The sequence below is a fragment of the Chenopodium quinoa genome, unplaced genomic scaffold (genome assembly GCF_001683475.1).
Source record: "Chenopodium quinoa cultivar QQ74 unplaced genomic scaffold, ASM168347v1, whole genome shotgun sequence".
NCBI classification, from domain to species: Eukaryota; Viridiplantae; Streptophyta; class Magnoliopsida; order Caryophyllales; family Amaranthaceae; genus Chenopodium; species Chenopodium quinoa.
In genome coordinates, this window is record NW_018743327.1 from 400,001 (window position 1) to 472,089 (window position 72,089).

The following is a 72,089-nucleotide window of genomic DNA, read 5'->3' on the forward strand; positions in this document are numbered from 1 at the left end:
AAAGAAATCTGGATTAATGAAAGTGTAGGGAATAATTTCAAGCCTTTAAATCCCACTAGCTCGAACCCCACTGTGATCATACACTAAAGTACGATGGCGTCCAAAAGGGAAGAAGATAGAGCAAAAGAGTCGCCAACAAGTTTTTAAGGAACTTGTAAACCGTTCATAGGATGAAGGTTACACCCCTTAACGATGCAAGAGATCGTCAACTCCATAAGGTCATGAACCAAATAAGGGTCCGGGGATGAAGGTACAAATCCAACCTAAAAGAGATTGAACCTGCCCTAATAATAGGCCTCTACTTTATTTTGATCGTATTCATGTGCGCTTTCTGACTAACATGATCAATAGGATTAACCCTAAACCTGTTTACTCTATGTTGGTTGAATATAATGCACAAATAAATCTATTATTGGAGATCACTTGAATTATAATCACAATTAACCCTAACAAGATTATTAATTATCTTATTAAGCATGATTACAAGTACCAATTCCCTTTAAACATGCAATAAAGGTGATCAAGCAATAAATATCAATAATATATCAAGCAACATAATCAATAATCAATATCACAACAATAAAATTATAATCAAAATAATCATTATCAAAATAATAATAAATTATAACAATTATAATCGTAATCATGTTCATGTTAATATTAAAGCATAATAAACATAGCAAGATCCTAGGCATGATACTAACAAGATTAATAACAAACTCTAGCATATCACTAAGCAATAAAAATCAAATCTTTAGCCCTAACATGATACTAACAATCATAAATATTAGGAAAAACATAGGAAGCATCGTAACAATCATATTTAATATTAAAATTACCCTAGACATGATACTAGGAATATCATAATAACAATGTAAACATGATTTCCACATCATAACATCAATATAAAAATTAAAGTACTTACTTTGATGCCTCGTACCTCTTTCTAATAACAAAATACACACGTTAGTAACTTCAAGGAAAATAATAATCAAAGCAATTAAATTAAATAATTGAAAGGGGATTTGGGACCAAACCCTGAGAAATTAAACCTTTCACGTCTAGGGCGAAGGCAACTTCGAATATGGCTTGGTGTATCTAGATCTTGTGAATGCGGAATTTTGTATGAGAAAACAAAGTTTGGAAGAAAGAAAGAAAGAGATGAATGAAAGAGATGAATGAGGAGAATTGGTTGTAGGTGAATGTAGATGATGAATTGGTGAAAATTGGTCCATGAAAACGGAATTTTTGATACGATATTTATAGAGAAAATCAGCCAAAAACGATAATTTAACTAAACAGAGTCTAACGCACGCAAAACAAGGTTGGCGCCAACCCTGGCTAGCTGGCGTCAGCCACCAATGGCTAGCGCCTGGCGCCAAGCCTGGTTCTAGGCGCCAATGCCTGGGGTTGGACGCCAAACTGGATTTTAACGCGTTTTTGAAAATCTGATAAATTTCCCGTACTGGAAGATAAAATAATATAATTTCTTCGAAAATGCTATTTGATTTTGATTAAAACTCTGAAAAGTCAACAAAGTCAATTTATCAGTGCTAATTGAATTAGGAATGATAAGAACCTTCTAGAAGATTCTAGAAGACCAAAACCATTCCTAATTGCATTAGGAATGATAAATCACATTAGGCCCTCCCCAAGATCATTGGGCCGTACATAAAGCTCAAACCGGGCCCAGTTTAATAAATTGGCCATAACTTCCTTAATATTCATCGGAAATGGGCTTCTAATATATCGTTGGAAAGGTCTTTGCAAGACCCATCCAACTACACTACTATTGGACCCATATCATGGACCAACCAAACTGGATTGGCTGTTTTCTTAAAATAAAGTTTTCCAAAACAGAGAGAAGAGGAAAGAAATAAAAACTTTCCGCAACACTAGACCTTTCCACACTTTCGTTTCCTTCGATTATGATTCGACGTGAAAGGTACTCATCACTGGGTTTGGTTTTGGGGAGACACAAATGGGTGTCTACAGAAGCCCCCACTTTGACTGAGTTTGGAGAAACGCGAGTTTTGAAAACAAAAGTCAAAGTATCGATAGGGACAGAGAATGATTCAGAACGTTCTGCGATCCTAAATCACTCTTGTAACGCCGATACCTGCAAACTAGCGTTAGTTAAACAGATAAAAGAGTTAAGAAACGTGTATCTTGCACCGTCGAGCACACGTCTCTGAGAGTAACTGATTGTTTTGACGACCTCCTGCAAGCTAGAGAATGCCATCCCGCTTGAAAACCACTATGCTCGTAACTGCTTCCAATTTGGAAGATTGATTCGCCTGAAACGATCATCCTCCGCTTTGATAATATTCCACATCCAAGGGAACACCGTCGAAGATTGCTTCTCTTGAAACAATCCTCAGTTGTTTGGGACAACTCTCCACAATCTAGGGAATGCCACCTTGCTGTTTCGATGTTCACTTGTCTCTAAACAAAGAGCTTCTATTTGATATGTTCACGCGTCTCTGAACAAAGAGCTTCTTCTTTTTTTGGATATGTTCACGCGTCTCTGAACGAAGAGTTTAATAATAGGATGCCCACGCGTCTCTGAGCAAAAGATCTTGAAAATAGGAAATGTCCACGCGTCTCTGAATAAAAGAGCTTGAAAATAGGAAATGTCCACGTGTCTCTGAACAAAAGAGCTTGAAAATAGGAAATGTCCACGCGTCTCTGAACAAAAGAGCTTGAAAATAGGAAATGTCCACGCGTCTCTGAACAAAAGAGCTTGAATGAAATGTCCACACGTCTCTGAAAAAAAGAGCTTTGATGATATGCCCACGCGTCTCTGGAGCAAAAGAGCTTCTGATGAAAATGTTCACGCGTCTCTGAATAATAGAGCTTCGGTGCTTGAATGTTTGTTGCGATGATGTTCTGAAGAAAAATTTCCGAAGACCAACGTTTGTCGATCTCTAAAGCTCGCCTGAACTTTGCTTTCGCTAAAACCAGTATGTTGGTGTTTCCGTAATGAGCCATATCTTAGGCGCTTTAAGCTAAGCGAGACGATCTTTCATCAGGTCGACCACTTATTGTGATTGTAATCAAACTGACTACTTAATCATGTCAAATTGCTTATAGGGGCTAACTGGCGCACCAAGGAACCCAAAATTGTTGTATGAAGTCGAAATCACCTTTCTGAGAGGCTTCGAGCTCTGTTGTTGTTGAGATATTTCTGGCGCCAAGAATTGATTCTGTCGCCGAACGCTGTGATAGGGTCTTCCCTATTCTGCTACACCTGTATTTATTTTTTACTATAGAACTTTGGCAATTTCTTTAATTATCTTAGGGTTGACCTAAGGCTTAATGTAGCTTGACTCATCGACTTGACACGACTCAAGGTATAAACTTGACTCGATATGTTTGACTGACTCGAGGTTGACTCGACTCGAAGTAACATGACACATGTGACTCGTGACCCGTGTGTGCATTGTAATGTGATCGTGCGACTCGAAAATGCAAAAAGCAAAAATTTTCCATCATTTTTGTGGAGGGTACCAACTTTCTCCCAGAAAAAAAAAAGGAAGCGAAGTTTGAAGATGCATGTTGAATGAGCTTAGTCAAATGTCATTTGATACTATCTCTCAAGGTGCAAGGATTAATCCATCCTAGGCTATCTCAATGGTTGACTCAATGATGAAAGTATTTGGGTATCTTAGGCACGGAGGCTAAGCACTTCATACTTCGTGGTGCAATGAAAATTATGGGTGATGTTGATATGATAAGGTATGCTTCAACGTTGTGTTAAGATTTCATGACAAAGGGTTCCTAAAGGGAAGTATATTTGGTCATGTATCTGTGCAGTGTGTGATAGTGACACTAAAGCTAGGCCACGAGAGCTAAGTGTGTGAAAAAACATATTGTTAGAAGAGCCAAATAATGGTGACTCTTAGGCTAGGTAAGCTAATGATGTAAGGACCAAGCCCCCAAGTCTAGCTCTAAGTGAAAAGGGATGAGCATTGGAGATTCCTTGATATGATCATGGTGCAAGTGTATGAATGTGAATATGAATGCATGTTTATTACGACCGCACCTCGATGTGAGGTTGCCTACGTATCCATTAGGAATCAGGCCGAACGTAGCTCTAGCCGAACCTCGCACAAGTGTGTGTACCTCAAAAAGGTCTTTTAAGGATTGTAACGCGGTTAGGCTAAAGGTTATAGAAGAAGGGGATAAAGGCTCAAGACCCTAGACAAGACCCCAAGGTGTGCAACCTTGCTTCTAGATCTTTGTATTTTCATGCTTGAGTTTCTACTGTTTTTTTTTAGCTCTCTTTGCTTTAGCATTTATTTTTATTTTTGCACGTGTGGGCAATCTCGATCATGCGGTCTATCACTCACTTGGCATTCATGTTTCTCAGGCACGAGCACTCGATAAGAGACACAATCTGAGACGTGTTCTTATCGAAGATATTTTCATATCAAAGACATTGGAACACTTGCCCTTTTGTACACTTTTATTTATTCATTTTTTGCTTATTTTTGCTATTTGAATTCACTCATGCTTTTTAGAATTGCATAAGTTGCACACCATCCCATCCCAAGGTTAGGTAAATGTAGGTTGAAAAAAGAAAGGTCTATCGTTAGACGAGGCTCAAAGTGGTTTATGAAGAAAGGATTTGTAAATTAGAAAGGCGAAAGGAGATATGATGTGGCTACAAGGGTTGCCTTAAATCATTGGTATACCTTGTGTTTAATTCGACATTGTTTTTTTTAATGCAATATAATGAAATGATCATAAGTAAGGAAATAAATGCTCATTTTATTAAAAAGGGAAAAGAAAAGAAAAACTACAAAAATAATCTAAAGGAAAAGAAAAGGTGCATATTCTAGACTTATTGGGGAAAGGAAAAAATGAAAAAGCAATAGAAAAAGAGGTCATGAAATCTTGTCGTTGAAGCTCGCCTCTTGTCTTGTGTTGTTTCCTTTATCATCACTCGTTCTTCTTGTTAACTGGAGGTATGGGAAGCTTGTTATTATCAATCAAATGTTGGATAGCCTCCTTTAGCTTCCAACAGCTCTCAGTAGTATGACCCCTACCTTGGTGGTACTTGCAGTGTTCATCTGGATTCCAACTAGGCAATCTTTTCTTAAGTGGGGGATCTTTAATAGGTCATATAGGAGTAATGATTCCCTTGGCATGGAGTCGATCGAAAGCATCATCGTAGCTAATTCCGATAGGGGTAAATTCCCTTTTCGGCTGCTTTCGATTACTCATGGCTATGATCTCACTAAGGTGGAAAGTACCAACACTATTACTGGAGTAGGTGTTTTCGGAAGAAGAAGGATAGTCGTTCTTCTTCCCTTTACAACCACTGATATTATTGTTACTAATCTTCGCCTTCTTGTCGCGTAGAGGAACATGAAGGAGATTTGAATCAATGAGATCTTGAACACGATCTTTGAGGGCGAGACATACTTCGGTGGTGTGACCACGACCTCTATGGTATCGACAATAAGAATTTGGATCCCAATTGGGAAACCGTTTTTCAGGTGGAGGGTCTTGACTGGGACCAATGGGGTGGATAAGACCTTGATCGTGAAGGTAGTCGAAAGCTTCATTGTAAGTCATTCTTGTTGGCGTGTATTCTTCAACGGTCCATTTTGCTTGTGGCTTAGGAGCATTGAGTTTTTCATTAAACTCTTGGCGAGAATTTTTTTCAATGGCCATCACCCGATTTGCTAATCCTTCTACCACATTCAAAAGCATGGCAATGACGTCTTGCAGTTTTCGAATTTCCTCTTTTAGACTTGACGAGTCTTCCTTGGTATTATCTAAGAAAAGACTTTCATCCTCCTCAATTATGGCCACTTCATCGAGAGAGGTCATATAAGCCGTCTCGACCACGGGCTCTCCTACGGGTGTCATAAGAAGTGATGGATCAAAGGATTCTTGGTCATCTTCGATGGCTAGAATCTCGGAAGTTTCATTGTCATCGATCAGATCTTGAATAGCTTCTTTGAGTTTCCAACACTCCTCGGTGTCGTGACCCTTTACTTGGTGATATTTGCAATGCTTATTAGGATCTCACTTAGGTGGCCTGGCTTCTGGAACCGGATCTTTGATGGGCCCTATGGGCATGACTAGTCCTTTGTGATGTAGCTTCTCGAAAGCCGTTTCATAACTTATACCAAGTGGAGTGAACACCCTTTTTTATCTTTGGATTCGTGGTTTAGAGGTGTTTGTAGCATGTACCTCATTAATGGGAGAGGAAGAAGAAGGATGGTCGTTCTTCTTTCCTCTCGCACTATTATCTTTCAGAAGGTCATCTTCAATGTCAATGCCTATATTATAGACAGCTTTGAAAGTATTCAAGTTGTGTTGGTACTTTAAGTGCTTTGAATACTTCCCTTGGAGATTCTTGATAAACATCCTCACATATTCTTTTTCGGTAGGAGCCTTGACCATATTAGCAGAAGTTTCCCTCCACTTAGTGAAGAAAGAAGTGAACCCTTCGTTTTCCTTTTGTTTTAACATCTCAAGTTGTATGTAGTCTGTTTCGTCTTGGATGTTGCACTTATATCTATCTATGAAAGCGTTTGTTATCGACTACCAAGAAGAGGTTTTTTCTTTCTCGAGAGAAAAGAACCATTGTTGACAAACGGTCTCGAGAGATAGTGGGAACAGAGAGGGGAAAACCTTCTTATCGATACCCTTAATGCTCATTATAGTTTCAAAAGCTCTTAGATGAAAGTAAGGATTATCCGTTGCCTTGAATTTTGGGATGTCGTTGGCATTGAACTTCTGCGGAAGAAGATCTTTATCCACCGAGACCCCTTGTGATGTAATCTCTTGAAACTTGTAGTCGCTAGACAACTTGCTTAAACTCTCTTGCAAGAGGTCCATTTGTTGTTGCTTCACGGGATCATCAATCCTGAGTGCGAGAAGCTTCAGTGTTTCAGTCACAGTAGCTAGTTGGTTCCTGAGCTCATTGACTTCTTCTTGAGTTTCCATTATCCTTTTAGCCTTCCTCTTTTGACGAATCGGTTTATCGAAAAGTGAAACCTGAATAAAGAGGTTGTCCTTGATTAATCGCCCTTCTCTCCTCGACCAAGTACTGTGGGAAAGGAATTTGGGGATATTCATTATTAATTATTTGACTCAAACTTTATTCAACATGAAATGGATGGAGGAAGTGAAGAAAGATTGGAATAGAATGTGAAAGAAGATTTAGATGGAGGGATATGAAGAATTAGGAATAGAATGTACCCCCAACTCAAATGACGGAAAAGACCGACTTGTGCATGAACCTAAGACATGGTCATGGTGATGCATACTCGAAGTGTGTGCTTATACTAGTGAGTGTAGGTGACATGTTAGGACTCGTGTCGTGACCATGTGGCTAGACAATGTGACTAGACTCAAGCAAAGACTAAATTAAGACTTCACGTATATGCATTAAACTGGACAGACTGTGGTATTTTAGTCATAACTTTTGATCTGCGACTCTTATTGGGATGAAACCAACGCCAAATTAAAGATAAAACTCGGGGCTACAGATACATAGGTTGTAAGACTCTTAGTTCTTCCTAAAACTCCGGCTATGACCAAAACAAGTTGACGTTTGTGCAGTATACGGGAATAAAAATCCGGGTTGACTTAAAGGAACTATGACTCGATTTTATGTTTATTTATGAGCTCAAATTAATTAAACAAAGTCCTTTAGTCATTAATCAGTTTATTTAGTCTTAACACAAGTCAAACATACGGTTACGAAAAATCACATAGAGTATGCACAACAAATAATGCACAATTAGTTAAGTAGGCACAATATGATGCAATGAGTTTGTAACCTAACCATGGCTCTAGTTCTCTAAAGTTCGGGATATGGTTTAGTCAATATAGGGTCCATGGTTAATTGTCCAGATGCACCGCGCGGAAGCCTAACCGTGAAGGGTTGGCGCGAGTGGATGGGACACCGCGAGTTTTAGAAAAAAACTCGCTTCCATGGTTTGGTGAATTCAACATCTCGGATGTACCCTTTGTTGCACGGAGCGTTCAATCGGGTAGATGGAGCATGAATTCCCAGAGGGTTATGTCCATATGTAGAACACATATGGGTTTCAGAAAAGTGAGAAAAAATTCAATCAGGAAGTAGGATCGAGCAAACAATACGAAAAACTGGTCGAAATTAGAACGCAAATTTCTGGCTCGGTATTGGGGGAAATTGGCGCCAGCAATCAGAGACTGGCGCCAGCTTTTAACTGTAGCGCCTGGCGCCAATACTGGCGTCTGGCGCTACGACTAAAATGCTGGCGCCAAGCTCTGGCCCCTGACGCTACTTCCCACATGCCTCAGCAGCTTTCTGTGCTCAATAAAATCTTCCAGTTTCGCGCGGTGTTATTTCAGTCCTAGTTGTGAAAGACATTCCTCAAATTTCCTACGTGTAAAATCCTATGTTTTTGAATCATTACGGATGGTCTTTCCAATGAGATCCTTTTTATGCATATGACAATAATGTTAATCAAAATTAGGCACATGAAATACTTAGAACTTTTCGAGTCTCATCCACTCATTCTAAATCATTGCCGAAACAAATTCAGGAATTAATATAGAAATCCTCCCCAGTGGAGTCGCCAAAAACTGTAGGGAATAATTTTAAGCCTTTAAATCCCACTAGCTCAAACCCCACTGTGATCATACACTAAAGTACGGTGGCGTCCAAAAGGGAAGAAGATAGAGCAAAAGAGTCGCCAACAAGTTTTTAAAGAACTTGTAAACCGTTCATAGGATGAAGGTTACACCCCTTAACGATCCAAGAGATCGTCAACTCCATAAGGTCATGAACCAAATAAGGATCCGGGGTGAAGGTACAAATCCAACCTAAAAGAGATTGAACCTGCCCTAATAATAGGCCTCTACTTTATTCTGATCGTATTCATGTGCGCTTTCTGACTAACATGCAATCAATAGGATTAACCCTAAACCTGTTTACTCTATGTTGGTTGAATATAATGCACAAATAAATCTATTATTGGCGATCACTTGAATTATAATCACAATTAACCCTAACAAGATTATTAATTATCTTATTAAGCATGATTACAAGTACCAATTCCCTTTAAACATGCAATAAAGGTGATCAAGCAATAAATATCAATAATATATCAAGCAACATAATCAATAATCAATATCACAACAATAAAATTATAATCAAAATAATCATTATCAAAATAATAATAAATTATAACAATTATAATCATAATCATGTTCATGTTAATATTAAAGCATAATAAACATAGCAAGATACTAAGCATGATACTAACAAGATTAATAACAAACCCTAGCATGTCACTAAGCAATAAAAATCTAATCTTTAGCCCTAACATGATACTAACAATCATAAATATTAGGAAGAACATAGGAAGCATCGTAACAATCATATTTAATATTAAAATTACCCTAGACATGATACTAGGAATATCATAATAACAATGTAAACATGATTTCTACATCATAACATCAATAAAAACATTAAAGTACTTACTTTGATGCCTCATACCTCTTTCTAATAACAAAATACACACGTTAGTAACTTCAAGGAAAATAATAATCAAAGAAATTAAATTAAATAATTGAAAGGGGATTTGGGACCAAACCCTGAGAAATTAAACCTTTCACGTCTAGGGCGAAGGCAACTTCGAATATGGCTTGGTGTATCTAGATCTTGTGAATGCGGAATTTTGTATGAGAAAACAAAGGTTGGAAGAAAGAAAGAAAGAGATGAATGAAAGAGATGAATGAGGAGAATTGGTTGTAGGTGAATGTAGATGATGAATTGGTGAAAATTGGTCCATGAAAACGGAATTTTTGATACGATATTTATAGAGAAAATCAGCCAAAAAAGATAATTTAACAAAACAGAGTCTAACACACGCAAAACAAGGTTGGCGCCAACCCTGGCTAGCTGGCGTCAGCCACCAATGGCTAGCGCCTGGCGCCAAGCCTGGTTCCAGGCGCCAATTCCTGGGGTTGGACGCCAAACTGGATTTTAACGCGTTTTTGAAAATCTGATAAATTTCCCGTACTGGAAGATAAAATAATATAATTTTTTCGAAAATGCTATTTGATTTTGATTAAAACTCTGAAAAGTCAACAAAGTCAATTTATCAATGCTAATTGAATTAGGAATGAAAAGAACCTTCTAGAAGATTCTAGAAGACCAAAACCATTCCTAATTGTATTAGGAATGATAAATCACATTAGGCCCTCCCCAAGATCATTGGGCCGTACATAAAACTCAAACCGGGCCCAGTTTAATAAATTGGCCATAACTTCCTCAATATTCATCGGAAATGGGCTTATAATATATCGTTGGAAAGGTCTTTGCAAGCCCTATCCAACTACACTACTATTGGACCCATATCATGGACCAACCAAACTGGATTGGCTGTTTTCTTAAAATAAAGTTTTTCAAAACAGAGAGAAGAGAAAAGAAATAAAAACTTTCCGCAACACTAGACCTTTCCACACTTTCGTTTCATTCGATTATGATTCGACGTGAAAGGTACTCATCACTGGGTTTGGTTTTGGGGAGACACAAATGGGTGTCTACAGAAAGTATTTAAGAACAAAAGTTGAGAGAGAATTTAAGAGAGAGAAAATATCCTAAGTAGAGAGCGAAATCTAAAAGAGAAGGTAATTAGAATTTACGTACATAATTCGTACTTAAACATTCCTCAAAACAAAAATTAAAACAAATCTAATCAACTCTAAGAAAAACACGCGCCCGATCGGGTGAAGGACCGCCCGATCGGGCCTGCCTTTTTACAACGCCCATGCTTGTATGCCGCGCCCGATCGAGCTTACGCTTACCCGATCGGGCGTGCCTCTTCCTTGAGGGTTCTTCTACGCTCATCCGCCCGATCGGGCGTATGCTTGCCCGATCGGGCCCGGTCTTCTTCTTCGAGGCTTGGATTTTGATTGGGCTCAATTCCTCGGCCCAATCTGGATTTTCTCATCGGGTCTTGATTAATCAATCCAATAGCCCCGGTATCTCATACCAAGCCCTTAATCACCGGCTCTCACCGATCCTGGGCTTCAAGAGTGGTCGTGTCCTTCTAGCTTCCGTAGTTGATCCATGAAAACCCGGGAAAATGCTCCAAAAGTGCAATTTCCTGTAAAACACAACTAAACTACGAAAACACTAGAAAACACAAATTTGTAATAAAAGTGGCCCTAAAGAGCCAAAAACACTACTAATTATGACCATAGGACGGGGTAAAACACTATATAAATTGGACATATCATAAACCTAAATGGCAGTTCACTAAAAATTTTACTTCGTTTTCTGCACAATGGCTTTAAAAAATACTCCGTATTTTTTTACTCTGTTGTCACAGGCAATGGGTGACCCCTGTTTAATGCCAATTTATCGTCTATAATTTAATTGGTTACTTTTTCAAAAGAGATAGAGTGTAAAAAAAAAAGAGGCCTGACAAAAACTAATACCCCATCTTCTTCATGGATGTAGCAACAGTCCAGCGGCCGGCGATTGCTCCACCACCTTCAACTTCGTTTTTTTTTTTTTTTGGTCCTTTTCTTTTTCCTATTCCATCTTTTTCATCCTGTAACTTCTTCCTCCTCTACCTTCTTCTTGCTTTACTGCTCCTTCATTGTAGTAGCTCATGAACACCACTTTCACCAACCCTAATTAAAAAGGGTGAAAAGAAACGTATGGTCAACCCTAAGTAGAAAGGCTAGGGTTGCATCTTGCTACCCAAACACTTGAATGGTACGTAATTGACCACCTTCAATGGTTGAGTGTTTCGATTCAATTAGCTCCAATGGTCGATTACTAAGGTTCAACTTCTCCACCTCCAAGGTTCGAGTTCTCTAGTAATTGCACCAATCAAATGGTCGGAAATCTGAAGTAGTTGCCCACCACCATTTGGTTCTAATGGTGATTGCTTGTTCTCTTCACCTGAAAATAAGGAGATTATTAACGAAATTGACAAAAAGATGCAGCCTTTTTCATACTTATTATTTTTCTTTCTTTTACGTACTTTTTGTATTTCATTCATTCTGTTTTCGAACCCATGATCTTTTATATATTTTAGGGCTCTCGGACCACTATGACTTGCATTACCAGTGTGATAACCTTTTACAATTATATTTGGACCATTATTTTGCTTATATATTAGCCTATTATATGATACTTTTACAATTGTACAAAATAGTAATGGTAAACCTACCTCTATAAAATGCAAATTTTTCCTCCGATTTCACCACATATCCCTTATCTCTTTCCACTTTTTATCCAAAAATCACCCAAAAATATTTTCACCCCCTTCTTCTCCAATATGTTCCCCGAAGACGGCAACCAAAACACCCAGATTACCCACACTTTCACTTTTGAGGAAGATTTTAAAGAAGATAAAACATTATTTCCTTCTAATTACGGCGCTCGTAGTTTTATTAGTAGCAATATTAATTTGTGTCATTATGTACAAGTAAAACTCACTTATTTTGTCGTTTTAGTAGATTAAAAGTTTGTTTTTGTTGTATTATGTTGTTTTGTTGTTATGAATCATCATGTATAAAATTACCGTCATTACTATAACTATTGTTACTATTGTTATTGTTGTCGTTTTGTTGTTTTTGCGACTAATATGATTTATTTTTACCTAATCATATAATTACGTAATCACAATAATAAACCAAGGGGGTGAAAAGAACTATATTATTTATGGTTTATATATTATTGTTAAATTTAATTATCACGTGTTTTATTAACCTAATTATAAATATGGAAAAAATTAAACATATACTTCCTCCATTTCTTTTTAGTTGACACGTTTCTTTAATCACGTTTGCCAATGCACTTAATCAATCATTAATATATTTAATTATCGATAAGCAAAAATTATAAAAAGTTGATATTTTGAAAGTATCGAACGTGCTGAATCTTACAAGATCCCACATGACTATATTTTTCATTACGTATAAACTATAAAGCACAAAACATGGTCAAAGGGAGGAGTGTGAATAGTGTTAAAGTCAAAACGTGTCAACTAAAAAAAAAAACGGAGGTGGTATGTTATACATATGATATTAGGGGGCGTTTGGTTCGTAGAGTGGTATAGGTTTGGAATCAGGTATAGGGTTAAGGTGGTATCGGGTTGGAACTTGATACTTAATACCATGTGTTTGGTTCAATTATGAAATGAAATATCATCCCCTTAATTTCATATATTTAATACCTAAAGGAATGGAATGAGCCAAACCCACCCTCACCCCAAGGTTTCTAAACCCCATACCTCATGGGTTTGAGGTATGGGTTTAAAAATCATATTTTTGACAACCAAGCATATGGTATGGGTTTTGGTCATTCTAAACCCATACCTAATACCTATAATCCGCGAACCAAACGTCCCCTTATTATAAACTAATTATCACGTATTTTGTTGTAGCTAAAATAGGAGAGTTTATGAAAAAACAGTTCAACATCTTAGATTTATCTAGAAAGAAATTCTGGAATAGAAAATAAATGCAATGATGAATTTGAAAGCTCAAGGATTGGAGCACACTGTTAAAGAAAATAAAAATCCCTCTTGTCAAACAACTTATACTACCACTTCTAGAATGACGATTGTAAAACTTGTAATTGAACAAGATAAGGAAAAAGCCTTAGTGTTGTTAAGACGTCATTTACATGAAGTCCTTAAAACTGAGTACATGGTGGTTGAATATCCCAAAGAATTATGGGATTGCCTTAATGAAGGATTTGGACACCACAAAAGGGTGTTCCTTCCTAAGGCATTATTTGAATGGACAAATTTACGGTTCCAAGATTTCAAATCTGTAATTGATTACAATTCAACCATACATGAGATAGTATCTATATTGAGATATTGTGATCATCTAGTTACCGATGAATATAAGATTGAAAAAACACTCACTACCTTTTATGCAAGCAACATACTATTGTAAGAACAGTATAGTGAAAGAGGTTTCAAAAAGTTTAATGAATTAATGAGTGTATTGCTTGTTGCATATCAAAATAGTGATCTTTTGTTGAAAAATCATAATCTTATACCAACTGGGTCTTTAACCACTCATCATAAGGAAAATGCAACAAATTTTTATCCACCCGAGGCAAATGATACACGAAGATGTAGACGTGGAAATTACAATGGCTATGGAAATTATCACAGACGTGGTAGATATAATTTTCAAAGAAACAATAATTTCAAAAAGGAAAATTTGACTTTTACCACCAAAATAATCACAAAATTGTTTTTTACCACCAAAAATTCTAAAACTTTTATTTTACCACCAAATAAAAAATTAAAAATTGTTTTTTACCACCTGGTTGCAAAAATCTAACGGAATTTTTATAATTCTTCAATTTTCTTATCAAACACATGCTCTTTAGAGGTTTTGCGGGGCATTTTGGCTCTTTGGGTCCAATTTGAAGTCAGAATTGACAAAAAATAATCGAAAATGTCTCGTTTTGCGTACCTCAAATTTTTTGTCAATTCTGACCTCAAATTGGATCCATAGGTCCAAAATGCCCCCCTAAACCTATGAAAAGCATGTTTTGCACACAAAATTCGAAGAAATTTTTTTTAAACCGTTAGATTTAACGGTTTTTTTTATGTTAGGTGGTACAAAACAATTTTTAGAACTTTTTTTGGTGGTAAAATAAAAGTTTTAGAAGTTTTGGTGGTAAAAAACAATTTTTTTGATTTTTTTGGTGGTAAAAGTCAAAATTTCCTTTCAAAAATTCTGAAAAACAGAAGGGACAGTCATCTGTAAGCCACAAACAAACTCCTTCAAAAGGAAAAGACACATGTTACAGATGTGGCATGACAGGGCATTGGGGACGTACTTGTCGTACGACCAAACATTTAAAGACCTTTACCAGGCTTCTATAAAAGGCCAAGAGAAAAACGCGAAAACAAATTATGTTAATGAAGAAATTGCTCCATGTCTTACCCTTGATGTGTCTGATTATTTCATGGACAATGTTGAAATTAAAAATGATTTCATCTTTGGAGAAAATAACTTTGCTTAGATAACCCATTTACAAATGTAATACTATGTTTTAATGTATTTTTTTTATGTACTGTATTTTAAATGTCTAGTCATGTACTGTTTTTTTAATGTCTAATCATGTATTTTTAATTTTTATCATCAATAAAAGTTTGTATGATATTATGCTAAACTAATCTCGTATTTATTCTATGAAGATATGGATCTACGTGAAGTTAGTTCCAAGTATCAATGCCTTTTGGACAGTGGAACAACACATACTATCTTGAAGAATAGAAAATATTTTTCACAACTAAAGTTGTTTCAAGCAAATGTAAACACTATTTCCGGGTCAACAAAATTAATTGAAGGATCTGGAAAGGCTTGTATAATGCTTCCAAATGGGACAAGATTGATAATCAATAATGCTTTATATTCGAGTAATTCTCGAAGAAATCTCATAAGCTATATAGTACGCCAAAATGGCTATCATTTAGAAACAATAACAACATATCAAAAGGAGTATATATATGCCTCATGGCTGAAAAACATAGCAAGAAACATATTTATAAGAAATTGCCACCATTTTCTTCGGGGTTATATCGTATAAACATAAGACCCGTGGAAATTATATGATATCTAACCTGAAGTTAGATGATAAACATTTTATTATTTTATGGCATGATCGTTTGGGGCATCCAGCAACTGGGATGATGCAAAGAATAATAGCAAATTCAGGTTGACATTCAATAAGAAATGTCAAAATTCCTCGATCAAATGAATAACATGCTTTCCATATTCACTTGGAAAATTAATAATAAGGCCATCTATGAACAAAATTACTACTGAATCTCCAAAATTCATAGAAAGAATTCAGGGAGATATATGTGGGTCAATTAATCCGACATGTGGACCATTTTGATATTTCGTGGTTTTAATTAATGCTTCTACACGATGGTCACATGTCAGTCAACTTTCAAGTAGAACTGTTGCCTTTGCAAAATTGCTTGCCCAAATTATCAAATTAAGAGCACAATTCCCATATCATGTAATAAAGAAAATAAGACTTGATAATAATGTTGGGGAATTTACATTTCAAACATTTAATGATTATTGTATGTCAATTGGAATTGATGTTGAACACCCAATAGATCATGTTCATACACAAAATGGTCTAGCTGAATCACTAATTAAGATATTACTATTAATTGCAAGACCATTATTAATGAGGTCAAAATTGACATCATCTGCTTAGGGACATGCTATAATATGCAACATCACTAATTAGCTTGAGACCTACAGCTTATCATAATATAAATTTTCACCACTACAACTTGTTTGTGGTCGAGAACCAAGTATCTCACATCTAAAAATCTTTGGTTGTGATGTATATGTTCCCATTGCTCCACCCCAACAAGTAAAAATGATTCCACAAAGAAGGTTGTGAATTTATGTCGGGTTTGAATCCCCCTCTATTATCAAATATCTTGAACCATTGACTGGTGACTTATTTACGGCTAAATTTGTTTATTGTCACTTTAATGGAAACGATATTCCCAGCCTTAGGGGAAGAGAAAATGGACCCAAGCAAGAAAGAAATAGCACTTATTTGGAATGCAACACAACTGTTGATGTTAGATCCACGAACGAATATGTGTGAATTGAACAAGAAGTCAAGAAAATTGTTCATTTACAAAGTGTTGCAAATCAATTGCCTGATGTATTTGTAGACACAAAGAAAGTGACAAAATCACATATACCAACAGAAAATGCCTTGCACTATTGAAATTCCAACTGGCAATAAGACCATTGAAAATGAATCTCAAGCACGTAGAAAGCATGGGAGACCACTTAGTTCAAAAGATTCTAGATCGACCAAGGAAGTTGAAAAGATTGGATGGAATAGAAAATGAGACTAATGATGTTCTCCCGTCAGAAGGTAAAGAAAGACCAAATGTGGATGAAAGTAAAATAAATATATAGTCTAAAAAGGGACGAACAAGAGAACAACCCTACGGGAAATGAACAAGATGTTCAAGACATCGATAACAATGAAATTTCAACGAATCATGTCTCTACCAAGTCTCAGTGGAGTAGGAAAAATGTCATCGTGGATGAAATATTTGCAAATTTCATCGCAATCGACATTTTGTTTGATGAAATTGATGTTAAACCAAGAACAATGGAAGAATGTCGACACAGGAGTGATTGGCCAAAGTGGAAGGAGGCAATGCTGGCTGAGTTAAAGTCACTTGAAAAACGAGAAGCTTTCGAAAAAATAACTCTTACACCAGCAGGTGTAAAACCCGTAGAACACAAATGGGTATTTGTGAGAAAATGTAATGAGGAAATTGAGATAGTTAGTTACAAGGCAAGACTTTATTATATTAACACTTAAATCTTTTTAAAGGAAGTAAAAAAAATGTAAAAAATAATTTGAGTTTTTAGAGTATCTATATCTCGAGCTGAGTTGGGTTAGCTACACAATCTAAAACTAATCGTTCATTTCGGTTGTGCTCGGTTATCAATGTATAAGCCAAATAATCCCGTGAAAATAGAGTATTAATTTAAATGGTGCAATTCTCTAAAAAAGAATGTTTTTCAATATGAGAATTCCAATAAGGGAATGCGAAGGAATCTACTCAGTGAATGACATTTAGAGTGAATAAATAATCCTTTGATGATGTGATAGATCAACATTTTATGGGGAAAGATGAATGAACTTGATTAGGGTATTTGGCACTAATGAGCTGTATAAATTAGGGTTTCTTAGGATTTGATATGTGGTCAACTCATGGAAGCCCACCATCAGAGGGTTTGCATCAGGGGTATTTTGGTAAGTTCATTAGCCTACTTAGGAGGTCCAAATATTAGCCCACAGCAAATTCGAAAGGAGTCTTTAGCGACTCGTGAGTTTGTCGAAAAATGATACTTGTGAGCGATGATTGCCATGTATGAATGAGCGACGGGATAATATTTGGCTAGGTGGCGGCAGAGGATGATGACTCACTAAGCAACGATGGTAGCCTAAATCTGGCTAGGTGACAAGGAAAGCTAGGCCAAGAGGGGAGCCTTTGGCCTGAGCAACAAGAGAGCCATTGGCCTAGTTGGGCGACGAATTTCCCAAGACAGGGTGATGAGGTGCCCAAAGGGTGCCCTCATCTTGTTGGGTAACGAGGTGCCATTGGGGGCACCTCCATTTACTGTGTGACAAGGTGCCTTAGTGTGGCGCCCTCACCTTGTTAGGCAACGGAGTTTACAACTCACTCATTGGAGCTTGCTAGCCCCTTGATTTATGATGGTATGTATTGATTGCCTTTTATATAAGTGATTGGTGCACGGTTCAACATTGGGGGATAATGAGCCCCTTGGATAGGCGATGTAGTGCACAATTCAACCCTTGGGACAAATGAGCACCTTAAATCCGCAATGTGGTGAACAAGTGAATATTAAATATTTATAGAAAGAAACAAAGAAAAAAATAAAGTTAACAAAAACAAAATCATAAAAAATGAAAAGTTAACAAAAGTAATATAAAATTTAGGGCCTTGTATAGTTTATATGGGATATACATCAGTATCATAAATCTCTTCCTAGACTCTTCCTTTTTTATTTTTTTTTCCTTTACAACTTCAAGACATTTGTAATTCGTGGTCTAATTAGGCAACATCTTGTTTCGAATATAGGGGTTGATTGAAACTTTAGCATGGGCTCATGAACGCACACCTTACAAAGCTATTTTAGATGACATTTACCATTGTTAAAAAAAGTACTACTATTTGACAAAAGTTGTATAAGATCTCATCTCAAAAAAAGTTGTTTAAGATCTAGAAGGCATAATTTTTGTACCTTTTTGAAAGTCCAAGACTCATTCTTATGCAGTTCTATTTCAGGTGCAAGTTCATTAATTTTTTCCTCAGTTAATGAATTTTTCAAAACTGAATTTTTATGAAAGAAAAAAGGGAATAAAGCTTCACTCTTTTTCTTAGGAAAATTCGACTAGTATTACATGTTATTGGCTGATAAATTGAGCCGTTACAACGAAGGATAAAAAAGTTACTTCTGCACAGATTAAAGCCATTAAACTCCCTATCCCAACAATATTCTCTGATTTTTTTTTTCACAAGCTAAACAGTTTACTCACTCTAGGGCAGCTATTTCATATCTAATTTCTTCCAAGTGTTCATTTATAGAGGTCACTGCCTCTTGCACACCTTGAACGGCTTCCTTAACAGCATTATCATACTCTGCATCTGCCTCTGCTTCTTCAGTCCCAGCTGCATCGGTTAACTCGTGGACATGCACACATTCATGATGCATTGGCTTTTTAAACCTACAATTTTCATGAGTTACAAGCCGTTCAGACGGTCGCCCAGCCTTCTTCAACACCTGAATTGTTGCAGTCTTTTGACCAACAGAAAGTGTCAGATTAAAATAATAAAAATTGGACACGTCTATGTCTACTGAATTCAATAGGAACAAGTCCATATTATTACAACCCCTGTAGGATCAATGTTATGTAATTTGCAGTATGCTCAGTTCACATATATGGTATGCATGATTCAATATAAATAAAGGGATATTAGAACACTGGGGTACCTCAGATTAATAATATGCGTTCTTGGCATGAACAAATCTAGAACCAAAATCCTATCAGATTATTTGTACAGCATATGATTGGTAACTTAGTACCGATTTTAACCAAAAAATATACTTTGTATGAACCAACTTCACAGCACAAAAGTGTTAGACAAAGGATTTAACACCTAAGGAGGACACAAGGGCAAACATATATTCTTAGAGCTAAGTACATATCTAAAAAATCTACAGCACAAAGTGTATCAGCCAGAAATTACCTGCTGACTGATTACACTTTCCCAACAACAACATGATTCATCAACTGTGACGTCTTTCAATGAAAATATATAGGATATCCATTTCACACACTAAAATTACATGATTCATCAACTGCAACGTCTTTCAAGAAATTAGTATGGCACCACCAGAACACAATTTTGAAAACACTAAGGATGCGTATGCTGATTGGAAAAGTTCATGCCAAATTTCCACCCTCTACGTATGCTAAAGTAAGACCCACATTACAAATTCAGTAACAAACAGAAACCCTAGATATCTTCAATTTTTAAAAATCTGCTGATTCTCCATCTCTTCCTCTCCTTACCCAGTTGATTACTTAAACTCCATCCTAGTGAATACAGGGCATACTGCCTTGTGTTGCCATAGTGTGATGTCAACACAAACACCCCAAGGGATAAGTAACGAGTTACACCAAGATATTACTTATGTTTCTTGTTGCAAATTAACATTAAGAGCTGATATGCTGATATATATGCACTCTAGGATACAACTGGTTTCAAAATATGTTCCAATAATAAGCGCTATAGTTATGCACCACCTTGTACTTTTCACCCTTCCACCATTAGGCTCGGTACTTAGAAACACATTAGCAATTTTATAGCAACTTGCTTGCCTTTCCACCTTGAATAATTTCTTAGTTTTTACAAATAATCCATTTATAGTTTTCTAAGTTTTTATGAACAAATATTGACTCTTGCTACCTTAAAGAGTAAAATATTTAAACAGCTTAAGTTTCCTATTTCCAACTCATGTTCAACTCAGATTTTTAGGTGCAAACCTATCAATCTAAGCAGGAATGGGAATGCATAAAAAGTGATGGACATAGCTCCACCAAGTAGCTCTTTAGTGGAAAAGAGTTCGGCGTGAGGCAACAATGACTTCGAAGCATCCAATCACAAGCAGGCAGAAGAATATGACATTTACCCTCATCTTTACCATCCTACAACCCCCCCCCCCCCCCACCTTTCTTCCTCCCTTTTCTTCAACAGACTAAGACTAACACAAAAATCAGACCCATTGTCAAACTACTAAAAAAATTTCTGCGAGAAAAGTGCAGCACTGCAGCCTCTTCCTAAATTTCACTGAAATCACCATGATTACATAGATGTATGCAATAGTAATACATATTACTGCTGCTGCTACGGAAATTAAACAAGAAAAGCATTCATATGAGCAAGTCAAACATGGAACGAAATTCTATAACACCCAATAGGCCACTATAGATAATCATATCGAACAGGAGAATGAGCAGGGAGATAAGGCAGTGTGATATGACCTTAGATGAATGCACATTGAGGAAAAGAACCAGACATCATCATTAGATAATAAATATCAGGATCATCAAGCCAAAAAAAAAAAAAAAAAAAAAAATCCTTTTTTAAAGACTTCTTATTATCATGCTCAAGAAAAAATTGCATTGCCATTTTTTTACAGAGTACAAAATGAAGGTTAATGTTCTCCTCCCCTTATTTTCACTTATTTAAAGTCTAATAAGTTTAGATAAGTACAAAGAAGGTAAGATAAGGGTTAACAACTTCATATTAGATAATATATGATAATGGTTGGTAAGTTCAAATAAGATAAGGGTTAATAAGTTCTAATAAAGGTTGATAAGTCCTAGAAAGTTTATTTTTACTTAACATGCTTCCTTCATTGACAAATTTTAACATTACACTTTTCCTTATTTACCCTCACCTTTTCAATTTAATAAAAACATTATACCCTTTACTACCCTTCCCTAATCTTCTCACCTCAATCAGACCCATCATTCTTCACTGATCACCACCACATCCTCTCTCCCTACTCCACGTTTTCCATGGAAGACACCACCCATATCTCTCCTCTTCACCAACGAATAAGATAAGTGAAATTCAGTGAAGAGAACACTACCTAAGTATATCAAGTTTACACATTGACAAATTTGAGCAGTATAGACAAACCCAAAACAGATCCTAGGAAGGATTCCAAGTCCTTGCAATAAATTGTGTAAAAGCTGTAAATTAACAATCTTACCAAGTGCAGTTTTTGCTTCTCCAGCTCTTGAACAGACCTCAATAATCTAGCTAAATCATCTCTAAAGCAGTCAGGATTCAGAAATTGGGATTCAATCTCACGAACCTGCATCAGAAAATGAATAAAAGGATTGTTCAGGTAAATAATGAAACAATTACCAGCACAAAAGGCAAACAGAAACGCAAAATATAGAGAGGTCTTACTTGTTTTGAGCAATCACTGAACTCTATCGTGATCTCACTGCAAAGCTGTTGGTAAGTTGACTCCACCCCTGAGATCATGTACTCAGAAAAACCACTGTTGTGTTTTGCAATAAATCAGATTAACAAAAGACGATAAATTAACTTTAAAGCTAACATATTTTGTAAGCAATGAAAAATCATCACCGAGCAAATTGTGAAATCACATTCTGCAACAATACAACTTTTTGCCGCACACTACCATTTGAAAAAGGGAATTGACTTGTATGTTTCATATGCAACATTTTTAAAAAAAAGAAAAGACTTGAATTCAGTAAAACATCAATTAGATTTTCCAAAATTCACTAGCGATGATTATTGATCATAGAAATAGCTATTCAAGCATCAACCCGTGATAACATGTAAAAATTTTAATTTTTAATTCTCATCTTGAACCTGTTTCATGAAATCCATAAACCTTTAGCCTTTCATTGCTAAAATGATGCTTTCTCAACTTAGAAAAAATGTACAAGCATGGATATAAGGTTTGACCTTTGAATAAACTAACATTTTAGGAAATTTCACTCGACGAAGAGCACGATAAATCATTCTTACCATAATATTCAATTAATGATGATGTTTAGTGCAAGTACCTAAATGAGTGATTATCAACAATCACAAGCAGACAGTTTAAATACAAAAATTTGTATGTAACCTATCTTTATTCGCCTTTAAAATATTAACCTCCCCTGCCACCGATGAAACCGGGAGTTTATCATTTCACACAAAGATGGACACTAAGTTCAAAATTCAATGTCAACTAATCCACATCCCATGTTGACTTGCAAAATTCTCTCATTGAACGTGTTACCATCCAAGATATCGATAAGGAGCTTTGACGATAACAAAGAAGTAAACTTCTCCGTATTACACGGTTAAACACACCACCTATTCGAATCAAATAGACTGACATTCAATATCATTCCTACATCATTCTTCACTCGGATGCGAGTAATTTGGCACTTGATCAGGCGATCAGCTAATACAAACCATAGTAAATTAACATACTCAAATCTAAATAAAAAAAACTGTTTCCCAACTGATCACGGAAAACTGTCATAAACATCTCAATTATTTGCACCAATTTAACAACATAAAGGGCATAAACCAAATTAACTCCCACAAACACTCATGGGAGCCTAATTAATTAAAAAAAAAAAATCACAGCACAAAGAAACTAATAATATGCCTAAATTACTAGAACAACGATTTCAATAATGTAAACTCTATGAATTTAATTAAATTGCTATTAAACGATATTATCAATGAATTCAAACCAAAAATATGACAATTGAATAAAGTAGGACAGTGATGAAAAGGGTTTAGGGTTTATACTCTCGTAATTTGGCATAAGCTTCGGCTCTTCGTTGCTGAAGAGAGAGAAATTTGCGAAGGAGATTGAGGGTAATCGAATTTGAATCTTCCATTTTCTCTGAAATTGTCACCTTCTCAAAATTTTCCATGACTGATTTTGTTTTTGAGGCCTCATTAGTATTGTCTTCTGTAGTCATGTGATCTCGTTTAATTAGCCTTCTTGCCCACCACTCTAACGACAGATTGTATAACTTTTATATTTATTATTAGTTTACTACTCCGAGTTGTTTATTAAATTGTAATAATCTATTTATCAAAAACATATCATTGATACAAAATTAATTAGAAATTGACGTGTTTTTGTGACGATTTAAACTTATAGACATGTAATGACTAATAATAATAATATTGGTGAAAAACATTTTTTGACCCTTTCTGAAATGACTCGTGATCCGACATGATTGACAGTCTACACACATTAATCAAAATTATATCAGATTGTGAAGTATATTTTTTTTTTTGAGGCCATGAAGTATATTATTTTAATTGATTTGAATATATTATAAACCATGGATGTGGTACATTTTGAACTAATTCTTTCGCTCCAAAAAAATACTATGATACAAAAAATAAATTTATATAATAATTTATGAGAGTTATAATCTAATTATTTTTTGAATAAAATTATAATTCAATTTTTACATATGAAATATTGGTACTTTATCAAAAATAAAGCTCTAAATTAACAATTTTATCCTAAAATTCTATCCAAATTAGATTGAAAATAAAATTCTAAACTAACTTTTTTTATCCTACAAATTGAATTCTATATAACTCTATCCTACATGACACAACACTTGGCAAAAAGTAGGAACGCCAAGTGTCGTTGTCTCGTCGTCTGGCTAAAAGTTTAGCTTTATATATTAGTTATATGATATGATATGATATGATTACATCGGTTACTTTTTTGTTTCAACATCCTAACATATACTTAGCGCCAATTCTCATAGACTGAACTCAGCTGAACTGAACAGAACTCAGATGAACTGAAGTGAACTGAAAATAAACGTATGAGAACATGCCCTTAGGGTCTGTTCTGATTGACCGAATTGAGCTGAACTAAACTAAACTGAACTTATTGGAGCTGTACAGAACTGAACTAAATATTTTTGAGAGAAGGAAATTAAGAAATGAACTGAAAATAATTTGAAGAGAACAGAACCTTGTGCTTCATTGTTTTTAGAATTTAAAAAGAATCCTATTTATATTAATTAGTCATGTCAATTTGGAAGCCGACAACATAAATTGAAATTGCACTGCATGTTTTTTATTTAGTTTTTAATTTTAAAAATTTGACAATTAAAAAAAAAAAAACAAAACAAAAATGAATAAACCCACAATGTGCGCAAAAAAATGTTAGCCATGTTTAACAAAAAAATCACAAATTCATGGTTTACTCCAAACAAATAAGTTAAGAGCGCATACAATGTGTGCTTAAATATTAAAGAGTTCATATCAATAATATTGAATTTTCTATATTTTCTCCATAATTGCGATCTTTTTAAAATTTCTATGACTAAGGGTCTATTCTCTTACGTTGAAATTCAGTTCAGTTCAGCTCAGTTCATTTCAACTCCTAATTTCCTTCTCTTATAAAATATTCATTTCAGTTCAGTTCAGTTCAGCTCAATTCAGTTCAGTCCAGTCAATGAGAATGGCCCAAAGGCCCTATTCACATTTACTGAACTAAACTGGTTAGAGCAGAAATGAACTGAAATGAGTATTTTATGAAAGAAGGATATTAGGAGTTGAAATGAGCTAAACTGAACTAAACTAATTGGAGCTGAACTGAACTGAATTGAAATGAAATTAAGTAAATATGAACAGGCCCTAAGACCGAGTTCACTTCACCTTAAGAAAATAGTTCTACAAAAATAAGGTGAAGTGAACAATCTGAACATGGTTTAATTTTATTTTGCAGACCACTATAATACTTCATATATTTTTATGTTTCCATCTTAATTGTGTGAGAGAAGAGACAAGGAAGTGGTATTCATATTAAAATACGTTTAATTTTTTTTGAAAATTTTTTATTAACTTCATACAAATCATTTTAATTGTTTCCATGGCTAAATATATGCAAAACAATGACAGATTACACAAAACCTTGGAAAAAACTAAAAATGGCCAAAAGCACTTATAATCATATTTATCTATATCAAACCATCAAACTAGGGAAATAGTGATTTTGACAAATTAATGCATATCAAATTTATATACAAAGTATGAAATAAATTTGAATGCAATTGATGATTGAGCTAACAAAGGGTAAAATTATGTACTTCGTATATTTTTTTTCACAATAAAAATAGTAATGGTTCTGTTTTTCTTTTTCACATTATCTTGATCACATAAATGAATACCTAACAGTGTCTTGATTTCATTTGTACTTCCCCATTTTTCTTAATAAATCATTTTTGATATTATGAACTCCTAGTCAATATTTGGAGTATAAAGAGACAGAGAGTACAAATAAAGAGGACCATGTGTGGCATGTGATATGAAAGAAATAAAATGCATCTAAATTGAAACTTTTATCTATAAAAAGTGATGCATCTAAAATAACGGATGAAGTAAAATGAAATCCATGCACAAGGATATAATTGTTGTTTATACAAGCGAGTACTTGTTAAACTTGCTTCTTTTCTCTTTTCTATTTCTACTGCACAACTATTGCTGTTGTCGACAAATCTTGACCACTTGGAAGATATTAAAGGAGGAGGCCAACAAAACAAAAACCTAATTTGAATTTCTTACAATGGAAATATTACAGAACCCCAAGAATTCTGCAACTTATAACAAGGTTACATCAATGAATTTATGTTACATAAGACGTATCCTTGGTACACTTCTCGCCGTTCTCAGGTTATCAACAACTCCGTGTAAAGATGTTATGCATCACATGGGTTATTTATACTTGATTGCAAAGATTATTGACCTGTTATATCACGCAGATTTGCAATCTCAGAGTAAGAATGATTGAGTATTCATCACAGAGCAAAGAAAAAAAAAAGATACCAACAACATACAGGAATCTACAGCACTAAAGCATACATTTGAATGTTTAAGCCATCTTACTATGATTCTCCGACAGCAGCAACCCAGGAAGCATAAATCCCACTTTCATTCACCCTGCAGATAAGAGACGTGATGCATATCAGAAATAATCATACCACGCCCATGGATCACCTTATATTAAAGTCACATAATATAAATCCACATGTAACTGTCTCCGTCATATGTCCTATTAATACGTGGCAATTTTTAACGATATAAAAGAAAATCATTTGCCCCTGCAAACTTAATCATCAACAAAAGAAATCCTTTGCAAAGAAGAAGAGGCCATGACTAAAAAATTAACATCTTAGTACTCAAGGGTCACATGCAAAAGAGGAGTTTTCCTATCCTAATTGGTCACTACTCCCTAGTCCCTACTATAAAAGTCCTCATTTCTTTCCCATAAAGTCATTCAGAAGAGGGAAAAAAGCTGCAGTATCATTTTTGGTCGAGCAGTAACAACTTTACAGGAATTAACCCAGAGTTTCTTTAGGGGAAAGAACCTGTAATCAGAGATTTTGAACTCTAAACTTCAAAGTTTCACAAGAAATATACTGCATAGTCCTGACCCTAGAAGTGAAAATGATAGTTATTTCTAGATGAAAAAGGGAGGATCTGAGCCATAAAGGCAACTCTGAAACACTGAAGTGAGGGTCATCTTGAAAACAATCCTCCCAAGATAGAGTTCAATAATTAGTGGTCTAAACCCTACAAATATTTATAGAGTTCAATAAATTAGTGGTCTAAACTCTACAAATATTTATGTTCATAATTAAGTTTAACATTCATAAATTCACCCTCAATAAGACTAAGAATATTAATTTCAAAATATTACACAAGAGCCACAAACTCAGCATCATAAGGTGTATGAAGACTAAAAATTAAACATCCAAATGGGAAATTTAAAGAGTTGTCTTACAGGTACATGTCATCCAAATTGATCTCTGGAAAAAGATTAACAAAAAATCTGAAGCCATCTGGACTAGTATCCCTGCAAAGTAGACCTGACAATGGTATTGAAAGGTTAATACCAAAATAGATCAAACACAATGCCTGAATTTTTGGCAAGACTGCAAGAGCATACCTTTACTTTCAGCAGCAAGAAGATGCTCCTTGGCCATAGCTGGGGCTATCTCAAGAGTCATTGCAGCATCGCTTGCACTTATACCAACTCGGAGGGCTTCAGTTTTCAGTACAAGTGTTCTGATTCTACCAAAAACCTGTATCCAGAAAATGTGTTCTATGAGCGACTGGAACTTCTTGATCCAAGGCATTTATAAACAAATGTAGTAAAAAATTGTACTTGATCAGGAAAAAAATACTGCAATCACCTAGGAATATCCATCAAAGCTAATATGGACAGGAAAAGTAATATGAAGTATGCAACAAAATTCTATCGAGAGATGTATCCAAGTATATATCCATAAATAACTTATAGAAAAATTTGTCAAGAACTATCTTATTAAGATATGCTTTCATGAAAATCTACCTAATAAAAAAAATTATTTAAGGACCTTTAAAAGAAAAAAATATGTCGTAAGAAGCTACCTTTGGTTGGATTAAAGTATTTTTTCAAAAAAACGTGTTTTTATAAGGTAGTTTATTTTCCAAATTTAATAAACACGTGAGAAAACAAGAGAGGAAATTACCTCTTCATCACTTTGGGACTTGCTTTGAATGACCATAACACCACTATCAAACTTCCGCAGCATTATAGGACTGTCATAACAAAATATTATTCAATTTGAAAATCTGAACATCTACGAGTCAAGAATTCTGATGTTAGCATTATATTGTCCTTACACATCGAGCTTCTCCCAAAGAGTACATGCTTGCAATAAATCATCAGGTGAAATCAACTCTGCGGTGTAAAACAAAATGTTTCTTATCACCAAAGTTACACAATGTTAAAAAATACTTGTTATAACAATCTTCCAGAATGTAGAGGATAAAGGAATTCCAAAATAAAATAAACAAACAAACAATTATTTGAAATCTGACCTGTGCCACGAGCACGATTGAAAAGGCAATATACATCAATAAGATTAATCATTCCTCCAGCTCTCTCCAATGGAACCCTGGCAAAGTCTGCTAACTACAAGAAAACAAACATAAGGAAAAAAAAAAAAGGCAATATAACGTTCCTTACAAAAAATTATTAATAATAACATTCCTTTAAGAATTGTCGCTCCAAATACCTCTAGATTAAGGAAATATAACGAAATAAAAACCTTAATATCCATTATATACAGTTATACACTCTCTTGATCACAAATCAATTGCGGAAAGATGTAATTTCCTGATAATTGTATTTCAATATGATAGGGAGAAATCTTCATAATTTCCTGATAATTGTATTTACAGAAACATAAAGTACTGCACATTTGCATTATCCCTAGTATATTCTTGTTTTTCTTCTTGCACACTTGGATTCACTCTACTTCCCAAGGAAGGATGATACAATAAAAAGAACCTTATGTTCAATTCAGGTGTATGTGTAAGGCTGGATTCAGCTGAAAAGCCAACTTCTTTCAGATGACGCTAGAACAATTACAAGTTTGATCCGTTGAAATAAGTTCTAGTTCTTTGTCTGCTCAAAAGGCAGTATATCTCTCACTGGTCAATTTTTGTCATTCACAAGAAAACAGCAATAGTTTCTCCACATTGCACAAGTTCCAGAAAGCATTAATCATGATTTAAAGTCAGCTATCTCGCTCAATAACAGCAATCTAGATAGCTCCTAAAGCCTCAGGCAAGAATGAGACCAGAATCAAAAGCCAGTCAAATTTTACTCAGCTACAAAAGTATTATGTAATAAAGTTTCCGACAGCTGCTAGGACTCCATCAGAGGATATCAATCAATACAAACCTATACTCTGAACAAGTACTTCAATGATTAAAATTGTGCAGTGCTTGATACCTAAGAGGGAGATGAATCAGAAAGTAACAAAAAAGGAGAGTCTCAATGCATGATCTAAGACTTCCATTTCCAAAATCAAGAATTGGCAAAGATAATCAGATAATGGAACCAAACACTGATACAGCTTGGCCATAAAAACCTAAAGATACCATGTTAAGCAGCCAGACAAAATGGAAGCCTCAAGAATATTGTACAATCTCTACAAATTGTTGAGGCAATAAGGTGTCCCAAAAAGTTTTCTTCCTTGCATTTCTTAGTCTTATATGATTATACATAGATGAGCATAGAAATGTAGGTTGTTTCAGGGTTTTTTTTTTTTTTTTTTTTTTTTTGGGCACATTGCGTAGGAAATTCCCTGCCACTGATATGCTCCTCCTCTTCTTAATCCTCATAACCGTCTCTTTTGTGCATAAACTCTCAATGTCACTTCTGTTTGTCTTCTCCTTTCTTTTAGTTTTTTATGTTTACCACCATTCTAAGTTGCATCTCTGCTTTGTGGCCTTTCCTAATCTCCATCAAAAGTCATGCTTTCTTTTATTCTTGTAACAGGCAAATGACTGAGATAACCTACTGAAAGTCAGACATTTGGGTCATTGGGTGCAATAGGAATGAAAACTGTGTACAAAAGGGAGGACAAAAACAATCAAGGGAAATCAAACGAGAAGACCCCAAATTTAGGACAAATTCTTGAGACTGTAGATCATTTCTAAGATAGCACTTTATTGGGAAAATCATCATACTACAAGAGCTGAGGGGCACTGGTTTACCCTAAAATATTCAGGAATCCCCATATACATAGAGCTAGGTGTGCTCAAGGCTACTTTTTACTCATTGCTCATTTGAATGGCACCAAATGAGCAAAAAGTATTTCAAAATGAGCAACAATAATACCAGTGGATACACCTAGCTCTAAGTGTACATGAGAACAATTACCTACGTGGATGTGAACCGTGATTAGTTTGAGTTTGCCTTTTCTATAAGTTTTGAAGCTTCATAGCAACTAAAAAGAGTCATCAATATTATCAAGCTTGCCCTCATATCATACTGTTAGATTCACCAAGTCAGCAGTAAAACTAACAAGTTTTAGTTTCAAGAGAAGTCTTATAGCACATGGAAACACTTACATAACAAAGACCACTAAAAATTGAGAAAATAATTGGCAAATATTCGTCAATATGACTCTGCTAAGCGTGATATAATAATCTACAGGACTCTTTCATATCGTTAAAACATGCTGGATTCATGCACAGAGTTATTCTCGGCTACAATTAAGCAAAATCTTTTTTCTGTTTTGATAAACTACATTAAAGCAATCTTGACATATTGCAAAGTTTCCAAATTCATTAGAGTGAAAATAAAATGATTAATTTCCCAAGCCACTTTACAGTTTCGATTTTTTCCATCAAAGTTATGATAACTAAACATGCATGCAACTGATGCAAGGATCCAAACTCTTATCAACCAACATAAAATGAATACTGCAGGCACACAAAGACAGCCAGTCTATATAATTAAGATCAAAGTGACATCATCATATAAGGTTTATCTCTAATTCAAAAGATGACAACCTGGCGAGACAACTGCTGATGATACAATGCCCCAGCAGATTCCTTTGTCACTGGCGATATGATACCAACACTGAGCAACAATTCTTGCACATCTTCTTTGGAGCTCATCTCCTCATCACTTGCATTACTAGATTGACTAGTTGACCCTGCCAAAAGCTTTTGCCTCATTCTCTCGGCTAACTTTACCATCTCTCTCGCTTTACTCTGCAAAACTCAAGAATTAAGCCAACAAGTCAAACTACATCAAAAAATCAATTCTGTGCACTCTTACCCAATCTTAACCCCTTCTGAGTGACACACTAAGTTACTCAGAAGTAATATTGTCAAATGCTATAACAAAGGTATTTCCCACTTCATTTTAAACCATATACATGGAAAATCTTCTTAATAAGCCAAATTCAACACTTGGGTACATACCCATAATGGGCACTCAAATTGAATAACAAAGGGTACAACCAAGCTTTTAAATCATAAGATTCCTATGCATTCTTGTTCATTATTCTGTTATTCTTCCCTATAATTAACTCATACGACTACAAATTCTTAGGAAACTAACCATCAATCACTTTTCAGATGGGTACTTTGATCAAGGATCAATGTATTTCTTATTCATTATTGTTCATTATTCTTCCCTATAATCAACTCATAAATCATAATACTACAAATTCTTAAAAAAAAAAACTACCCATCAATTACTTTTAATTGGGTATTTTGATCAATGTATTTCCTATGCATATTTGCTCATTATTCTTCCCTATTGTTTACTCATAAATTCACATACAAAACAAAACCTTATAAAAAAAACTACCCATCAATTGTTTTTCAGATGGGTACATGTACATTGATCAATGTATTTCTAAAACAATTTTAATTTATTTCATCAATAACAATTAAACACCAATAAAAGAATAAAAATTAGACAAAAGGGAATTAAAACATGAAATTAAGTATACCATTAGAGCATTCAAATCCTGAAAAGCATCCTGCAAAGTCTTATCAGTACTCTCCCACATCTCCTGCTCTTTCCTCAATATCCCCGCAACACCCACAACTGGCACCCGAATCGCCACACTACTCCCCTCCCCCGCCCCTGCCCCCGCCTCGGCTGCCGCCACAGCACCAGAACTCTCCCACGCTCTACCCTTCCACGCTGCCCAAAACTTCTCATAAAACAACTCATGGTTATCCGATTTCCCCCTCATCACCAGCGTCACCGCAATTGACCCCATTGAAGGGTGTGAATAGTCAAATTTAACCCTTGGACTGGAAATAGATAGCATAGATTTTAGGGATTTTTTAGGGGGGTAAATGTGAGTGATATGAGAGAGGGAGATTGAAGCGGTGTCGGAGGATGGAGAAATCCAGATGAGGCGGTGAGTGGTGAGAGTGAGGAATCTGAGGATGCCGGAAGTGTAAGGGGAGAGAGTTGGGTGGGTTGTGAAGTCGGGTTCAATATCGATGCTCGAAAGGTAGAAGCATTCTACTTCGTCGCCGGTGAGGATTGGTCTTTTGCTTGATGTTAGATTCGCCACTGGTAACCATTTCCCGGCCATTGCTGGGATGAGTCAAGAGGGGAATTCTTAACTTCTTTTCGGTGGATGGAGGTTTTATTTGATCATTGACTCTCTTTTTTTTTTTTTTTTTTTTTTTTTTTGGGTAATTTCTATAACTAGGAATTGATGGTTTGGGTTTAGAGTGAACCTAATGCTTGATTGCTTGACCGCAATTGATGCTAATCAAGCGAGTCAATCATGAGATAATATGTTCTCGACTCATGCTCCAAAAACATGGCTCGTGCTCGACTTGTACTTGTTATTCACTAAATTCGTTAAACTACTATTCAACTTGTGCTCGTTTAATTTTATCATGTAAATTTGAAGACTCGTCTAATATCACATGGGAAAAATGGAAAAGAAAAATCCAACATTTGCACTTTTTCCTCCTAAAAATCCAACCTTCATTTTATTCCTCAAAAATCCAACCTTTATACCCCACTTTCTCATATAGATCCATTACATGTTGATGACCACCACATCCCCACCGCCCACCGTCTTTCCTTGACCACCATATAGATCCATTAAACAAAATAATTTAAAAATAAAACAAAAAAACAAAAAAAAATCAGAAACCCGCCCACCGTCCTTCCTTGACCACCACATCCCCACCGCCCACCAGCCACCAGAACCCGGCAACCCCAATCTCCTCTCCACTGGAAAACCCACTACACTCCTCCCGCCACCAAGCGGCCCCTACCTCCATTTCCAATCTCCGTTTCAGCAGCCCGCAACAACCGCAATCACAACCGCACCGCCCTCCAACTCCAACCTCACGCTACAAAGTTCCCCCCAATCACCAATCCACATCCACCTTGCTCGCCACCACACGACACCAGCAACACAACCACACACTTCAGAAGTTCAGCCCACCAATTTCCCTTCACCAACAACATCAACTCGCCGACAACAACAACAATTAACTGATGTTGTGGTTTAATCGAAGCAAATCGGTGGTGGCAGCCCCACAGTCAAAGCAAATCGAAGGTTTAATTGAGTCTGGGCTTGTGGTTTCGAGCATAGGTAGGAGTGGGAGAAGGGTTTCGGTTCTGGATTTTGGTAGGGTGGGGTAAATGGTGGCAGCGGTGGTGGTGGCGACGGAGGTGCGTGGTGGTTCTATTGTTTCAGTTTTTAGGAGATAGGAGAGAGAAAGAGGAGTGAAAGAATTTAAAATAAATAAATAAATAAATTTAACCAGTTTAACAAGTTAGAGGTCAAATGGATCTATAGGAGAAGGTGGGGTATAAATGTTGGATTTTTGAGGAATAAAATGAAGGTTGGATTTTTCTTTTCCATTTTTCCTATCACATAAGGCTCTATTTTATTTTTTTCTATAAAATGAGGTCAATATTTTGAAACAACTTCTATGAAAATGAATATTACTCTCTTATAAAAAACAAATTATGTTGAGATGAATATTTCAAAATGCAATAGGAAAAAAAAAACCCCAATAAAATCTCAAAACTCATCACAATCCCAAAATAATCCAAATCTTCAACCTTACTATTCTACTCTTCCAAATTGATCTCAACTCAGATTTAGATACAAGTTTTCAAGAACTTTCAAAGGGGGTTGTTATTCGTCGCTCCCATTTTACCGGGTAACGCTCCCATTTTGACTTGAAATTCCAATTTTACCCCTAACATTTAAATACAGTTTTTTCCACTTCCCGACCAACATTTCTCACTTTCTTACTTCTCTCTCTAACTCTCTAAAACACTCTAAATCTGAAAAAAAAAAAAAAAAAAAAAAAAATTCCAAATTTTTTTGTTCATTTTAAAAAAAAAAAAACAACAATCATCAAAAATACAAAATAGATGGGTGATTCGAGGCGAATATGGCTGACATTCGGAGGGAGGAATTTTGGCGGCAGTGGAGGCAGCGGTGGAGGCGGCGGCGACGACGGCGAGCAGGTGATTTTTTTTTTTAATTACGGAACCTGGAACTTCCGCCCAAAAAATCCGGAAGTTCCAAGGAGGATCCGGAAATTCCAGGCGGATCCTCCTTGGAACTTCCGGATTATTTGGGCGGAAGTTCCGATTTTTTTTTCCCGTTAATAATATGGTTTTTTAATTTTTTTATTGTTAATTTAAATTTTTTTTTTTGGATTTTGTTATTTTTGTTGTTATTTTGAAGTGTTATGGTTAGTATTATTATTATTATTATTATTATTATTGTTATTGTTATTGTTATTGTTATTGTTATTGTTATTGTTATTGTTATTGTTATTATTATTGTTGATATTATTATTATTATTATTATTGTTATTATTATGGTTGGCATATTTTGTAGTGTTATTATTTTTAAAAATATGATTAGTATTATTATTTTGTTGATATTAGGGTTTTTAATTATTATTGTTATTATGGTTATTGTTGTTGTTGTTAATTTTGTAGTGTTATTTTTTTTTGAAGCATATTTTGTAGTGTTATTAGTAGTACTATTATAATTTTTAAAAATATGATTAGTATTATTATTATTGTTGTTGATATTAGGGTTTTTATTATTATTGTTATTATGGTTATTATTGTTGTTAAATTTATTTGTTGTTGTTGTTGTTGTTGTTGTTGTTATAATAATATTATTATTATTGTTATTAGTAGTACTATTATTAATATTTTTAATTATGATTAGTATTATTGTTATTGATATTAGTGTTATTATTATTGTTATTATGGTTATTGCTGTTGTTGTTAATTTTATTTGTTATTGTTGTTGTTGTTGTTGTTGTTGTTGTTGTTATTGTTATTATGGTTATTGTTGTTGTTGTTAATTTTATTTGTTGTTGTTGTTGTTGTTGTTATTATTGTTATTATGGTTATTGTTGTTGTTAATTTTATTTTTTGTTGTTATTACGATTATGATTGTTGGTGTTGTTTTTTTTATTATTGTTTATTATTATTATTATTATTATTATTATTACTAAAATCGAATTTTGTACTTATTTTATGTAGATCGAGGGTTCTGGTGCTCTACATGCAATATCACGACGTCTGAATGCGTCTGTTAGGAGACAGACATCTCGTTTAGCACCACTTCAGCCCGAGCAGCAGCAATACGGGTCTACTAGTGGTTGGTCGGGAGACCAACAGTCTGGTAGTAGTCGGCCCTTGTACTCTGCAAGTGGAGCACCCATATCTGACGAGGAAGACGAATGCTCGGCTAGTCATGCTGGTGACCGGGATGAAGAACAGGACCCTCAGGATTACCATATAGGGGTCAGTTTGGGAGATTTGTTGGTAGTGGATCGAGTCAGCTTACTACCAGCTCTGTAGAGGCATGGTTAGTGCAGGAACCGATGCCGGGTGGTCCTGAGGATGGGTCTGTTATCCCTAGTTTTGGCGGTCACGTGGCACGGTATATCTGGATCGAGAAGGAGCGTAGTGTTTTGCGCTGTTTCAGTAGGACAAAGTTATGTTCTGACTTGTTCACTTGGCGAGGTCTCAATCTGTGGAGGACCTCGGGGCGATTGATGCTAGTTGGTTGTCTCACTCGCCCGGCCTGATGTTTAAAAGACTTGATTGGCCGTTGATTTCTGCTTTTGTTGAGAGGTGGCAGCCAGATACGAACACCTTTCACATGCCATTTGGGGAGATTACAATCTTGTTGCACGACGTGTACAACATACTTGGGTTACGTGTCGCAGGCAATATGGTCACCACTACTCCTAGCACGGACATGTTACGGGACGCGTGCTCGATCACCATGGATATGACTCCAGATGATTTGTCTGAGATTTGCGGCACAAAGGCCATTTGGCAGGGTAGTGGGGTGTTGACTGATAAGATTTTTGAGTCGACATTGGCGGTTGACCGGGAGTTTAGTAATCAGCTTAATGGATACTTGTGGTTAGTGCTTGGAGGTACACTGTTTGTAGACAAAAGTGGTAGCCGTACGCATCCTTCCTTCCTCCACGAGCAATGTTACATGGATGTCCCTATTAACGAGTATGCTTGGGGAACAGCTGCACTGGCATACTTGTATCGGCAACTGGGCACGGCATCACGGAAAGGTGCTGATTCGATTGCTGGTTGTCTCACGCTTCTGTAAGCGTGGATTTACGAGTACTTTCCGTGCTTTCAGCCACAGCAGGGTACCTTGACCCGGGACCTTCAAATGTCTCGTGCGTCTGCTTGGGAGTACTCCTCCTGTGTTGTTGCATACACGATTTTGAACCATTTGCCAGCTCTAAAACTGACACCAACCTTCTTGTTTCCGAACATCTTCGTCACCTTAGCCTCCACATCTCTGTTGTTGTGCCATAGACAAAGTAAATGTGACGTCCCTGGAAAGACTTCTCTCAAAGCCGCACATAGCCCAAGATCACGGTCTGAAATAAATACAGATGGCTCTTTATCAAACCCAATCAACTCCCTTAATCTCTACAACACCCACCGATAGCTAGCCGTGCACTCGTCGCGCATGAAAACATATCCAACTAGAAAATTCTGGTTTGTCGATGTCACATCTACTACCTCAAAGAAAGACATGTTATATCGATTAGTCTTGTAAGTAGAATCCATACCTATGACATGTGGGTATGTGCGGAGTACGTTGACCATGATCGGGTGCACCATAAATGCATGTTGCAAAACGTTGTGATCATCGTTTGTGACCCAGTAAATGTATTTACTCTCTCTCGCCAGATGAAGAAATTGCTGAACAACTCCTCTTCCTTCGGACATCTCCATCCTGAAGTCATTTCGGCAATTGTAAATGTGTCGGATGTTTGGATGATCATCAGGAAATTGCTCGGCAATAGTGGACATGATGTTACGGGGAGTAACCTTGGACTTTGTCATGTCCCGCACAACCTGTTTTGCACCCGGACTCAATCCGCTCACTTTACGGTGACCCTCTTGGTACACAATCATTGGGTGGTTATGTGTCCCGGTGTGATCATTTTTCGCAATGATCTTCCAACTGTCGATGCTGACTTCATAATATATCTTGATGTAGAATAGACAACCATTAGCTTTGATTTTGGTGTCCTTCCGTATCGCGTTCTCTAAATCTCTCGGCTTGCTCCTTCGTGACCGATCATATCGCAAATACCGATACGGCCGACCATCTCTGATTTTGTTATAAGACGATTTCACCAATATAAATCCCAATTTTATGGAAACACCATCAGCCCATGTAACTACATCGTCAAATGTAGGAAAAAACGTATCCGTGACAAAATTTCCACTATAATTCACACCGTCACCGCCTTCCTCAGATTCCATATCCTATACAAATTAAACAAAACATGGTTTTTGTCAAAATAATAATAATAAAAACAATAATAATAATAATAATAATAATAATAATAATAATAATAATAATAACAATAATAATAATAATAACAACAACAACAACAACAACAACAACAATAATAATAATAATAACAACAAATACAAAACAATAACAATATTAATAATAATATTAAAAATAATAATAAACAATTATAACAACAAATACAAAACAATAATACCATAACATTAATTACTAAATAATAATAATAATAATAATAATAATAATAATAATAATATTAAAATTAAAATTATATTTCTACTAATTAATAATAAGAAAATCAACAACAACAACAACAACAACTATGATAATAATAATAATAATAATAATAATAATAATAATAATATTTTCAATAATAATAATATAAATAATAATAATAATAATATTACAAAAAATAATCATATTAATACAAAAAAATTACATTAATTATCAAATACTAAATCACAACAATAATAACAAGACCACGAAAAAAAAACAAAAAAAAACAAACTTAATTAACATTAAAAAAAATAAACGTACTTAACATTTTTAAAAAAAAAAATTAAAAAGGGACATCCGCCTAAAATATCCGGATGTCCCTTCCGCCTTAAATTTCCGGATTTTGTAGGTGGATCCCTACTTCCGCTTGAAATTTCCAGATGTACCAATGGTACATCCGGAAATTTTAGGCGGATCTACCTAGGACATCTGGAAATTTTGGGGGGATGTCCTATTTGCAGAAAATAAAAAAAAAACCGAAAACTTACAGAATGTTCCGACGCATTCTCCGGCGTACGAATGTTCCACTCGTCGTCCATGACCCAAGACCCGTCGGAAAATTTTACGATTAATTTGTTTTTAAAATAAGAGAAATTAAGGTGGTCATGGGGACCGATTTGGTTTTAAGGTCGTGGGGACCGATTTTGGGAGGCTCGGGATAGCAAGGTCGTAATGTGAGGGGACCGTTTCATGAAATGTGTCCAAATGGGGAACAAAGTCCTTTTTATAACACAAATTGCATAAAGGGCATAGTTGTTCATTCAAGTCAAAATGGGAGCGTTACCCGGTAAAATGGGAGCGACGAATAGCAGTTCAGCTTTCAAATTATGGTTCACAAAATCTCAATTTATCAAATCCAAGTACTTTCACTCAATTTCCTTTTCAACCACCACAAAAGCCTGATTATCATATTATAAAAATGCATGTTATCCCATCTTTTAGAGAATATTCAAATCTCTCAAGGTGATTCAACACTTCCCATGTCTCAACATTTTACTATGTCACAAGGTGAAGGTGCATTTCTGAGTTTTACACATCACACGTATCAAATGAAGACAATGTACCTGAAGTTGAAGAAGTCGAAGAAAGCGAAAGAGCTCGTGAAGGAGGAAATCAGGATGGAATAACAAAGTTTTGGTCCAAAGCTGAAGAAGTGGTTCTTGTGGAGGCTTGGCTTCATGTTAGTCACATAAAAAAAAAAAAAAAAAAAAAAAAAAAGGGGGATTTTTTTTGGAGGAAATTGAGAAAATGTATAATAATGTTAGACTATACAAACAAAGGTGTTTTGAATAAGTGTTAATGGGGTTGTACGAGAAGATTTGTTGAAAATGAGGGGTATGGAGCAACATAGAAACCGTTGGAGAAGGAGAGTAGTGATAGACCACTACTAGGTATGGGCCCAGGGCTCGTTGGGCCCATACCTAGGACAAAAACGTAATTTCACGCATTTCTTTTCACAGTAAGTCACAGAATTTACTAAGCAGTAAAAAAAATCTTCTCTCTCCTCTTTACTACTTTATCTGAAAAACCGCTTCCCTCACCTCTTGTTCTCTGACTTTTCTCCTCTTTTCCTCTTTCTCAATTGCAGTGCTCATCGAGTCATCGGAAAACGGTTGGTGAATTTGTGTAAATGTTTTGTTTTTCATTGAAATGAGATTTGTTGATTAAATTGATACTAACGAGGTTGTAATACTTGTAAAATTTGTACTCATATTATTATTAGGATTTGGTTGATTTTTTTTTGTTTGGGTTTGGTTGGTTCGTCCCTCGTCGTGGCAGACCTGTCAGTAGAAGCCATGGATACAAGTATACAACATACGCTTGGTGGTCTTGTTTCATAGTTTGAGATTTAATTGATATTTAATTATTATTTGTAAATTTTAATTTTATGTGCATACTTTGTACACTTATATTATTAAATTAGTTGATGAATTTCAACAAGATTTTCTAGATGTAATTTACGGGTTTTTTTTTTCTCATTTATTCTACTCTGTATTATTTTTTAAATATACAAACTATTGACTAAAAATCTACAATAGACAAGCATAAAGATAATACAAAAATTGGAAGGAGATTTAACTTGGGTTATAAAGTCGATTTTTTAAATTATGGCACTTGATTAGTAGGCAGATTTGTGACCCGACCCGGAAACTTCAGGTACCCGAAACACGAGTCGGGTTATGGGTCGGATTCCAAAGTACCTGAAGATCCGGATACTCGAAAACGCGAATTTGAACACCCCTAACTTAGGGCTTGTTTGGCATCATTTTTGGTTTTCAGTTTCCTGTTTTTTTTTTTTAAAACTAAAAACCAAAAACAGGAAACAAGAAAAAGGTGTTTCCACTTTTCTGTTGTCAGTTTTCAAAATTATCATGATTTTAATATGTCTAAATATTTTTTGATTCATTATGTGACATATATAATATACTTTTAAAAAACAAAAAACCAAAAAACAGAAAACCACAGCGATGCCAAACGAACCCTTAGTAACTTAGTATGTTTGAGTAAATCGAATCAAATTAGATCGATTACAATTCGAAAAAGATAAGTTTTTTTCGGGCTGATTCGGTTTTGACACCTCTACTTGTTGGTATAGTTATGGGATTTATGGCCACGTTTACTATCGTAACATAGCTAATGTTATGACTAAACCAATATATAACGATATCTATCTATAAATGATAGCATCTATTTCTAAATAACCGTATCTCTTTATAAATGACAATATATCTTTCTATGTAACAATATCTCTTGACAATTTTTTGTATGCGTTACTCAAGTTACTCGGTCAGGAGTTACTCGAGTTGCCGAAGTTACTCAATTTTCTCGGTCAGGGGTTAGTCGAGTTGACGGACTTACTCAAGTTACTCGGTCAGGAGTCACTTTACACCCCCTCGAGTAATCCATGACTGAAACCCTCAAATTACTCTAACCAAGTAACCCCTGACTGAACCCTCAACTCCTCAAGTAACCCCTGATCGAACTAGTTAAATAACCTCTGACCGAGTAACTCGAGTCCCCCATGACTGAGTAACCCCTCGAGTAACTTGAGTAACCCCTAATCGAGTAACCCTTCAAGTAACCCTTGACCGAGTGAACCCCTCGACTAACCCATGTCTGACCTGATTTACAATAATATTAATTTAAACCCGTGGTTCATATGCTCGTGTAGACACCCATTTGTGTCTCCCCAAAACCAAACCCAGTGATGAGTACCTTTCACGTCGAGTCATAATCGAATGAAGCGAAAGTGTGGAAAGTCTAGTGTTGCGGAAAGTTTTAATTCTTTTCTTTTCTCTCTGTTTTTGAAAACTTATTTTAAGAAACCAGCCAATCCAGTTTGGTTGGTCCATGATATGGGTCCAATAGTAGTGTAGTTGGATGGGGCTTGCAAAGACCTTTCCAACGATATATTATAGGCCCAATTCCGATGAATATTGAGGAAGTTATGGCCAATTTACTAAACTGGGCCCGGTTTGAGCTTTACGTGTGGCCCAATGATCTAGGGGAGGGCCTAATATGATTTATCATTCCTAATGCAATTAGGAATGGTTTTAGTCTTCTAGATTCTTCTAGAAGGTTCTTTTCATTCCTAATTCAATTAGCATTGATAAATTGACTTTTGTTGACTTTTCAGAGTTTTAATCAAAATCAAATAGCATTTTTGAGGAAATTATATGATTTTATCCTCCAGGACGGCAAACTTATTTGATTTTCGAAAACGCGTTAAAATCAGGCTTGGCGCCTAACCCCAGGCCTTGGCGCCTGGAACCAGGCTTGGCGCCTGGCGCTAGCCATTGGCGCCTGGCGCTAGCCATTGGCACCTGGCGCTAGTGTTGGTGCCTGGCGCCAGCTAGCCAGGGTTGGCGCCAGCTCTGTTTTCTGTGCGTCAGACTCTGTTTTGTTTAATTTATCTTTTTGGATGATTTTCTCTATAAATATCGTATTAAAAACTCCGTTTTCATTCACTAATTCTCACCAATTCTTATCATCTACATCCATCATTCACCTACAATCAGTTTTAATTAGCATTCTCTTAATCATTCAATTCTTTTTTCAAACTTTGTTTTCACATACGAAATTCCGCATTCACAAGATCTAGAAACACCTAGCCATATTCGAAGTTGCCTTCGCCCTAGACGTGAAAGGTTTTAATTTCTGAGGGTTTGGTCCCAAATCTCTATTTCAATTATTTAACTTAATTGTTTGTTTATTATTTTCCTTGAAGTTACTAACGTGTGTATTTTGTTATTAGAAAGAGGTACGAAGCATCAAAGTAAGTACTTTAATGGTTTTAATTGTTATGATGTAGACATCATGTGTATATTGTTATTATGATATTCCTAGTATCATGTCTAGGGTAATTTTAATATTAAATATGATTGTTACGATGCTTCTTATGTTCTTCCTAATATTTATGATTGTTAGTATCATGTTAGGGTTAAAGATTTGATTTTTATTGCTTAGTGATATGCTAGGATTTGTTATTAATCTTGTTAGTATCATGCCTAGGATCTTGCTATTATTATTATGCTATGTTAGTATCATGCCTAGGATCTTGCTAATATTATATTCAACCAACATAGATAAACAGGTTTAGGGTTAATCCTATTGATTGCATGTTAGTCCGAAAGCGCACATGAATACGATCAGAATAAAGTAGAGACCTATTATTAGGGCAGGTTCAATCTCTTTTAGGTTGGATTTGTACCTTCATCCCCGAACCCTTATTTGGTTCTAGACCTTATGGAGTTGACGATCTCACGGATCGTTAAGGGGTGTAACCTTCACCTCGTGAATGGTTTACAAGTTCTTAAAACTTGTTGGCGACTCTTTTGCTCTATCTTCTTCCCTTTTGGACGCCACCGTACTTTAGTGTATGATCACAGTGGGGTTCAAGCTAGTGGGATTAAAGCTTGAAATCTTTTCCCTACAGTTTTTGGCGACTCCACTAGGGAGGATTTCTATTTTAATTCCTGAATTTGTTTCGGCAGTGATTTAGAATGAGTGGATGAGACTCGAAACGTTCTAAGTATTTCATGTGCGTAATTTTGATTAACATTATTGTCATATGCATAAAAAAGATCTCATTGGAAAGATCATCCGTAATGAGTTAAAAACATAGGATTTTACACGTAAGAAATTTGAGAAATATCTTTCACAACTAGGACCGAAATAACATCGCGCGAAACTGGAAAATTTTATCGAGCACAGAAAACTGCTGAGGCATGTGGGAAGTAGCGTCAGGGGCCAGAGCTTGGCGCTAGCATTTTAGTCGTAGCGCTAGACGCCAGTATTGGCGCCAGGCGCTACAGTTAAAAGCTGGCGCCAGTCTATGATTGTTGGCGCCAATTTCCCCCAATACCGAGCCAGAAATATGCGTTCTAATTTCGACCGGTTTTTCGTATTGTTTGCTCGATCCTACTTCCTGATTGAATTTTTTCTCACTTTTCTGAAACCCATATGTGTTCTACATATGGACATAACCCTCTGGGAATTCATGCTCCATCTACCCGATTGAACGCTCCGTGCAACAAAGGGTACATCCGAGATGTTGAATTCGCCAAACTATGGAAGCGAGTTTTTTCTAAGCTCGCGGTGTCCCATCCACTCGCGCCAACCCTTCACGGTTAGGATTCCGCGCGGTGAATCCGGATAATTAACCATGGACCCTCTATTGAATAAACCATATCTGAACTTTAGAGAACTAGAGCCATGGTTAGGTTGCGAAATCATTGCATCATATTGTGCCTACTTGACTAATTGTGCATTATTTGTTGTGCATACTCTATGTGATTTTTCCTAACCATTTGTTTGACTTGTGTTAAGACTAAATAAACTAATTAATGACTAAAGGACTTTGTTTAATTAATTAATTAATTAATTAATTTGAGCTAATAAATAACATAAAATCGAGTCATAGTTCCTTTAAGTCAACCCGGATTTTTATTCCCGTATACTGCACAAGCGTCAACTTATTTTGGTCATAGCCGGAGTTCTAGGAAGAATTACGAGTCGTAAAACATATGGATCTCTAGCCCCGAGTTTTATCTTTAATTTGGCATTGGTTTCATCCAAATCAGAGTCACAGATAAAAAGTTATGACTAAAATACCACAGTCTATCCAGTTTAATGCATATACGTGAGGTCTTAACTTAGTCTTTGCTTGAGTCTTGTCACATAGTCTAGCCACATGGTCATGACACGAGTATTAACATGTCACCTACACTCACTAGTCTTAGCAAACACTTTGAGTACACATCACCATGGCCATGTCTTAGGTTCATGCATGAGTCGGTTTTTTCCGTCATTTGAGTTAGGGGGTACACTCTATTCCTAATTTTTCATATCCCTCCATCTCCATCATTTTTCTTCACATTCTTCCATATTTCTTCACCTCTTCCATCCATTGCATGTTGAATAAAGCTTGATTTAAATAATTAACAATAAATATCCCAAAATTCCTTTTCCACAGTACTTGGTCGAGGAGAGAAGGGCGATTAATCAAGGACAACCTCTTTGTTCAAGTCTCACTTTTTGATAAACCGATTCGTCAAAAGAGGAAGGCTAAGAAGATAATGGAAACTCAAGAGGAAGTCAATAAGCTTAAGAACCAATTGGTTACCGTGACTGAGACACTGAAGATACTCACACTCAAGATTGATGATCCCATGAAGCAACAACAAATTAACCTCATGCAAGAAAGTTTGAGCAAGCTATCTAGTGACTATAAATTTCAGGGCATGGGTTCACAAGGGGTCTCGCTGGACAAGGAACTTCTTCCACATAAGTTCAACGCCACTGACATCCCTAAATCAAAGGCAACAGATAACCCTTACTTTCATCTAAGAGCTTTCGAAACTATAATGAGCATTAAGAGTATCGATAAGAAGGTTTTACCCTCTCTGTTCTCACTATCTCTTGAAACCGTTTGCCAACAATGGTTTTTCTCCCTTGACAAAGAGAAAACCTCTACCTGGGAATCGATAGTAAACTCTTTCGTTGGTAGGTACAAGTGCAATATCCAAGTTGAAACCGACCATACACAACTTGAGATGCTAAGACAAAAAGAGAATGAAGGTTTTACTTCTTTCTTTAATAAGTGGAGGGAAACTTCCGCCAAGATGATTGAGGTCCCCACTGAAAAAGAATCCGTGAGGATGTTTATCAAGAATCTCCAAGAAAAGTATTCAAAGCACTTAAAATATCAACACAACTTGAATACTTTCAAGGCCGTCTATGACATAGGTATCGAGATCGAAGACGACCTCGCAAAGCAAAAAGCTACTAACAATACTAACCACGGTGGCTGGAAAGGAAAGAAGAACGACAATCCTTTTTCTTCTGAAAACGCCCACTCTAGTAATAATGTTAATACCTTTGACCATAATGGTGTCTTAGCCATGGACAATCAAGGATCTAAAAGGAAACCAGGCGAGAGTTCACACCCATTGGAATGACCTACGATGCTGCTTTCGATCGTCTCTGTGATCGAGGATTAATCAAACCTATTGGCCCTACCGAGGATCCAACACTAGAAAATCGATCTTTGAGATGGAATCCAAATTCCTATTGCAAGTACCATCGAGGGTGCGGTCATACTACTGATGAATGGTATAGGTTTCAAAACCTCATTCAAGATCTCATAGAGGCAAATAAGATCCCATTGCCTATAGCCAGCGAGAAGACTGGATGATGTCGGAGCAAACAACACAAGACAGAGGCGAGCTTCAACGACAAGATTTCATGACCTCTTTTTCTATTTCTTTTTCATTTTTTCCTTTCCCCTATAAGTCTAGCATAGGCACCTTTTCTTTTCCTTTAGATTAATTTTATAGTTTTTTTCATTTCCCCTTTTTAATAAAATGAGCATTTATTTCCTTATATATGATCATTTCATTATTTTGCATTAAAAAAAAAAAAAAACCATGTCGAATTGAGCACAAGGTATACCAATGATTTGAGGCACCCCTTTGTAGCCACATCATATCTCCTTTCACCTTTCAAATATGCAATCCTTTCTTCATAAACCACTTTGAGCCTCGTCTAACGATAGACCTTTCTTTTTTCAACCTACATCTATCTATCCTTGGGATGGGATGGTGTGCAACTTTTGCAATTCTAAAGAAAGCTTGAGAAAATTCAAAAGATTAAAAAAGCAAAAATAAGCAAAAAATAAATAAATAAAAGTGTACAAAAAGGGCAAGTGTTCCAATGTCTTTGATATGAAAATATTTTCGATAAGAACACGTCTCAGATTGCGTCTCTTATCGAGTGCTTGGTACCGTGCTTGAGAAACATGAATTCCAAATGAGTGATAGACCGCATGACCGGGATTGCCCACGCTTATAAAAATGAAACACATGCTAAAGCAAAAGACAAAAGCGAGCTAAAAAAAGAGTAGAAAACCTCAAGCATGAAAATAAAAATATTCAAAAGCAAGGTTGCACACCTTGGGGGCTTATCTAGGGTCTTGAGCCTTTATCCCTTTTTTCTATAACCTTTAGCCTAACCACGTTACAACCCTTAAAAAAACCTTTTTGAGGTATACACACTTGTGCGAGGTTCGGCTAGAGCTACGTTCGACCCGATTCCTAACGGATACGTAGGCAACCTCACATCGAGGTGCGGCCGTAATAAAAATGCATTCATATTCACATTCACACACTTACACCATGATCATATCAAGGGATCTCCAATGCTCATCCCTATTTACTTAGAGCTAGACTTGGGGGCTTGATCCCTACATCATTAGCTTACCTAGCCTAAGAGTCACTATCATTTGACTCTTCTAAAAATAATATCTTTCCACACACTTAGCCCTTACGGCCTAACTTTAGAATCACTATCACACACCGCACAGATACATGACCAAATATGCTTCCCTTAGGAACCCTTTGTCATGAAATCTTAACACAACATTGGAGCATGCCTTGTCATATCAACATCACTCATCAATCATAATCATCATAGCATCGAAGTATGAAGTGCTTAGCCTCCGTGCCTAAGTTACCCAAATACTTTCATCATGGAGTCAACAATTGAGATAGCCTAGGATGGATTAATCCTTGCACCTTGAGAGATAGTATCAAATGACATTTGACTAAGCTCATTCAACATGCACCTTCAAACACTTCGATTCGTTTTTCGCGTCTTTCTTTTTCGGGAGAAAGTCAGTACCCTCCACAAAAATGACGGAAATTTTTTGCTTTTTGCATTTCTAAGTCACATTGAGTCATAATATGCACAAACGGGTCACGAGTCACACGTGTCATTTCACTTTGAGTCGAATCAACCTCGAATCAGTCGATCACATCGAGTCAAGTTTATACCTTGAGTCGTGTCAAGTCAATGAGTCAAGTAATTCTAAACCTTAGGTCAACCCTAAGATGATTAAAGAGATTGGCAAAGTTCTATAGTAAAAAATAAATACAGGTGCAGCAGAACAAGAAAAACCCTATCACAGCGTTCGGCGGCAGAGTCAATTCTTGGCACTAGAGATATTTCAGCAGCGACAGAGCTCGAAGCCTCTCAGAAAGGTGATTTCGACCTCATACAACAATTTTGGGTTCCTTGGTACGCCAGTTAGCCCCTATAAGCAATTTGAAATGATTAAGTTGTCGGTTTGATTACGACAGCAAATAAGTGATCGACCTGATGAAAGATCGTCTCACTTAGCTTAAAGCGCCTAAGCATTGGCTCAAAAGCAGAAAAGGCACCGATGTATAGGTTCAAAGCAACGAAAGCGCCGACGTACAGGCATAGCGGAAGCAAAGTTCGAGCGAGCTTTAAAGATCAACAAGTGTTGGTCTTCGGTAATTTTCTTCGGAATATTATCGGAACAACTGAGGATGACTTCAAGTAAAGTTATTTTCGACAGCGTTCGCTAAGATTGTGGAGGTTGTCACTAAAGATTTGAGAAGATAGCACGAGATGGGCGGTCTTCGACAACGTTCGCTAAGATTGTGGAAGTTGTCACTAAAGATTAGAGAACATAACACGAGATGGGCGGTCTTCAACGACATTCGCTAACATTGTGGAGGTTGTCACCCAAGATTTGAGAAGATAGCACGAGATGGGCGGTCTTCGACGGCATTCGCTAAGATTGTGGAGGTTGTCACCCAAGATTTGAGAAGATAGCACGAGATGGGCGATCTTCGACGGCGTTCGCTAAGATTGTGGAGGTTTTCACCAAGATACGAGAAGAGCGGTTCATGATGAGGCGGTCTTCAGCGACTTTTGCTATGATTGGAAAGGTTGTCACTATGATTCAAGAAAAGGCTCGAGATGTAGCAACATTGATCGACGGCGTTCCCTAGATTGCGGAAGATTGTCAAAACAAGCAGTAAGATGACGTTCCCTAGATTGTGGAGAGTTGTCACAAACAACTGAGGATTGTCTCAAGAGAAGCAATATTCGGTAGTATTCCCTTGGATGTGGAATATTATCAATGCGGATGAAGATTGTTTCAAGAGAAGCAATCTTCGATGGTATTCCCTTTGGACGTAGAATATTATCATAGCGGAGGAGGATCGTTTCAGGCGATGCAATCTTCTATATTGGAAACAGTTACGGACGTAGCAGTTTTCAAGCGGGATGGCATTCTCTAGCTTGCAGAAGGTCATCAAAACAGCAAAAACAACAAGGATACAGCAACAATCGGTTACTTTCAGAGACGTGTGCTCGACGGTGCAAGATACGCGTTTCTTAACTCTTTTATCTGTTTAACTAACGCTAGTTTGCAAGTATCGGCATTACAAGATTGGTTTAGGATCGCAGAACGTTTTGAATCATTCTCCGTCCCGATCGATACTTTGACTTTTGTTTTCGAAACCTGCGTTTCTCCAAACTCAGTCAAAGTGGGGGCTTCTGTAGACACCCATTTGTGTATCCCCAAAACCAAACCCAGTGATGAGTACCTTTCACGTCGAGTCATAATCGAATGAAGCGAAAGTGTGGAAAGTCTAGTGTTGCGGAAAGTTTTAATTCTTTTCTTTTCTCTCTGTTTTTGAAAACTTATTTTAAGAAACCAGCCAATCCAGTTTGGTTGGTCCATGATATGGGTCCAATAGTAGTGTAGTTGGATGGGGCTTACAAAGACCTTTCCAACGATATATTATAGGCCCAATTCCGATGAATATTGAGGAAGTTATGGCCAATTTACTAAACTAGGCCCGGTTTGAGCTTTATGTGTGGCCCAATGATCTAGGGGAGGGCCTAATATGATTTATCATTCCTAATGCAATTAGGAATGGTTTTAGTCTTCTAGATTCTTCTAGAAGGTTCTTTTCATTCCTAATTCAATTAGCATTGATAAATTGACTTTTGTTGACTTTTCAGAGTTTTAATCAAAATCAAATAGCATTTTTGAGGAAATTATATGATTTTATCCTCCAGTACGGCAAACTTATCTGATTTTCGAAAACGCGTTAAAATCAGGCTTGGCGCTAACCCCAGGCCTTGGCGCTTGGAACCAGGCCTTGGCTCCTGGAACCAGGCCTGGCGCTAGCCATTGGCGCCTGGCGCTAGTGTTGGTGCCTGGCGCCAGCTCTGTTTTCTGTGCGTCAGACTCTGTTTTGTTTAATTTATCTTTTTGGCTGATTTTCTCTATAAATATCGTATTAAAAACTCCGTTTTCATTCACTAATTCTCACCAATTCTTATCATCTACATCCATCATTCACCTACAATCAGTTTTAATTAGCATTCTCTTAATCATTCAATTCTTTCTTCAAACTTTGTTTTCACATAAAAAATTCCGCATTCACAAGATCTAGAAACACCTAGCCATATTCGAAGTTGCCTTCGCCCTAGACGTGAAAGATTTTAATTTCTGAGGGTTTGGTCCCAAATCTCTATTTTAATTATTTAACTTAATTGTTTGTTTATTATTTTCCTTGAAGTTACTAACGTGTGTATTTTGTTATTAGAAAGAGGTACGAAGCATCAAAGTAAGTACTTTAATGGTTTTAATTGTTATGATGTAGACATCATGTTTATATTGTTATTATGATATTCCTAGTATCATGTCTAGGGTAATTTTAATATTAAATATGATTGATGCTTCCTATGTTCTTCCTAATATTTATGATTGTTAGTATCATGTTAGGGTTAAAGATTTGATTTTTATTGCTTAGTGACATGCTAGGGTTTGTTATTAATCTTGTTAATATCATGCCTAGGATCTTGCTATTATTATTATGCTTTAATATTAACATGAACATGATTATGATTATAATTGTTATAATTTATGATGATTATGAATATTATTATTATTATTTTGATGATGATTATTTTATTTATGATTATTATTGTTATGATTATAATTTTATTATTCATGATATTGTTTATTATTGTTGCTTGATGATATTTATTGTTATTGCTTGATCACGTCTTCTATGCATGTTTAAAGGGAATTGGTACTTGTAATCACGCTTAATAAGATATTTAATAATCTTGTTTAGGGTTAATATGATTATAATTCAAGTGATCATCAATAATAGTTTATTTGTGCATTATATTCAACCAACATAGATAAACAGGTTTAGGGTTAATCCTATTGATTGCATGTTAGTCAGAAAGCGCACATGAATACGATCAGAATAAAGTAGAGGCCTATTATTAGGGCAGGTTCAATCTCTTTTAGGTTGGATTTGTACCTTCATCCCCGAACCCTTATTTGGTTCTAGACCTTATGGAGTTGACGATCTCATGGATCGTTAAGAGGTGTAACCTTCACCTCGTGAATGGTTTACAAGTTCCTAAAACTTGTTGGCGACTCTTTTGCTCTATCTTCTTCCCTTTTGGACGCCACCGTACTTTAGTGTATGATCACAGTGGGGTTCAAGCTAGTGGGATTAAAGCTTGAAATCTATTCCCTGTAATATAGCATACTTAGCAAATGCATCTTTAAAAGCATCCCTTGATGCAAACCGTTGACCAACTTTCCAAATGAAGACAACAAAATCTGTGTCTGCTTTTACTAGAGTTCCTGACCTCTTCTTTCTTTCTTCCTTAGTTTCATCCTCATCACTGTTTCCTGGAGTTAGTAAATCATCATCACTATTATCATATTCACTCTCATACCCTTCCTTATTAGCAGCCCCTACTTTCACTCCTCCTACTTCAGTTTGTTCACCATGGCTGCCTAACCTCCCTTGAGCAGCTTCCCTCTGAAGTTTATCTGCTATTTCAACAAGCTTAGCAGAACAAGTCCTCACCCTCTCTTTTGTAGTCTTGAACTCTTCATCATCTACTTTTGTTTCATGTCCTCCATCATCACAAAGCAAGCTTTCATTGAACCCCTCTTCCTGCTCATCAAACTCTTCATAATCATCACCTAGATCTAAACTTGCATCTGATTCCTCCTCATCCTCTACCACAACAACCCCTTTGCCCTTATCACTGATAGGATCATAGAGTGGATCCGAATCCTCACTCTGGTCAGAATAGTTTAAAAGCTGAGTCCATGTCAATGGGCTTTCTGGTCTGTTATCTAGCCAAGGATCATCCTCAAGGAAAATTTCTGGTGCCTTTGGGTTTGAATCTATGGGAGGAGAAGAAAATTTTGTTTGACTGTGTTCAAGGTTAAAGGTTGATAAAGGGAGAGTTGTGGGTGTGTGTCTGCATTTTTTTATTATTAGTGGTTGAGTGATGGGTGGGTTAGATTTCTGTGAGATAAGATCTGAGGTACAAGCATCTTTCTTGTTGGACTCATCTTTTAACATTAAATGTTTGGGTGGGGCTCTCCTTATTGGCAGCTTGTGTTGTGAATCTTGCTTTAGTAAATGTTGAAAATTTGTTACAACAGGTGGGGGCTCACTGGGGTTTAACCGTGGGGAAACAATTCCATCAAACACATAAATTCAATACATCTACTTTTCTCAATTATACTCCTCAAATCCATCACTTCATGGTCTGAGTACACCTTCCTCAAACCATTAGCTAAGGTCATACCAAAAACTAAATAAAACAGGTTGTCTATTTTTTCATAATCCCCACAATTTTTGGCAAAATCTTCCAGCCACCACCAACACAACTTGTCAATATCAATGGTAAAAGTCTTCCCTTTTCCACCTTTATATACTAACTCTCCATTTGAAATAGTTTTAAAAACACCTTCATACCAATACTTTAGTGTGACAGTAGAGAAGGGATCATCCATCTACCAAAAAACCACAACATACACAACAATATCCAGCATTTAAAACCAATTCTAAGTTCAAATCGCAAATTAAGAATTAATATAGCAAAAACAGAGCATATAATTCGCAATTCAGCAATCAATTATCAACAACAAGGCACTTTTAATACACTACCCTAAACAACCAAACAATTTTCACAAGAACAAAGCGTCACCAACCAAAAAATTCGAAATTTCCACAACACACATACAATTACCCAAAAAAAGGAAAGGAATTTAGGGTTCGTTGATCACATACCTCCATTTGACGCTCTTCGATTCGAGAACCCACAACAATCTTTTGCGCGAAAGTCTTCGATGATTTCACCAGGTAAATCGGGAGTGAAAGACTATAGTGACTGGAGTACGGATAGAGAGGAGTAAATGGAGGTGGTGCTCGATTTTTGATGGTGATGGTGATAGTGACCGTCGTGGTTGGAGTAGTAATGGAGTTTCATTCATTTGGGAAGAAAACCAAAAGTCAATAAGTCCATAATAATAACCCTCACTTGTGTAGCCGGTTTCCAGTTAGCAAGGGTTGATGTGAGAAAAAGGGGGTAAAAGGTTGGATTAATTAGGAATAAACAAAAGGTGGGATTAATATGGGAGAACGGACAAAAGGTTGGATTATTCCCGTTAAATTTTCCTATTTTTTTTAGAAGAAATGTGAACCCGATGTATTTAAGAGTTAATGTTAAAAATGGCAGTATATATTTCTATATAACTGTATCGTTTTGTAAATGACGGTATATCTTTCTATACAACAGTTTCTATTTATAAGAAACGATGTTATGCAAAATTAATAAAAAATTGAGAAAGCTGATCTATTTATAAATGATAACTTATTAACTTCTATTATTTTGTTTTAGAATTTAAGTATGATTCCACTTATTTAACTGAATAACCTTTTTTTTTCTCATTTAAGCAATCTACATACTTTAAAGTAACTCTATATGCTCATTACTGTGACCCTTATTAATCGATTTATATGTGATTATGTCAATTGGTCATACCATGTGGCTAGCCACATATAAGAAATTGTGATATTAAAAACACAATTTTAATTCATTTAGGAATTTTGAAGACTTTGTCATAAAATATTAGATATTTTGGTCGCTTGAGATTATTTTTTTTTCACTAAAATGTCGTTTGGAATTACTGTTTTTTTTTTTAAAAAAAAATTTTACCATTCGCTAGGTCTTTTTTTTATTTTTTTATTTTTTTATTTTTTTATTTTTTTTTTACCAATCTAGTCAATAGGTCGCATATATTTATACATAACATTATTTATTTACAAATAACAGTATCTAAACAAATATAATAGTTTGTCTTTATAAATAACAATTTTCTTAATAGTTCATAACTGTTTATCGGTTACAAACTTACAATTAAATTTGAAATTAACAACTTTAATTATTACAAATTTTCAACTTTAGTAATGTGAAATTAACAAAACATTACTATATTGATAATAAGTAATTTATGGTTTATCAACACATTACTACATTATAACAACTTTAGTGATTAGAAAATAAATTAACAACTAGGCATGACTTTATTGCCTTATACAAGACTTATTTTAGTTGTTTTTGGGGTTATTACGACTCTCGGGAATTGTGCCTTAGTCCTTTTTCACCCTACTATGAGCATGTGACACGTGTCATAACCTACTTAAGGGCCTGTTCTCATACGTTTATTTTTAGTTTAGTTCAGTTTAGCTCATAATTTTCTTCTCTTATAAAATATTCATTTCAGTTTAATTCAGTTAATGAGAACAGACCCTAAGTCTGAACTATGGTTTTGAGGGACACGTGTCACTATGTTTGGTACATGTGTCCAATGTATGTTTAATGTAAACAATATAGTCAAATTTCTAGGATAATGATATAACTTCATATTAAGTACTCGTGTAATGGTATGTTAACTATGATTATGTTAGTTACTACTGTAATCTAGTAATCTTACTATCACTCTCTATGTTAACCTTATAATTATACTTTAGTTCCTATAAAAGTTTCTAAATATAATGTAGAGTAAATTTAAATTCATCAGAAATCATAATTCAACATCATCACACAATAGTATGCAACAATATATAACAGTTAATTAAGCTGCATATAACAGTATATGCAAACAAAATTACAGCATCAGATATTAAAAAAAAAAAAATCCAATGCAACCATTTTTGTATAAGCTTCTTCCATTTCTGCAAAACAGAACATTCACTTTAGTTCAATTCTTTACTTCAGAAGACAAGAAAAAAAAAAATGATTTAAAAAACCCATAGTAGAAATAGAACACAAAAATTATAGTAGTATTGCAAGTGGAGCAGTACCTCCCCTGCAAAAATTGGGTTGATCCACATCATTGGCTCTATCACATTCTTCCCGGATGAAAACTTTTTTCCCAAATTAAGGTGTTCGAACAAGATAAATTACTAAGTAGATTAAACCAACACCATATTCAAAGGGAAAAATAAGCAAGCAGATTCTTATGACTTTGATGCAAGACCCACTGATACGACCTTCCAAAAACCTTCCAATTCTCTCAAAGTTGTTCCAATTAAAAATTAAACTCTAAAACAAAACAACAATTTACCAGATAAAGAGGAATTTAGCTCTACGAAGAGCTACAGATCTTCACGAAGCTTCATCTTTTCAAAGTTCAGAGGTAGTCGGAGCTATGGATCTCTTCTATGGAGCTTTACGGTTTAGTGGTTTTCCGACCAAAACAAAACCATTCTCGTGATTTTTGTGTTTTTTCACAGGTTATGATATTTTACCCCCCTACCATCACTTTTACCTACCCTTATTTTTTTTTAACTTTTAAAAAATTGCAAATATTATTTTTTATTCTGGTATGGACTTGACATATCCAATACCAAATGTTTTGGGGTTTTTGTCCCTTGGGAGAGTTATGTCACGAAGTCTGATCCGGCCGAGCTGTACCTGCAAAATAACGGAGACTCCGGGTGGTTGGAGCTCCGCCTCCGACGGTCAAGTTAGTAACTTGAAAAGGAATAAAGAGAACGGAAATTTAGGTGGGTATCTGCTCGGATTCCAAGCTCAGGTCTTTCTCTGATGTGAGAGAATGCAGGTGTAATAAATGATTGAATGTGTCCCCAAAATGGGGGAATATCTCCCTATTTATAGGGTCCTTGGAGAGCGTGCCCCAATCTAGGTCACTTGACCTAACTTTTAGTGGGTTGCGCCGTAAAACGGCGCTTCTAGAGATTTAGGCCCTTGAAGGCCGCAATTTCAGAGGTATATCTGAAGGCGCCAAGTGTCAAGAGGATGTTTAAGCCACATGGGCCATCCTGAGCTTGACACGTGGCTTCCTCTCATTGGCCCACGTGTCTAGGGTATTTTTACCCTAAACATTTGCCTCTCATAGGTCACACGTGCATATCACGCGGGGCCTATGACATATGTCCACCTTTCATGGGTGAACAATAACGGGTAAAATTTTTGAATTTCAAATCAAAAATTTCCCCCCACTTTCACTTTCTATAAATAGAAAGTTACCCCCCCTTTTCACACTTTACGTTCACATTTGACTTTTTAGTGAGAGAAAGAGAGATTCTAGAGAGAAGTTCTCTGCTTCCGTCTACGCCACAACAAGTTCAAACTTCCGAGTGCTAGCAGTTCAACACCCGGTTTACCGGCTGTAGCGGTTTTCAGATTTTTCAGAGAAAAAGCGAGGTAACCGCCTGTACCATTTTAGCTTTCCTCCCTTTCAATTTGTATACCATTTTTTCCCGCCTGTATACCTAGATTTTTAGAAAATATAAATGAGTTCCCAATCCACTCACTCGGCACTGCCTAGGACACTCAGCCGATCCCCCGGAACGGCTGAGTCTAGAACAGGGGGTGCCTCTTTTGGACTGTTGGAACCAATATGCTCATCTCCTAATTCCTCCCTCTCTGTGTCTGTGCAGGACACAATGGCCAGAACGAAACAGACGGCCAGACGGTCTAAGAGCCGGCGCACTATGAGAGTGCCAGCCGATGAGGTTTTCCTGGAAGGGGAACGGAGGGATTGGGAGGAGAGCGGATCTAACGAAGAGGCTCCCTCTACCTCCGGGAGCTCTGGGATGCGAGAGGTAGACGGCGAGGGAGCCGCCTCCTCTAATGAAGCCGGCGATGCTGAGGCCGGCCAAGGATCAAGAGCCGAATCCTCCGGCTCCGACCAGGATAATTTTGCGGCTGACTATCAGCAGCCGCCCAAGGTCGCTGACAACCCCAACCCTAAAAGGACCCGGATGCTGCCGGGTAACATTGCCCTCCATAATAGCGGATTCAGGGCCTTCAAGGAGAAGCATCCCTTTGGAAGGGGTTGGGAGATTATCGTTCCCCCGGCTGATGCCGTAATGGCCTGGGGAGATGATATTGAGCACGCAGATGATTACTTCATCTGCTACGAGGCGATTATCGAAGCCGTCCTTCGGTTCCCCCTCTACCCTGGGATTAGGAAAATCCTTAAGGGGTATGATCTAGGGGTTTGGCAGCTCACCCCCAATTCGTGGGTGAATATCCTAAGTTACATCGCCGCCTGCGAGTTTTCAAAACTTGAACCCCAGCTTCTCCACCTTCGCTCATATGCACTATTTGAGCAAGGCTCTAGGCGGCCATGGGGCATGGTATACTCTGACTACCTTGCCCCAATACTTGATGACTCTGGACAAAGTGTCCAAATGGTCCGGGTGGAAGGACAAGTTTTATTTGGTTTCCTCCCCCACCCTTAGACACAACCGGACACTGCGCCGGTACAATGCTAAGTCGGCTCTTCTTGGACGCAAATGCCCTCTCCCGACACTATCTACTAAGGCCCGGGAGCAAATAATGGAGCCGGAATTCTTTGAAACAACAACTGAGCCCATGGGGGATGGGACTCACATTATTTTACCCAAAAACTGGATTCCTCATTTGGACTTCTTCAAGGATGAGTGCTTCTTGTCCGCCTGCGGGCTAAGTACCATGTTTCCCAGGGGTAGAACACTTCTCATCCGGAATGATTGTTATTTTACTTTAATTGCAAACTTGCCATAACTTTCTCTAACTACAAATTTTTGTTCTTGCAGACAAAGCCTTGAGGATGGTTGATCAGGCAAAGACTCCGACCAAGTCTGCGGCGCTGCTGTGCAAAGAGGCTGCGCTGGCCAAGAAAGCAGCCGTCGAGGCTAAAGATTCCAAGAAAGGCGGGGTAAGACCGCCTGACTTTATGTGTTTGCATTTTTTTTTACTTTACCGGTTGGGTGTACTTACCCTTTGTTTATTTCTCAGGAGTCTGCCAAGAAGGTCCCACGATCTTTCTCCAAGCTGCTCAAAAGGCAAGGAGACGATGTGGAGAAGACTCCGGCTGCTAAAGCTGCCAGGAAAGTCCCTCCTCCCTAGAAACAATCATCTGCCCAATCTGGTCGTCCAACGACTGGGGGTAAATCACCTGCTGCAATGAAAATTCTGAGCGAAGGCTCGGAACGCTCGCAACAGTAAGCGCCGGATGCCTCTACGGCATCGAAGGGTGGCGAGCCACCTAAGGTTGAAGACGGTGCGGCAACCACTGGGGAGGAGCAGAAGCCGGAGACCCATTCGGAAGCCCAAGGTAAGGAACGAATTGAAATACCTTGGCCATTTGATTTTATGAGAGTCAAGACCAAGTTTGATCCTTCAAAAGGGTCGGTCACCAGCTGGCAACGGATGAGTGCCGACTACGCTGCTTCTATCTCACATAGTGCTACTTTTGATGCAGATCTGACTTCTGACGAGCCGAATCTTGGGAGCTTTGCAAAACGGATGGTGAGGACCCTCACCCGGTCTGAGAAGAACTCCATACCTGATCTGTATGCCGTGGACTTCAACCGGATAATGGGTCCACTGGCTGAGGTAAAAAATCCCTCAACCTTGATATCTTTTATCTTTAATTTGGCAAAGTAACTCATAAACCGGCTGTTATTGTCTCAGGTGATGCTGAGAGTGGACAGTCTCCGGGGCCCCTTCACGCGGAAGCAGGAAGAGGTATATGACGCCAAACGGAGGGCCCTAGAAAACCCCAACTCTGCTGAATATTCTGATTATATGTGTAATTTAAAGATTAAAGCAGTAGAGTTGAAACAGGAGGAGCTGATCAGGAGTTTGACGGCTGCAAACGATGAAGCTAACAGCCGGGCTGATGACCTTGACAAGAAACTGAAAGATGACAAATTAGATCTCAAGGCATTAGAAGATTCTGACAAGGAGAATGCCCAACTCCGAACAGACGTTAACCGCTTGAGGGTTGAGCTTATCAATCTGCGCAACAAGCAGTCGGACGAGCTGGCCCAAGAGTAGAAACGGCTGATAGAGGAGAATGAGCGAGACAACTTGGCCCGGCTGAAGATCACCTGGAGCCTCCTTTACCCAGAAATAGACTTTGAGGTCTATAAGCTGAGGTATGATTACGCCACTGAGGTGTATGATGCCCAGCTACTGGGTGATGCTCCTCCGCCTCGCTTCAAGGATTGGGCTGCTGAGCAGGGATATGATGTCTCTGATACTGAGGAGCTGGCGGATGAGCATATCGAGGGCCAGACCAGCCAGACTCAGCTGGAGCAGCCAACTCAGCCTTAGGCGGGCCTCCTTAAACTTCTGCAGCAGTATGCCATTCTTGTTTCTACACCGGCTTGTATGCCGTGTTATGTTGTATTTTTACCAACCATGGGGTTGGGTTAACATTTTATTTCTCTTTCTTCACCGGAAGTATCCGGTTAACACTTGATCTGGCCTTTGCGCCATGTTAAATATTAATGAAGTATTCCGACTCAGTCGGTGTTTATATATGTTTGTGTTATGAGTTTTTCAATTTGAAATTTTTGCATATGCTTGCAATTCTCTAATTTTTTGCCCAACTTAAAAAAGCATGCGGCAATTTGCAATCCGGGTGCTCTTGCCCCTGGGCGGCTGTGTGGTTGGTTTTATTTCACATTGATTGATTGGCTTAAAAACACTTGATACTGGAGAGGTATAGAGTGTTTTTAAGCTAATCAATCACAATGGCGATTGCCCCAAACCAAGTGCACAGCCGGCCATTGGAGCGGGTGCTTTGAGCTTCTTACCCAGGCGGTTATATTGCGTCTGGGGTTAACACTTTAGCCATTACACAAATCTTTTTCCCTAATAGGGAGTGAGTGCAACTTTGGAAAGAGTAACCTAAGTAAGAACTTCAGCCGATGACCGACTGATGCCTCAGGGCATCCGGTACTCGGTAACTTAATCGTTCTTCATAGATTATTCTGGTCAGACGGCTATGAATTGACCAATTTGGTCGTTCAATTTTCGCCATCTGCATTTGTACATAGAACTGACGAATAGTCCGCTCTCTGCGACGATTGCACCCGAAGGGGTGTCGCCGGACGCCTTTGTTCATGTTGGGACAGGCGGTTTTATAAAATAAGCAACCATCCGGCCATATTAGCCTTTGGTCTTGTTTGAGACCGGTTGTGTAGCCACTAAGCGTTTTTGTGCTTAGTTTTTAATCGGACCATTGGCCGAGCGTTATTACAACATTGAATTTACACTAAATATCGAACTTGGTTGTTTGAACGAATAGTCCGTCTGAGTATTACCCAGGCGGACAAGCAATTTATTAAATTACACTATCAAACGTAATTAATTAAACAAAGAGTCCGTCTGAGCTTTACCCAGACGGACCAACAATTATAAAATTACGCTAAGTATCAAACTTAGTTATTCAAACAAAGAGTCCGTCTAAGTTTTACCCAGGCGGACAAGCAGTTGTAATATTCAACCAAACTAAGTATCAAACTTAGTAAGTTAAACATAGGGTCCGTCTGGGTATTGCCCAGGCGGACGAACAATAAAAATGGAAAAATAAATCTGCAAACAAAGCCTGAATTTTCATTAATTGACTTACTGTTTACAAAAATTATACATTCTCAGAAGTAGTACTTTGTTAGATTGTCTACATTCCAATTTCTAGGCAGGCGGAGACCGTCCGGGGTTTCTAGACGGTAGGTGCCGTTCCTGACTTCTTCATAGATCCGGTAGGGGCCTTCCCAATTAGGGGTTAGCTTCCCAGCCTCATTGGCCCTACCGGTTGCCTCCATTTTTCATAACACAAAGTCATCCACCTTCAGAGGACGCTTGTACACTTTCTTGTTATAAGCTTTGGTCATTCTCAGTCGGTATATCTCATGTCGCAGGGCTGCGTTGCCCCTGCGTTCCAGGAGGGAGTCCAATGCTAGCCGCATGGCCTCTTAATTTGCCTCTTCATCACAGAGCATAACTCTGAGAGTCGGCTCATAGTGCTCGATGGGCAAGACGACTTCAGCACCGTATACCATAAGAAATGGTGTTTCTCCGGTTGCCCCTTTGGCAGTAGTCCGGATGGCCCACAGGACATGAATTAATTCTTCTGCCCATAAACCACCGGCTCTTTCAATTTTCTTTTTTATGCCGTCTGAGATGAGTTTGTTGAAGGCTTCAACTTGGTCGTTTGCTTGGGGTCGGCCGACTGATGCAAAACAATGTGAGATACCCTGATCTCCCAACCAAGTCTTGAGCTGGGGGGTCTCAAACTGAGGGCCATTATCAAACACCATAGACATAGGTACCCCAAACCGGGTAATAATGTTCTTCCAGATGAAAGAGATGACATCCTTTGTCTTAATGTTCTTAACCGACTCAGCTTCTACCCATTTGGTGAAATAATCCACAACCACCAAAATGTAGCGCTTTCCGCCTTGAGCAGGCGTATAAGGACCCAAGATATCCATGCCATATTTGGCGAATGAGACTGGGCTGTGGATTGCCGTCAGATCAGTAGCCGGGCGGCGAATCAGTGGGCCAAACTTTTGGCACTTGTCGCATCTTTTGACTAACTCTTTGGCGTCTGCTTCAAGAGTAGGTCAGAAGTAATGCCGCCTGGCTCTGACGGCTAGGGACCTGCCGCCTATATGAGAGGCGCAGTACCCAACATGCAATTCTTCGAGAATTTCTTTCCCCTTCTCTGGGGTAACACACTTCAATAAAGGTTTGAGAAAACCCGCCTTGAAGAGTTCTCCATTTCTTAACTCGAAGTTTGCTGCTCGCTTTTTCATGACGGCCGCCTCCTGTGATGAATCAGAAAGCTTGCCGTCTGCTAAATATGCCCGGATGCCATCCATCCAGGTAGAGCTTCGGTCTAAGATTCCAATGGGCTCTTCATGTATGCTTCTCTTTTCAAGAACTTCCCAAAAGACCGACCGAGGAGTATCACAGCAGGCGGATGAAGCCAATTTAGACAACGCATCCGCCTGGTTGTTATCTGACCTAGGCACTTGATTCAAACGGAATTCCTCAAGTGCCCCAGTCTCTTCTTTGACTGCCTGAAGGTATTTGATCATAGCCGGATGAGTTGCCACATATGTTCCCTCATACTGGCTGACGACCAACTGTGAATCAGAATAGGCGTCAATTTTAGTTGCCCCTGCTACCTTACACATGCGGATTCCGGCTAGCAGGGCTTCATATTCCGCCTCGTTATTAGAGGCTTGAAACTTAAACCGCAGTGCATATTCAAATTTTTCTCCCTTAGGGGACTCATATATAATTCTTGCACCGCAACCGTTCTTCGTTGAGCTTCCGTCTACACACACTTTCCAAACTTGGTCAATATTATCCGGTTGCACCAGTCGTGTCATTTCAACAATGAAGTCAGCAAACGCCTGACCTTTCACTGCCTTTCTAGGTTCAAAAGTGATTTCAAGACTTTGCATTTCAATAGCCCATTTCAACATTCTGCCGGATGACTCCAAAGTAGACATTGGCCGTTTGAGTGGCTGGTCGGTGTTGATTACCACCGGATGAGCCAGAAAATAAGGTTTCAATTTCTTGAAAGCCATATACAGGGCAAGGCCAAATTTTTCTACCATGGGGTATCGGAGCTCAGCATTTTTTAGAACATGGCTAATGAAATAGACCGAAAGCTGAACACCGTCTCTCTCCGCAAGGAGAACGACGCTGAGGGCATGATCCGAGACGGCTAGGTACATGTATAACACCTCTCTAGGCAGTGGGCTAACAAGCCTTGGCAAAGAGTGCAAGTGTTCTTTCAGCCGTTGAAAAGCCGCCTCAGCATCATCCCCCCACTCAAATCTGGTCTTCTTCCTGATTGCTTGGAAGAAATAAAGGCATTTGTCACCTGACCGGCTGAGGAATCTCCCCAAGGCGGCCAGGCAATCGGTTAGTCTTTGTGCTTCCTTGACAGTGCGGGGTGACTTCATGTCAATCACCGCCTGTATCGTCTCAGGGTTAGCCTCTATCCCCCTTTGATCAATCGGGAATCCGAGAAACTTCCCAAACTCAACACCAAAGACGCATTTCTTAGGATTTAACATAACCTTATGCCGCCTGAGTGTGGTGAAGGTTTCTCGGAGATCAGCAAGGTGATCCGCCTGCTGCTTGGATTTGACTATCATGTCATCAATGTACGCCTCTACATTCCTCCCAATTTGATTAATAAAGACCGTATTAATCATCCGTTGGAACGTAGCCGGCGCATTTTTCAAGCCAAACGACATCACAGTGTAACAGAATAACCCCTGATCAGTGACGAACGCCGTCTTTTCTTGATCTTTCTTCCACAGGGGTATCTGATGGAAGCCGGAGTAGGCATCCATAAAACTCATCAAGGCATGCCCGGCTGTTGAATCGACCAGACTGTCGATCTTAGGAAGCGGATAACTGTCCTTGGGACATGCTTTGTTGAGGTCTGTGTAATCAACACACATGCGCTAGGTCCCATTCGGTTTCTTAACAAGAACCACATTGGCCACCCAGTCAGGGAAGTTACAAGGTCGAATGAACCTGGCGTCTAGCAGCTTTTTGACTTCGGCAGCTGCCGCCTGACTTCTTTCCTCACCGTGGTTTCTTTTCTTTTGTCGGATGGGCTTCTTTTTGGGGTCCACGGCGAGTTTAAGGACAGCGAGATCCGGGCTAACGCCTGGCATCTCTTCCACTTCAAAGGCAAAAATGTCTTTTAATTCCTTCAGCAGAAGGTGCAAGCTTGCACCCAAGGTAGCATGAGCAACCGTCCCCACCTTTACATTACGTTCTGGACGGCTGTCATCCAGAACGAGATCAATGTTTTCACCAGCCGGTTGGGGTCGGAGCTCATCTGACCGTTCACCGGTCAGTGATTGCTATTTTTTCTCTTTCTTCACCTCCACCAGCAGAGGTGCCTTTCTTTTCTTCCTGGCTGCTGGTGGGGCAGGCGCTGGGTCGGCATCCTTGACATTGTCAAGGTCTATTAGTTCCTGGCCGCCTGGGGCCACATTGTCTCTGACGGCTGAGAGATAGCACTCTCGGGCCGTCTTCTAATCCCCATTTAGGGAACCAACAGTGCTGTCATCCCTCTCATACTTGATGAGCATGAGAGACGGGATGATTACTGCCTTGGCTACGTTGAGGGTAGGCCGGCCAAGGATAATGTTGTAGGCGGTCAACTCCTCAACGACCAAGAATCTGACGACAATATGTCGTCCTTGGCCCTTCTCTCCCAGCCGGATGGGTAAGTCAATTCTTCCGGCTGGGTAGACCATCCCACCCCCAAAACCAACCAAGGGGTGGGTTACCGGATGCATGCTGCTGACGTTGTATTTCAGCTTTTGCAAGCACCGGAGGCTGATGATGTCTGATGAGCTGCCGGTGTCAATAAGGATTCTTCCAACCAGTTGGTTAGCAACCTTACATTCAATGACGACCGGGTCATCATGCGGACGGCGGACGCTGCCCCTGTCCTTCTCAGTGATCAAGACGTCTAGGAAGGAGGTGCTTGCAGACGCCTGCTCATCATCATCCTTGTCCATCTTTCGAAGATGACTCTTGGTGCCCCGGATGGTAGGGCCACCACAGGAGAACCCGCCTCCTATTGTGTAGACAGGCTCCTTGTCGGTATCCGAGCTACTAGCAGGCTGGGGGTAGTCTAGGATGACTGACCCTTGTTTTTCTTTTTTGCCCCAGCTGGGGACTTAGAAATGTAGGACTTCAGCATTCCCTTGTCAGCCAGACGGTCCAACGCCCGTTGAAGGCTGAAACAGTCGTTGGTGTCATGGCCAACTTCCTCATGATATTGGCAAAATTTATTTTTGTTCCTTGATTGAATGGAACTTTTCATTGGATTCGGCTTTTCTAGGGACAACCGGTCCTTAATCTCCATGAGGATGAAGTTGCAGTCCTTATTAAACTCGTACTTTGGGACGTACGGTTTAAATTCTTTCTTCTTCTTCTGGGACGGTTGGTCAGAATAACTAACCGCACAGATTTCTTTCTCTTTTTACTCTCTTCTTTCTTTTTGGTCGGCTGGGCAGCCCGACTGTCTTTCTACTTGTCGGACTTCTTGGAGTCGGACTGGTAACCAGGCGAGCAGAGGTCAGTAGCTTGAATGTAGCTTTCCGCCTCCCTCAGAGCCGCCTGTAAGGTGAAGGCCCCTTTTCTGACTAGGTCGAACTTAAAAGTCGACCCGTCTCTCAGACCTTTAAAAAAGTCTGTAAAAGCTACCTCGTCAGACAGTCCTTGAATCTGAATTCTAATCAGATTAAACTGCCTGACATAGGAGCGCATCCCTTCTCTCTCCCCCTGCTTAATGGTGCTCAAGTCTAAGCTTGTTTTCTTAGAAGGGATGTTCATTGAGAAGTTGGAAGAAAATAGGAAGGCAAGCTTCCTAAAACTACCGATGGACCCGGCTGGTAGATTGCCAAACCATTGTTGGGAAATGCCCTTCAATGTAGCCGGGAAACACCGACACCAAGTGGCATCATCCAACCCCTGCAGATACATGAGGTTGGTGTAAGCCATGAGGTGGTCTTCCGGATTGGTGGTACCATCATAGTTACCAACCAATACATTCTTAACCTTGGCCGGCTGGGCCGCCTCGGTTATCTCCCGGATGAATGCAGAAGGTTGTTCACCCAGGCGGAGCAGACGAAGCTGCCAGTCCAGTGGCTGGACATTGTGATATGCCGCCTGACCTCCGAAGAGAGCCGGCTGCATATAGTAAGATGGGTACTGACCATAGACCTGAGAAGGTAAATATGGTGCAGCCCCAATCATCTGAGGGCCAGAGTGGACGGTATTACCGCCTGTCTGACTCTCATGCAAGGAAGGTGCGTTCCCCGCAGAAGTATTGTTAAAGCTGTCTAGAAAATTCGAAGTAGAAGTCGATTCAGACAACTGTTGATTTATCTTCCGGTTGATAATCTCCCGGGCATCAAGAGTTGGTTTTTTAATTCCCACCGGCTGCTGAGTGCGGCGGGTGTTGTTGGTATTCATCTTAGGGAGAATAATTTTTTACCAATCAATGGTCCTGGCTGCCTTCTCCTTTGGTTGAGGAGTGGGCTGCCGGTCTCTGACTGACTTTCCCTTCTCCAGAGGAGTCTTCTTGGCCGACTGACCTTTACTTGGGCTAGCCCGGTTTTGGGTGATCATCTCTTTAATTTCACCCTTGAAACTTGTCATGAATCTCATGAGTTCGTCTCAGGTGACTAGGGCTGATCCAGCGGCCGTATGGGTTTCCCTTTCCGGCTGTCCAAGGGGTCAGCTTGTACCCTCTTGGGCCGGATGCGCTTGATTCTGATAGAGCCGTCTTCGACTGTAAAGGTTTCGACCTGAGGATCTACGTCCTCATGGTCTGTAAAGACTTCTGGGTCTTCGCCCAGACGGTTAGGGGGTGGTACAGACTCTTGAACCATCTTCGAGGTACTCTCCCCACAGACGGCGCCAAATGTTTTGGGGTTTTTGTCCCTTGGGAGAGTTATGTCACGAAGTCTGATCCGGCCGAGCTGTACCTGCAAAATAACGGAGACTCCGGGTGGTTGGAGCTCCGCCTCCGACGGTCAAGTTAGTAACTTGAAAAGGAATAAAGAGAACGGAAATTTAGGTGGGTATCTGCTCGGATTCCAAGCTTAGGTCTTTCTCTGATGTGAGAGAATGCAGGTGTAATAAATGATTGAATGTGTCCCCAAAATGGGGGAATATCTCCCTATTTATAGGGTCCTTGGAGAGCGTGCCCCAATCTAGGTCACTTGACCTAACTTTTAGTGGGTTGCGCCGTAAAACGGCGCTTCTAGGGATTTAGGCCCTTGAAGGCTGCAATTTCAGAGGTATATCTGAAGGCACCAAGTGTCAAGAGGATGTTTAAGCCACATGGGCCATCCTGAGCTTGACACGTGGTTTCCTCTCATTGGACCACGTGTCTAGGGTATTTTTACCCTAAACACCAGGTAGTGGGTAATACTTACTCTGGAGAAGGATCAATGCTTCATGTTCTAGATTTTGTGGTTCACATGCTCATGCTGAATCAAGAAGGGAAAGTGGTCAGAATGATGATGTAATCCCCCGTATTTTTAAATATTTTATAAATGAAATTTTATTTTATTTATAATATTTATTTAATTTTTTCCGGAATTTAATTCCAAAAGTTTTAAATTATTAATTTGGATTAAAAAATTATTTTAGCACAAACTATTTTATGAACCTTCATCTTACAACTCATGATCGTAAAACAAAGCCTAATCCATTTTTATTCCCTAATTGGTCCATTATATTCATGAGGCTCAATCTTCCTACTTACCCTACAACTCTCTCCTATAAACACCCCATTAATCTCCAAATGTTTTCCACACAAAAGGTCAATCTTTATTTCTTTTCCCTTTATTTTATTTCTTTTTATTTTTCCTTGTTATCAAATACTACCTCCGTTTCATAAAATCTGCAACAATTTTCTTATACGGAAACTACACATTATGTGCAACAAAGTTCAAACTTTCCTATTTTACTAACTTGTTTTGTGTGAAATTACAGTTATGCCCTTACTTATTTTTTTAATCTATACTTACAATTGGTAATCTGTTTTGCTTAAATTACTAAGGGTTCGTTTGGCATTACTGTGGTTTTCTGTTTTTTTGGTTTTTTAAAGTATATGATATATGTCCCATAATGAATCAAAAATTATTTGAACTTATTAAAATCATGATAATTTTGAAAAGTGACAACTAAAAAGTGGAAACACCTTTTTCTTGTTTCCTGTTTTTGGTTTTAAAAAAAACAGGAAACGGAAAACCAAAACTGATGCCAAACAAGCCCTAAGTAAATTGATTTTTGTTAATCTCTCCCACTAAAATTAAATCAACTCCCAACTACTCTCATTTATTTCTTCCACCCTAACTTAAATCAACGCCCACATTCAACATTAGTAAAAAATTTAAGAACCCTAACCCTTGTACTTCCCCAATTCACGCCTCACTTTCTCTCTCTTCTGTCCATCCCCTTCATCAAATCCTCCATTTCTTCTCATTTTCTCTAATTGCTCCTTCAGATCTTCCATAATTCCCTTCATTTATTCCTTGATCTACAAATCTCTCGATGGATAAGTGAAAAATCGTTGATTTGAGTCCCTTAGAGAAGGTTTTCTATGTAACCACTGACGACAAGGAGGCTAGTGTTCTGTTTGATCTGGTCATTTCTCTTGACACGAATGCTGAGTGGCCTTGCCGGTTTTTCAATTCCGGTGACGCTCGCAAGGTTTTGTCCGACGTTGGGTTGCTAGCTTTGGGAAAGGTCTTGAATTCGCTGGAGGAAGCGAAGGGGGGGTAAACTTTGTCGCTTTGCCGGAGGTAGACCCTAGCACCGTCAAACCCAAAAACCCTACATACAGACCTCGGAAAATTGGTAGATGTGAAATTATGAGGAAGATTGGTGGGAGGGGGTGAAGATTAGTGACCAAATAGAGGAAGATGAAAAGCCGAAGGTGGTTGAAGGTGAAAAAAAACGAGGGGGGAAAAGGGAAGGAGAAGGTGGAAGGCAAAGCTGACAATGAGGAGGAATTCTGAGGTTATACCATGTCCTCCACCCAAAATGTATTTCCCCTCAGAAGATGCAAAGGTTGGGAACAAAAGGGTGAGATCTGGCATCGAGGTTGATGAAGAGCATATTGACCCAACGTGTCTGGACTTCCTCAAGTTTGTGGATGGTAAATTCCACCCATTTGAATGACTCAGACGCGTAACATTCTCTATCCTTTATCTTTATTAGCATTTATGATGTTTTATGTGTCCCTATTGTTGCATTGGCCCCTATAATTAGCTCGAATTTTCTTGTTTATGGCTACTTTTTATGATTATCCGAGTGACTACTATTGCCTATCATGTTGTTGCTCTGTTGGTTATATGTTGTTGTTCATCTATTGCGTATAAGTTGTTGTTAATCTATTGGCTGGATTATTGTTTATGTTCATTCGTTGGCTATTGTTCATCTCTTGCCTATTATGTTGATCATCTGTTGGCTATTGTTTATCTGTTGGCTATTGGTCATATGTTGGTTATCATGTTGATGTTGTTCTGGCTATATGTTGTTGTTGCTCTGTCCTATCATGTTGTTCTTCTGTTGGCTATATGTTGTTGGTCTGCTGAGTATTGTTGATGCTCTATTGGTTATTGGTAATGCTCTGTTTGCTATATGTTGATGTTCTGTAGGCTATATTGAGTCCCTCTTGTTCTACGTTGCCTATATGTTGTTGGCTATATGTTATTGGTCTGCTGGGTATTATTGATGCTCTGTTTGGTATTGTTGATGCACTATTTGCTATATATTGATGTTTTGTTGGCTATATTGAGTCCCCCTTGTTCTAAGTTGCCTATATGTTGTTGGCTATATGTTGTTGGTCTGTTTAGCTATATGTTGATGCTCTATTGGCTACTGTTGATGGTGTGTTGATGCTCTGTTGGGTGTTGTTGATGCTCTGTTTGCTATATGTTGATGCTATGTTAATACTATTGTGAGTCCCCCTTGATCTAAGTTGCATATATGTTGTTGCCTATTCATGTTGGCTATATGTTGTTGATACTATATTCTTGTTGTTTGATTACCTAAAATGAGTCCCACTTTATTCATTGCTGACCATCTGATCTAAATTGATTCTCCCTTTGTTCATGTTCATCTGATCTAAATTGATTACCTATAAGTTCATGTTCATCTGAACTAAATTGATTACCTATATGTTCATGTTCATCTGATCTAAATTGAGTCCCCCTTTGTTCATGCTGACCATTTGTTAGATTGTTTAGATATGTTGTTGGTAATTTTGGATAATGGGTTGATAATTCTGAAATTTTGCTTGGATATATTGATTTGTTGAATCTAATGTTGGGTACTTTGGTACTGTCCTTTTGTCAGATAAAACTGAGGCTAGGTTGGCTTTTATCTTGTTTCTTTGTTAGCTAATGTTGATCTTTTTCCTTTGTACTTTGTTGTTCCTATGTTGTTGGATATTTTAGATATTGGGGATGCTGATTGATGGATGATGATGGGTCTTTGAACTGTTTTGGTTTTGGTGTATGGCCTAAATTGAGTCCCCCTTGATCTCAATGACCTATGTAGAGAGATCATTTGTTGTTGTTGCTAGATGTGCTAATTGAGTCCCTAATTGATCTCAATGACCTATGAGAAAGATCATCAACCACCCTAAATTCCATATGATGAAGAGACTCATATCATAAACAAAAAGTTGTTTGCTTTGCTCCACTTTTTTATCTACCATTTTTAGATTGAAATAGTGTTGAGGTAACAAACAACTCAATTTTGTTATGCTTAGAATTCAAACTTCTGATGGAATTTTCCTTTTTTTTTCCTTTTGAGAACCTAAAAGAAGTGAATTTGTTTTGGAACATACTACTACAATAATCATACTTCCATTTCATGTTTAACAAAAGCATGTCATAGCATGTTTACATACTGCATAGAGTCCCCCAAAAATTACACATAACCATAGATATTGAGTCCCATACATTAGAATATGGTTATGTGTGGCAGTCCACCCTTATATGTAGGTCTTAAGGACTGCCTAAAAACTAACTTACACCCATAAGCCAAAAAAGAAAAACAAAACACCACATAATATATTTTTAAGTCCCTACCTGCACAAAATATTTATGCTAAGATCTTCTCAATCAACATCTACTTCCGTTTCATGATCTTCTTCTACTTGTGTCTGGTTAACTGGTCTAAACCTGTCATTAAGGTGGTTTACAGCTTGTGCCACCAAATCAGGGCTGACAGTGAGCCTCTCTGGCAGAATTCCCAGTTGTTCCAGTCTTCTCTTTTTCATATGGGGTAGAGTGAAGTTGTTGCCTCCCTTCCTTTTCAGAATTTTAGTCATACATGACTGTAATGTGATCCATGTGAATTTGTTTGATATTGGGTCAAATGTGTTGTATACGTCTTCCACAACTTTAACTAATTCCTCAACATTTTGGGGAATGATTTATATTGAATTGATAGCATAACTGTGAACAACCCTAAGTCTAGGACATTGAGATCTGGAGATTGTGGGGGCTGGTACACCATCTTGATGTTGAATCCATTTTGTGTACAAGTTGCCACAAACTCTAGATCTGTTGGAATTTTATGGGAACTTGCATTATCCCATTGAATGACAATATCCTTAGACAAGTGTGCTGGCCAATTCTGTATAATGGTTGGAATTAACTTATTGACCAACATGTCTTTGATCACATCTTTAGTAACTGACTGCAATGCTTTCAACTCCATTGTTCCTGCTGCCTTGTTTTTGCTGGATTTTTTTGCCCTTTGCTCATAAACAAACCCAAATATGCCATACTTGCCATCATGAATCATTTCCTCATTTCTGTTATGCTGCGGCTTTCCTATCATGGCCATGAACATGGCTTTAACCTTAAACCTTTTGGACTGCTCACACCTATAGGGATTTTCTTCATTAGGCAGTAGATAAAACTTTCTTGTCTCTTGATTCAAATAGAACCACTTTTCATCTATGTGAATGACATTGTCCATGTCATTATAAGTTGGGTCCTCTGTTTGTGTGGCAGGGCTGAGGTGTGCCAACACCCATCTGAGTCTCTCTATATTGTGGTTGTTTGTCAGCTTTGGATGTGTAGACACCCATTTGTGTCTCCCCAAAACCAAACCCGGTGATGAGTACCTTTTGCGTCGAATCATAATCGAATGAAGCGAAAGTGTGGAAAGTCTAGTGTTGCGGAAAGTTTTAATTTCTTTTCTTTTCTCTTTGTTTTTGAAAACTTATTTTAAGAAAACAGCCAATCCAGTTTGGTCGGTCCATGATATGGGTCCAATAGTAGTGTAGTTGGATGGGGCTTGACAAGACCTTTCCAACGATATATTATAAGCCCAATTCCGATGAATATTGAGGAAGTTATGGCCAATTTACCAAACTGGGCCCGGTTTGAGCTTTATATACGGCCCAATGATCTAGGGGAGGGCCTAATATGATTTATCATTCCTAATGCAATTAGGAATGGTTTTAGTCTTCTAGAATCTTCTAGAAGGTTCTTTTCATTCCTAATTCAATTAGCATTGATAAATTGACTTTTGTTGACTTTTCAGAGTTTTAATCAAAATCAAATAGCATTTTCGAGGAAATTATATGATTTTATCCTCCAGTACGACAAACTTATCTGATTTTAGAAAACGCGTTAAAACCAGGCTTGGCGCCTGACTCCAGGCATTGGCGCCTGGCGCTAGCCATTGGCGTCTGGCGCTAGTGTTGGTGCCTGGCGCCGGTTAGCCAGGGTTTGCGCTAGCTTTGTTTTTTTGTGCGTCAGACTCTGCTTTGTTTATTTTATCTTTTTGGCTAATTTCTCTATAAATAACGTATTAAAAACTCCGTTTTCATTCACCAATTCACACGAATTCTCATCAACAATCAGTTTTCATTCGCAATCATTAATTCTCTAAT

The 72,089-nt window shown here is 37.8% G+C and overlaps 4 protein-coding genes across 5 annotated transcripts; all 4 read right to left on the bottom strand.

Annotated features, from left to right (window-relative positions):
• Positions 1 to 18,950: 18,950 nt before the first annotated feature.
• Positions 18,951 to 23,669, bottom strand: LOC110737356. The gene is made up of 4 exons (XM_021917706.1): positions 23,454 to 23,669; positions 22,083 to 22,176; positions 21,880 to 21,984; positions 18,951 to 19,392 (listed from the first exon to the last, which is right to left on the bottom strand). The coding sequence occupies exons 1-4, from the start codon at positions 23,627 to 23,629 to the stop codon at positions 19,129 to 19,131; spliced, it is 639 nt and encodes a 212-aa protein (XP_021773398.1). The 5' UTR covers positions 23,630 to 23,669; the 3' UTR covers positions 18,951 to 19,128.
• Positions 23,670 to 26,013: 2,344 nt separating this feature from the next.
• Positions 26,014 to 34,539, bottom strand: LOC110737357 (vacuolar protein sorting-associated protein 36-like). Of its 2 annotated transcripts, none has more exons than XM_021917708.1 (9): positions 31,991 to 34,539; positions 31,038 to 31,241; positions 28,551 to 28,644; positions 28,353 to 28,410; positions 28,199 to 28,268; positions 27,634 to 27,769; positions 27,469 to 27,553; positions 26,571 to 26,624; positions 26,014 to 26,430 (listed from the first exon to the last, which is right to left on the bottom strand). In XM_021917708.1, coding segments are annotated over exons 1-9 (1,302 nt in total). In that variant the 5' UTR covers positions 32,591 to 34,539; the 3' UTR covers positions 26,014 to 26,429. The 2 variants fall into 2 exon arrangements, with proteins under 2 accessions (XP_021773400.1, XP_021773399.1); XM_021917707.1 differs by having other exon boundaries at positions 26,547 to 26,624.
• Positions 34,540 to 35,468: 929 nt separating this feature from the next.
• On the bottom strand, positions 35,469 to 53,182 carry LOC110737358 (protein FAR1-RELATED SEQUENCE 5-like). The gene is made up of 2 exons (XM_021917709.1): positions 52,585 to 53,182; positions 35,469 to 37,821 (listed from the first exon to the last, which is right to left on the bottom strand). Exons 1-2 carry the CDS (start codon positions 52,588 to 52,590, stop codon positions 36,973 to 36,975), a joined length of 855 nt encoding a protein of 284 aa, XP_021773401.1. The 5' UTR covers positions 52,591 to 53,182; the 3' UTR covers positions 35,469 to 36,972.
• A 17,116-nt stretch (positions 53,183 to 70,298) lies between these two features.
• On the bottom strand, positions 70,299 to 71,167 carry LOC110737441. The gene is made up of 2 exons (XM_021917804.1): positions 70,650 to 71,167; positions 70,299 to 70,491 (listed from the first exon to the last, which is right to left on the bottom strand). The coding sequence occupies exons 1-2, from the start codon at positions 71,165 to 71,167 to the stop codon at positions 70,299 to 70,301; spliced, it is 711 nt and encodes a 236-aa protein (XP_021773496.1).
• Between the last annotated feature and the right edge of the window lie 922 nt (positions 71,168 to 72,089).

What these genes read in the sequence shown, in the direction of transcription:
- LOC110737357 (XM_021917708.1), bottom strand. Translation starts at nt 32,590, where the DNA reads ATGGCCGGGAAATGGTTACCAGTGGCGAATCTAACATCAAGCAAAAGA. An exon ending in AGGATTTGAATGCTCTAATG is followed by an intron (nt 31,242 to 31,990) that starts GTATACTTAATT and finishes TGAGTTTTGCAG; the next exon opens with AGTAAAGCGAGAGAGATGGT. An exon ending in TCTTGCTGCTGAAAGTAAAG is followed by an intron (nt 27,554 to 27,633) that starts GTATGCTCTTGC and finishes TACCATTGTCAG; the next exon opens with GTCTACTTTGCAGGGATACT.
- LOC110737356 (XM_021917706.1), bottom strand. Translation starts at nt 23,629, where the DNA reads ATGACTACAGAAGACAATACTAATGAGGCCTCAAAAACAAAATCAGTC. An exon ending in GCTTATGCCAAATTACGAGA is followed by an intron (nt 22,177 to 23,453) that starts GTATAAACCCTA and finishes AAAACACAACAG; the next exon opens with TGGTTTTTCTGAGTACATGA. An exon ending in AGAAGCAAAAACTGCACTTG is followed by an intron (nt 19,393 to 21,879) that starts GTAAGATTGTTA and finishes GTTGGTCAAAAG; the next exon opens with ACTGCAACAATTCAGGTGTT.
- LOC110737441 (XM_021917804.1), bottom strand. Translation starts at nt 71,167, where the DNA reads ATGGACAATGTCATTCACATAGATGAAAAGTGGTTCTATTTGAATCAA. An exon ending in CTCAATGTCCTAGACTTAGG is followed by an intron (nt 70,492 to 70,649) that starts GTTGTTCACAGT and finishes AATTCTGAAAAG; the next exon opens with GAAGGGAGGCAACAACTTCA.